The sequence below is a fragment of the Hibiscus syriacus genome, unplaced genomic scaffold, assembly GCF_006381635.1.
Source record: "Hibiscus syriacus cultivar Baekdansim isolate YM2019G1 unplaced genomic scaffold, ASM638163v2 tig00111059_pilon, whole genome shotgun sequence".
Classification (NCBI taxonomy): domain Eukaryota; kingdom Viridiplantae; phylum Streptophyta; class Magnoliopsida; order Malvales; family Malvaceae; genus Hibiscus; species Hibiscus syriacus.
Genome location: NW_024062966.1, coordinates 911,302 through 974,112, shown reverse-complemented (window position 1 = coordinate 974,112; position 62,811 = coordinate 911,302). Strand labels below are relative to the sequence as shown.

The following is a 62,811-nucleotide window of genomic DNA, read 5'->3' as shown; positions in this document are numbered from 1 at the left end:
ATGACCTAGTGTGCTGCAGGCTTACATTTTCTAGAAAACGTGGCACGAAAACAGCAGGCACCTAAGTTCCATGGCAAACCCCCAAAGCCCCCAATTTAGCCACACTCCAATTCATTCCAATAATTGACAATGACCCAAGAAACTTGGGAGGCAGACGATGGCATTCCACACCAATAATAAACAATGTTCGCTTTGAAATGAACTAAAAAACAGTAAGGAAAACTTCATCCAGTACTATTGTATAATTGTGCAATAGCTGCTTTTTAACTGTGATGATGGAAAGTAGAAACTTCGCATGATAAGCAGACAAAAGACAGGACATGTTACGAAGTGAAATTTTATGTATGTTTCCAGTTATATGAATGAGAATGATTGGAGGGACATTACATCTCAAGCTTGTCGTGTGTTTTGAACTCTGGAACTTAAACAAATAATTATAAACATCGATGGACCGACAACCAAATCAAAGCCTTTAAGGACAAAATACATCTCAAAATGGAATGCACAGCACAATTACAATGTATTACTAGAGCCTTTCAGACTTTTTTTTGGACATATTAAAGACAATCCTGGAGTTGATACAGATTACTTCTCAAGTAGCCATCAAGTAACAAACCTGAGTAGAATGTAGTGGACCCTAAATAAGACAAAGCAAGAGGCAATGCATAATATTGAGATTTCAATCTTGAGGGGCCTTAATGGGAAGGGAATATATGGCCATTAACAATGATTAAATAAAACATAAATGTTTCCAATATACTTTAAAATTGGGTTGGGGGAAAGAAAAAAAAAAAGAGAAATTGAAAATAGATCCAAACCGTTGTGTTGGTCGAATTTTGGCTCATAAGTTAAACAATTGCAGATACCCAAACCAAACTTAATTCTATTCTCTTTAATCTATAATTAGTTTGCTAATGGGACAAATGGATTGGGGCAACTATTGGCCTTTCACTCCCTCTGGTGTGAGTGAAGAGTCGCAATCTGTGATGGATCGACCATTAGTCAATGTCAAAATACTTTATCTCTGTCACAAGGTATAGCAGAGAGGAGTTATTAGTTAAGGTGAGATGATTCCATAGAGGTTTCATCCTGTCTCTCAGTCATGCTCGAGAGGTATATGGGGAGTTAGTGCATGTATCAATTGTAGCGTACCTATAAGCTGACAGGCTAAGTAGATATAGTAAAGTGGCGATGGATTTAGTTCTTGTAAGTCAGGTGAACCTTGTTAGAAAAAACACGCACATTAATCTGAGAATGTTATAGAAAAATAATAATGAATAAATATCATTATAAAATATCAAAAGTACAAAGTGATAAAAAGAATGAACGAGTTTACTCTTATCTTGAGATTATTACTCGAAATAACAATTTGAGACAAAATCAATCATAAGAAAATAAACAAAAAATGTTAAACTTCTTAGAAGATAATATCTCGTTTTTCCCACAATTCTAAATCATCTCAGATTAAGAAAGGTAGAAGAATGAAAAAAATGTTCTTAAGATTATTATCCGAAATAACAATCCGAGAATAAATCAAACCTAAGAAAAAATAAATAAAAAATCTTTAAAAAAGAATAAATGAAAGATAAAGTACTCTTTGATTTTGATCTTGATATTAGAAACAATTGAGGCATATCGATACATAGTTTCTCTAAGATAGATTTTCGACCACTTATTTAGTGCTCGAGATCTTTGATTGTCTGTCTCTGAAGATACAATAACTAGATGATCAACAAACACTTGCACAAACTTTCCATATCACGAGCTATTATTGTCATCGTTTATCACCAGAAAACTAAGAATGAGAGAATATTTTTTTCAAGAAAAGAAAAAATCTTGAATTCTAAGATATGAAAACCTATTAGGTTTGCTTAGTATTATAGAGAATTTTCAAGAGAGTTTTACTCCATCCAAATATCTTTTAATATTCAAATTTAAATAGAAAATATTATTTTTTTTAATTTGAAATATTCAAAAGATATGTTCTCTTTTTACTTTTCAAACTTAAACAAATATTATTTAATTTGAAATATTCAAAAGTATATAATTATCTTTTAATATTCAAAGTTAAATAAATAATAAATATCTTTTTAATTTGATATATTCAAAAGAATAAGTATCCTACTAATATTCAAATTAAATAGTATCTTTTAATTTACAATATTCAAAAGAATTGTGAAATTAATATAAATATTAAATCCATGAATGTATTTACTTTTTTTTCATTCTGCAAAAACTGAACCCTATATGTGATTTCTTTCTCATTTATTCTTTACTAGTGATATGTTGATTTTCGTCGAGGCATCAATTGAATAGATGATCACTTCTTGATAAATTCTGCGAGTGTTTTGGGCACAAAGTAAGTCATGAAAAGACGAATATTTTCTTTTCTTCAAACTTACTTATGGAATTGAGACAACAAAATAAACTCTTCTTTTGGGTTCAATGAGGTAGCAAACTTAGGGAGGTGTTTGAGAGTGCCCCTACTACATTACCAAGTAACAACAACATCCGACTATCTAGTGCAGATGGTAAAAGAAAAACTATAATGATAGAAAGTAAAAACATTATCACTTGCGGGAAGAATAACACTGGCCAAATCAGTGTTAGAAGAGATTCCGATGTATGTTATGCAGACCACAATCATCCCCAACAAACACGTGAGGACTTGGAGCAACTTATCAAGAGATTCGTATAGGGTATTATAGCCAAAAAAGAGGAATGTATTTGGTAAAATGAGAAGGCATGTGCAAATCAAAATCACATAGAGGGCTCGGTTTCCACAAAATGGAAGTACAAAACAAAGAATGTGTTGAAAATAGTGTTCAATCTAATAGCCAAACGCGACGCTCTTTGGGTACGATTCCTAGGAAGCAAATATAAATGCTTTGAGGACATATCCACTTCACTACGGGATCAAAACTGCTCAAGATTATGGAAAGGGTTGAGTATAATATGGCAGGACGTAAGAAGAAACATCCAATGAATTATGAATAAGGGTAAGAGGACTGATCTTTGGTTTGATAATTGGATCGACGACGTCGGCCCATATACAAATAAATGCCATTAGCACTCATCGATGACTTAGTTGGATGGAAGAGGACAAAATAACAAGTTTTCAGTAAAAGCTACATACGAATGTCGAATTGGATCAGTGAAGGGTAAAGTTGATAAACTATGGGCGTTAATCTATAATTAGACAGGTCTGCAGCAAACAAAAATATTCCTATGGTTAACATGCTGTAACAAGCTAATGACAAACGTAGAACGCGTGCATGGACATTACTCGTTGGATGTTCGGTGTTATGTACGTCGAACCCAAAAAAATATGAGCACGTGTTAAGAAATTTCCCAGCAGCCTTGGCAACTCGGCAGTCTCTCCTAAAACCAGAAAACTTCCAAGAATTCTTCTTAATGGATGTTAAAACCTAGGTAAAGGTGAACCTATATCAATCTGATCATTTTGCAAAGGAGAGCCAAGATTGGAATATTTTGTTTGGTGCGGTAGCGTGGAACTTATGGCTTCAACGCAACTCAGAGACGTTTAATAACCCACTAGAAGACACTCGGTCGGTGTTAGAAAAAAGCAAGAATTTACAACGGATGACAAACAAAATTTAGGAAGGGAAAACCAAACAATACATGCAACAAACAGATGTAGAGAAAGGCTCAATACAATGGACTCCACCTGAGGAGAGTTGGTTCAAGCTTAATACAGATGGCACAAGGAGTCAGAGGAAGGGTAGCCTCCTATGGAGGTGTTTTACGAGACTTATATGGAAAATACAGATCAGGATTCTTAAAGTTCATATGAATATGTTCAGTCCTTGAAGCCGAACTATGAGGGGTTCTTATTGGCTTAAAGCACGTATGGAATATCGGAGCACGTAAAGTGGTGGTAGAAGTAGACTGCATGGAGGCTGCTCATCTGCTAAAACAAAGAGAGAAGTGGCAAGGATACTCACGCCTTCTGTTACATATAGAGGTATTGATAAAACGAGATTGGCTCATCCGAGTCCCACTTGTGATGTGAGATAACAACAGGCTTGCGGATTTCATTACAAAACTGTCATCCCAGGACACTAACTTAGCTAGATACCACCAGACACCACCACCGGAGGCCACACTAATTCTTCAAGAGGATACCGAAGCGGGTTGCCTTCCACCTTAGTTGAGCAAGCTGCTCATTCACTCTCCATCAAAAGAAAATCATAGTTTCTTTTTAATATTTAATTTATTAATCCATAAATCTAAATAAAATATTTTAAAGATTTATTATTATAGTAATTATTCTAATTTAAAATTATCTACGAAAATACCACCGACAAACGTAAATCAGATTAAAACATTGTGAGAAAATTATCTATGGAATTAAATTGTGTATCCAATTCAATTTGAGGTTCTAAAGCATGGAAGATTAACAAAATAATAAATAAACATCATCTTAAATAGTAGCGATAACGTCAAATCTAACCATAAAAAATAAACGAAAAAACAACCAAATAACCTATAAAAAATTAAAAATATGTAAAAAAAACCATTAAAAACGTACTAAAAGGAAGATAAACTCGAAACGACATATTTTTTAAGAACTATTCAAACCCTAAAATACCATAATTTCAACCTTTCAGGACATGCTACCCGCACATCGGCCCGAATCTATCCGGGATCCATACGGTTTTAAGGGGGCGTTTGGATGGAGGTATTTAAGATTCTCGGTAGAAATATTTTTTTCCTAACCAAGTATACCCATGTTTGGTTGAGTATCATTTCCCAAGTCAAGGTAATATTTGTTTCCCATCAGTGAATATTCCTGGGAATGTTATTCCCTCGCACCCCTTAGGTATTCTTTCATTCCGTGTGTTAAGGACTAAAATACCATTATTTTTTCGTTTCCATCGCGATGTCTTTGTATGTCTCTCTGTCATTTTCGTGATCGTTTACCATCTATTTTCGTGTGTTAAGGCCTCTGCAATCATCGTCCCAAACGAAGCATCACGCCGTTGTCGCCTGTTTGTAGACACCAACCAACATGTATGTCTCTCTTCTCCCGGTAAGATTTATTCTCCTCTCCCTTTCTTCTCCTCTCCCTTTCTTTACAATGTTTTACTTGTTTAATTTTTTCAGAAAAATTAGTGTAATCGATTTAAATTAACCTTGAGCGATAGTTTTCTTATAGTTGTTGTTTTGCTTGGATCCATTCTACCATTTTTTTCATAATCTTGTGCAGTATTTGAGTTTTAATGGAAGATTGAATAGTCTTAAAGAGGGGTTGTAAACTGTAAAGTAAAAGCAAGGATATTTGATAGGGTCCAGTTATATTCATAGTTGAATCAATTAGGGTTCTTCAAAAAAAAAAAAATTAACGCCGAGTTCTTTTCCTTGGTTTTATAATCCAAAATATTTTCCACTCCGTATATCAATTTAATGGCTGTATCGTCCTTCGATTCACTTCTGTTGTCGTCTTTGTTGTTCTGTTTGGATTATTGTTCAGTTTTTCGTTTCGTCGATAATGGGTTAATTTCAAAGCTATCTCATTCTTAGATTTTTAGTAGACCTTGTAGTTTCTAACATATTACAACCGAAGGCGGAGAAGTAATCACCGATATGGGTAAACGTAGGATTTTTTGTTCCGAAATTCTTTCTTTGCGTAATTTTTGCTAATTAATTTGATTAACGTTTTGCTTTTACCTTCTTTTTCTTATATAGTTTATGGGTTATTATCTCTCCAAATTGATATTAATAGTTGCGTTTGAAGAATAAGAATTTTCTATCATTTGTTTTGGGGTGTGTTTGGCGTTTATTTTATTTATATTTCGTTTAGGGTTTTTTAGCTAAATAAAAGGAATATATGAATTTTGCAGGTAAAAATCAGCGTAAGAATAAGATGATGCTAGATAGTGACGATGATAGTAGTAGTGTAAGTTCATCGTCTACCATGCAATCGGATCAATTCTCAGTTTCTGGAACTGAAGAACTCGAATTTAAAAAGGATAGTTTAATTGATGAAGCTGTGGATACTTTGTACGAAAAGAGGTCTGATATTGTTATTTTTTTGCTATATTAGCTTACTTATGTTTTGGATGAAAATTTGATGAAGAATTGTTTACATTTTTTAGGGAAGCATTGTTTGGTTAGATGAAATTAGTTACGTAGCCATATTTTAGAGATTTCTCAAATTTTTTAGAATTATTATAGTTTTGAGTTGGATTTGACTCAATTAGTGTTTTTCACCTTTGTTGATGAAGGGGTTCTACGCTTGAGAAGGCATTGGCCTCGATTATTGAGGCTTTCAACAGCGACTTGCAGCATCAGTTCGTGGAGAAGAAGTGAGTTGCTCTTTTTCCAAGTGTTTCTTAATCTTGGTTTCGATTTATTTTATTGCAAGGATTGCCCAATGTATTAGGACCATGGTTCTATGAGATTTCATGTAGTTTTGATTGGTTGGCGAGAATTCATGAATTGGTTAAAACATTGGCGCCCGAAGAATTAGAATAAAATGTGGTTTGAGTACTTGAATCTATGTGCCTCTAATGGTCATGTTATCTTTTTCCGTTGTTCAGATTTGCTACATTACTGCACCAGTGTCTGAATTCTATCAAAAAGGGGTCCAACAAGAGATATCTTTAGCTTCCCATGTTATTGGTTACTTTTGAAGCTTTTGCAGATTCTAATGCATAATGCATGGAAGAGACCACACGAATTAAGTATTCAATCTGATAAATTTCTTTTTGTAGGTTTGCTGGCTTTAACTGTTGGTCCTGGAGATAATGCACGGGAAATATTGGAGGAGTCGATAATGCCTATTTCACAGGCTTCTAAATCTGGTTCTGAATCTTCTAAGATAGCTTCGGTATGCAAGAAGTTCAATTGAGATTTGTTCTACTTCTAGTATTTTGTTGGTACTACAATGCTTAACCAGTTTCTTTTTACCTGATTTCCTGTTATAGTTACTGGAGTGCTTGGCTATTATCACTTTTGTTGGGGGGATCGATCCAGAGGAAACAAAAAATCAATGCAAATTATGTGGCAATCTGTTCATCCTAAGTTAGGTTCTAATGTAAGTATCCTGATTTTCATTAATTGAAAAACATCGAATAGTGTATTGAGGTTCACTGCATCAGTTATTGTTTTAAATTGTTCTTTTTCTAGTGGGGTGTAGTCTTAAATTCTCTTCATATATATCATGGTTATAAATGTACTTTTGAGTTTAAATATCAGAATAGTAGGTTAAAAACCTTGTGAGACTTCAATGTTTCCCCAGTATAATGGGATGAGACTGATCAATCTTGGAAAAATATGCAGATCCATAGCATATTTGTCTACTTTGCTAGATAAGGATGACCGATCTTTCCGCATTGCTGCTGGAGAAGCACTGGCAGTAATTTTTGAGATGGGAAGCTTAGAGAAGTTTGTTGCTGAAGCTAAAGGTTCAAATATTGGCTCAATATCTGAAGGAAATAAATCTAAAGAAGGATTCTTACAGATACAAGGACTGAGGGGGGAAATTCTGAATCAAGTCAGAGACCTCTCTGTGGAAGCTGGTGGTAAAGGTTCTGCCAAGAAAGATCTTAATAACCAGAGGAATTTGTTTAAAGATGTTTTGGAGTTCCTCGAGGTACTAATATTGTTGTCTTTCATGTTCATGACTTGCAATTCTAGGACATCTCATGTTAACTTTTATCATCTTGGTGATGTTAGGATGGTTATTGCCCGGAGACATCAATGAAGATTGGCGGGGATTCATTGCAGACATCAACATGGTCTCAGTTGATTCAGGTTCCTCTTCTTCCTCTTCCTGTTCTTTGGTTTCTTACATTAGTTATATGCCATGAATTCTTATATTATATAAAACTTCAATGCTACAGCTGAACTTTTTGAGGCACTTTCTTGGTGGAGGTTTCACTAAACACATGCAGGTCGGTCTTCTTTTAGTGAAGTTGATGCTTCTTGGTGCAGTTTGCTTGTATTCTATTTTCCGGTTGATTAAGCTCGACATATTTTGTTTTACTGTGTGCAGGAAAACGAGTTCTTTCGAGTTGTTTTTGGTTTTACTCCGAAAAGGAGGAATCTTCTAGGCAGTGCACATATATCCAACGGTCAAAAGGTCGGTTAGCTTGACCAGAATATTTAATTAACGATGTTAAGTGTTTTGTCTTTGAATGCTTTCTATGATATTCTGATTATAGGTATAAGATATTGGTCTATAATTCATTAGGCCATCACTGAGGCATGAACCGCTATATAGTTTTGACAGAATATTTATATTCTAGGTTGACGTATGTGACTAGACTTTCTCGGACATGCGAAATTGATATAGATTTATTGGGATTGTGTGGTACAGAGAATGTTGAAATCACCAAATTCAGTTATCAGCAAAGCAAGAACCCAGATCTTGAACAAGCAGCGGATGCAATCTAAGGTAGGTTTTTTCTGTGTTTGATGGGGGACATGGATGTAGTGTTTCCCAAACAAAGTTCCTGGTTAATGTTTTTGTTTTTTTCTTGATGTATTCAGGATAGGAACTTTGGGCACTTTGCTGTAAATGCTGGTGAAGACGACGCATAATCTTCTATATGACAGTGATTTATTGAGATTCAAAACTGATAATGTTAAATTTTTATTTTATATTATATAGTTTCATTATTGTGTAACGTTGATTGGTTTGTACAAGGCACCAATGAGAAATTTGGATCGGAATTGACATATAATGAATAAGCAGTTAATCCGCATGATCACTTCTGTAATGATCTAATGATGTATCTATTGAGTTGTGTTTACATAATATTACTAGGATCGTGTTATAAATTTATAGATAAAGTATGTAGAATTAAATATAAATATAAAAGATAAATAAATAAATTATTGTACATATAAAATATAATAAATATTATATCTTAGATAACAAAAATAATTTACAACTTTTTATTATTATGAATGTCTATGATAAATTATTGTATATAGAAGAATGTAAACCTTGTCGATTGAAAAATATAAGAAATCTTCCAGTGAATGTGTCATGTATGAACCGAAGCTAATTTTCACAATATAAACATTTAGTTAAATGTTGATGTAAAATTTTAATATATTTTTACATAAATTATGTAAAATTTAATATTAATTAAAATTAAAATAATACATGATATATTTAAATACTCAAGTAATATATTATCAACAAATATAATTTTTTTATAAATAATTTTTATTTAAATATTTAGAATTTCACTTGTTAAAAAATATAGAACAAGGACAATTTGATAAAATATACATTTCAGTAATCTTTTATTCCTTCAACCAAACACTGTAATTTTACATTCCTGCCAAACCAACCAAACACAGTAATGTAACATTCCCAGTAATTCTATTTCCTGGTAATCTTTTATTCTCATTGGTAATCTTACTCCCATGAACCAAACGCACCCTAAATGTTTTAGATAAACTATTTTTATGGTCATTCTTTCTTTTATTTGTTATAACTTAGTCCCTTTGCTTGTTTAATTGTTATTTTGAGCCATTTTACTTCTAATTTCATCAAATTTATCCTATTTTTTCTAGATTAGATATCATTTGGTCATTGAAATTCTACTTTTTTAATTTAGCCTTAATGTATTTATTCAATTATTTTTAGTATTATTTATTTACATAATATTTTTTACTTGTTTTAGTATTGTTTATTATTATTAACTATTAACCATATTTATTATTATTGATATTTTATTAACTTTTAAAAATAAGACAATTTGATCCTTTCAGAAGTATTAATTTTGAGCATTGTGTGATACTCTAACATTTCCATGCATAATCTATTCTCAAATCTATTTTTTATGATATTAAATTTGAAAATCATATATGGTATAAAACAAACATGACAACTTCTTCTTTTAATAAAATTTCAAAGACTCTAATTTTTTACCACCATAAAATAATTTAAAAAAACAAAACCTTCTCCATGAATATGTTTAGGGTTTGGTGATATTCAAACTTCGATTCTCGTGTTTTTAGTTACGGGGATTGAAACAATTTGTTAAAAACATCTTAAATTATTGTCCACGCAAATTATGAATAATCAATTCAGCGTAACACGAGGAAAATGGTTTCAACACCAACCTGTCTCAGTTTTCTACATTTGTCGGCAAAAGTTATGAATACATAAACCGATAAACAGTTCCTTTTAGTTTTCTGCACTTTTCGGGTATGGTTATTTCTATATATTTCTTTGTCTCCTGTTGGATGATTTTTTTCTCTTCATTATTCAAATTTTCAAGTTAAAATAAAAGGTAAAACATTAAAGGATAAAGTACATAAATGGTACAAGACGTTATTTTATTAAGTTCTCTGACTATTAAAAGTTATGAAATGATCTCTTAATTATAAGAGGTTGTTTTATCGAGTCCCTCGATTATTCAACGTTACAGGATGATCGCTCAACTATTTATGTGTTCCAAACTCATCATTTTTCGTTAAAAAATTGACGGTCATTTGAGTTGGACGTTAACATGTTTAATGGGATATGATAAAATCTAATCTCATAATCGTTTGAGTTGTATTTTATAAATAAACTCTATGTTTACATTATGTCGTCGAGCTAGTACTTGAAACATTATGCCGTTAAGTCAGTACTTGAAAGCTATGTGGTGTCAGTAGGCATTATTAATTTTATCATATTTCAGTTAGCATGTTAACGTTCATCCCAGACGATCGTCAATTTTTTTAATGAAAAATGATGATTTTGGAATATATGAATAGTCAGATAACCATTGATAACTTTTAATAGTCAGTTAACTCAACAAAATAACGTCGTACAGTTAAGGGATCATTTTATAACTTTTAATAGTTGGGGAATTCAATGAAATATCGAACTGTAGTTGGGAACCATTTTGTAACTTTTAATAGTCAAGAGACTCAACAAAATATCATCATCAATAACAAATGATGCTTTTACTTGTAACTTAAGATTCATTATCGGTGATAGCCTAGGGATTAAATTTTGAGAAGAGCCGTGGGTTGGGGAAGTGCCTCTCAAAACATTGTATCCTCGTATTTTTACGCTCGCGCCGAAAAAGGACGGTAACACAAGTGATTTCGGCCATAAAGAAAATGGAAAGTGGGAATGGACAATTCAGCTTCGAAGGAATCTGTTTGATTGTGAGGTCGATCAATGACAAAACTTTCTACTTACTATTAATCAGGCTGCCAATAATTCAAGGAATGAGGATTGTCTAAAGTGGACAGGAAACTCTCCAGGCTGCTATGTACCTAAGGCCTATTGCGAGCAATCTTCTTGAGTTGAAGCAGTAATAGATCGTGTATGGAAGATTGTTTGGGCTGGTTTGGCGCCTCCCAAAATAAAAACTTTCATGTGGAAAGCGTCCTTGGGGCGTATTCCAGTGCGATATGAGTTGTCAAAACGAGGAGTAAACTCACAAGATCAAAGGCGTTGTGCTTTATGCAGTAAGTTCGATGAAACAGTTGAACATCTTCTTATCCACTGCGAAGTATCGTGGAAAATATGGCAAGACCGGTGCTTCATTTGAAACATTTGCATTGCCATCCCGAGATCACTGATAGACCTTTTACTGATGTGGGAGGATTTACTAGTAAAACTTTCACTTAAACCATTTTGAAAACCCGCTTCTTTTGGAATTATCTGGACCTTATGGCTGGAACGTAATGATGTTTTCAATAACAAAAATTGTGATGCCAAGTCGATATTTGACTCAACTTTACTGAGAACAAGATTTTGGGCAAAGAGCAAATGGTCGGATGCGTTTATTAGATGCCCATCGGCGATCTCTTTTCATCCGCAGCAATCGAGTGGACCGATTCTATGATTGTTGTTTCAACGGTGCTAGAGAGGCATGGTTGTTTCGTGATGGAGCTTGAATGCGAGTGGTTTGTAAAATTTGTCCAGCGTTATAGGTGGTCTCGTTTGACTTCTAATTGGGTACTTATGATAAAATCAGATGTTTTAATCTATTTGTTCATGAAGACGAGTCTATAGTGATAGTTTTTGGTTCTATGATGCTTTAAATGTATTACTCTTTGGAGCGTTGTGGGCCTCAATTGGAGTTCAGTTTTTCCAAGAAGCTCTCACGGGTGTCTGATGTGGTCTGTTATATTTCGCCTCTTAGAGGTTATTGATTATTGCTTATAGTTTCTGTGATGGTCCCGGTTTTCATGAGTGATGCTGCCTGATAGCGTGCTAAGCCCGTAATTCCTGAAGGATATTGTCAGTTCTTCACGGCGAGTTTTATTTGCCTGTGGGGTGTTCTTTTTGGTCTGTTGGTGGTTGTCTATTCTGATTAGCTAGCTGATGTGAGTTCTTCGGTTGCTCGTAGTGTTTCGGTCCTTCCGAGTATGTTGGGTAGCTAAAAAGTGCTTTACAAAAGCTTCTCTTGTTTGGAGCCCAAGAATGTTGTTCCTGGATTCACGTTGCTATGCTGTTTGTGTAGTTTTGGTGGTAAGCTGGCCCCATTTCTTTTTTATTTCTAGCTTGTCGTGCTGAAGGTTATAGAATAAGCAATAAGGTTGTAAGTTGTGTTGTTATTGCTACGTTGTCATCAGTAGGGTGTACTTTTTTTTTCTCTATTTAAGTTTACAGAAGTTTTTTAGCGAGACACTTATTGTTTGGCATGTTTTTGTATGTTTTGATCTTTGATTTATACAAAACTTCATTTAAAAAACACTAAAATATAGAATTTAAATTTATTTTGAAGATAATTATAAAAATATTATTATTTGATGTATTGTTAAAATTTTGAATCTATTGTATTATATCTTATTTTTATTTAAAACAATAATTAAAAGCACTTAACAATAAAATTAATATCATTTATAAAAAGTAAAATTCCATGATAACATATAAAATTATTTTTAGATGATAATAATATTAATCGGATTTAAATTCATTATATATTAAATTTATGTTTTCCTTAGAAAAATACGTGGCTTTAATTTCCTAGGACCATACAAAACAAAGTGCAATGCTAATATCAGACGATACCTAAAATATTTAACATTTTCGATAACTAAAATATTATTTTTTCTACTGGAAATGTTAATATTAGTTCTACCGGAAATTAGTTAGCAAAAATAACATTTTCAATAAAAAAAATAATGTTTTTAGGTAACACTTTACCGAAAATATTAAAAAAATAATAGCATATCGGGTAAGATCTTTCCTTAGCCGTATATTACGACTGTCGTATAGCAGAACTATCCCATCTTTCTAGTTCCTCGTAATAATTGTTACTAGTATAATTACTGATGGATGCTATTGTCACGCCCTTGGAGCCTAAATTCGGGAACATACGGCTTTAGATGTTTCAGAATCACTCTTGGATGTTTTGCGCCTAAATCAGCCTGAAAAACACTAAGCTATAAGGTTTAATACAATGCAGAAGCACAAAAAAATTTCGGAATGAGATAGCTCACACAAACAAGAGAGAGTTGGGTGAATGCTTTTTATATTCCACAAAATGAAATTAAAAGTGAAGTGAGTAAAAATAAGGTAGGGAATAGCTCTATTTATAGTTGAATCTCCTTACAATAGACGACTAAGATCAATCTAGATCAACGGTTAAGATGAGTCCTATTAATTACAAATCCTTATATCTAAAGAAACTGTATCAATCATCATCTAATCAAATTCCCTATTTAAGGGAAGACACCCAAACCATCATCTCATCACATCACATCATATCAATTAGTCTGATTATTTATTTGAATGATTGATCACACTTGATATGATAAGATCCTCACAATTTCTTCTAATTTATTGTCTCTTGTCATATCTGTGCTACCTATGTGGACACAATCTGATAAAATGTCACTTTCATTGTTTGTACGGTCAGTGTAAACAGGCTCAAACCCTTTTACACTTTTCACGTTTTGAATCAAGTCTGATAGATTAGTTGCGTCGAACACCCTCTTGAGAACTTTTGTCCCAATCTCAAACGTACATGTATCGGTACTAATCTAAGGGTGACACTATCGTCTTGCTTTTAAGTTCTTATCACCGACCGACCACATCAAAATTGGAATTTGTCAAATTCTAATTCAAAACCTTATGTAGTTGGAAACTGGATTTGTTTTTAATTAGGAATAAAAGTTAGATTAATATTCAAAGTTAGATTAATATTCAATGCATCTATGTCTTATATTGTTTGTGAATCGAATGATGAAATATCAGCATAAAAATTTTAAATATTTTTAAATTTTTAAAGAAACCCCTTTAATTTTCAATAAAAAAATATTATTTTCTATAAATACCTTAAATTTATGTTTTTGTATTTGTAAGGTGTGTATATTATATGGGTTTTAGAAAAACTGTAACCATTGATCATATAATTGCTATATTTAACACGTTAATTAATCGAACTGTTAATATTAAATGGATTTGATTAATCAAACCACTAAAAATAATAGTTAACAGTTAAGATTACGATTACGAATTTTGATAAACAGTGTAATAAATTAAATTTATAATTACATTGTAATTTACTATATTTATATACAAATAATTTTAATATTATTTTTATTATTTTCTATTTTATATATTCTTTAATAAAATTTATACAAAAATAACTTTATATTATATATATATATATATATATATATATTTAATTTTTGTTTATTTAAAAATACAGAAATATATTTACATCAATATAATTATGTGTTTATTTTTATATACTAAGATATTAGTAATTATACATACTTACACTGTTATAAGTATGTGTTAAGTGTTGTATTTTTTTATTCACTTACACCAAATGTAAGTACGTGTTAAATGCTACACTTTTTATAATATGAATTATGAAACTTTAAAACGTTCATGTTGTGTTACTTGTAAAAAAAATTGTAATAGGTTAATCTAGTGAGGGGTTTAAAAATTAAATAATGGAGTTGAAAATTTTAATATTCCATTTTCTGAGAAAAATTGGTATGCACACTTCTTAATTTTTTTCATTCCCCTTAGAAAATTAAACTAGATTTAAAAAAAATTCAAAATAATGGGTTTGTCGCATACATCTGCCTCTAAGTTAACCGTAGGTTAATATGTATCGAATAGTTAATAATGATTAACCATTCCTTAATTATTAGGTTGCAATTAGAAAAATCTTGTAATCGTCCATAAACACCCTTAGTATATTATTAATAGATTATTTTTTTAAATATATATTATATTATAATCATCCTAAATTTTTTAATTATATTAAACAAAATAAGCTAAATGTTCAAAAGATAAATTTTATTTTGTTTATTTTCACATATTTTCTAAAATTGAAACAAAAATAGTAAAATTGGGTCAATAATCTAAGTGAATTAATTATTTTGCCAAATAGACCAACCCAAACATTAATTTGTAATTTACGACAAATGTTATAGTGTAGGACAAACTTATCACGCCCACATGGTGAATTTGCCCAGATATTATTTTTAGTGAACCCAGTTTTGTAGGCCTATGAAGGCTATTTGTTTAATATATTTCTCCGAACTCGTAGTGCCCACATGACAGGTTACTTTAAAATATATTAATTTTTTGTAATTAAAGTAATATATATTAAATATAAATTTAATTTTTTTAATTATAAAACTCGTCATGTGGATATGACAAATTTTGTTTAAATTTAAAAAAATCATAATTGTTAACTAAACGTTTGACAACAGACAAAATTTTAAATTTTATTGGAACTCATCACGTGGGTGACAAGTTCCAATAAACTTTTACTAATTAAAAAATTATTTCATTTATTTTATAAATATTTTCATGTTCATATAATTTTAAAAAAATCCATGTCCATCATTTAAAATTTATTATTGTTCATATCATTTAAAACTTATTCATGTTCATATCATTTACTCTTCAAGAACGATTTTTTTTTTGTATAAATAAATATTTTTCATGTTCATATCATTTAGAAAATTCTTAAGTAATAATTAAAAAATATTAAAATTTGACGGATTTAATAATTTCATTTATTTTATAAATACTTTATTACAAATTAATAATTAAAATTTATTTTACTAAATACAATCACTAACAATAATAAAATTTACTTATATTTTTTTAATTGTTAACAATGTCGAGAAGTGGTTGAATGATAATGATGTGGGACATGACGATTTCTTTTTGGTCATTAGTTTTCATTATATTCTTGCATTTGCTTCTTGTTAAACTAGTCTAGTGTACATCGGTCCACCACTTTGATTTCCACCTTTGGGTGATAATGATGTAGTATTCACAGTATTTGACACCATTATTAACGTCATTGACTCAAAATGCACACCAAAATCACTAGATGATTGAGTATATAGAAAGTGATCCCATTGATCTGCAACTTCTGTCAAATGTGGTTGAGAGGGTGGCACTACATCTCATTCCAGCCGGCTCTCCATTGAAGCATGATATGGAGGATATACACCATAACTTGCTTGATATGCAAAATAATCTGTAGAAGCAAAAAAAAAAGATGTTAGTTATGATGATGATGGTTTCTTAGCCTTTACATATTTTGCCTTCATTTCTTCTCATTCAATCCTATCTCTCGACGTTGTTAAATATGGTTTTTCATTTGCTTCGTAATTTTGGAGGTAGGGAGTTATTATGAAATCAAGATCATCTAGTACAAGATCATAACAAATAGGCACTGTAACACCCCCAACCCATACCCGACCCGGATATGAGTCAGAGATACTACATCGACTTTAAAACATAACTCTTAATAAATAATAGTAAAATATTTGAACTTATATTAAGAAAATACAATAATATACATACTGTAATATAAGTTTACAAAAAATATTCAGAGCATACACAACTTAACCCTTTAATTACATGCCAACTACCATTTACATAACAAAATGACCTACTGATTAAGTTGCTTCTGATCTGATGGTTGCAGGAGTAATACTGTCAAGCTGTTTCACCTATCTCGTCTAATTCCTCGGATCCTACGTGTGAAACACTCACACGCTAAGTCATCGACTTAGTGAGACAATAATAATAAGGCAATGTAATGTAATGAAAATGTCAGGATCATATGAGATGAGATGCAAACATGTACTTAATCAATATAGTATACTTCATCAATATCCATACCTGTAAGCGTATGACTGTAACATTCATTATTCTGTATTAATAAGTTTATTGGCCCATGATAGCATATTGAGAACCTAAGGTATTTGAGTAATGTGAGGTTGTGCACTATGCTGTCACCACAGCTCGTATAAATGCACCGAAGTGCCCCGTAGAATTGCACCGAAGTGCCCGTAGAATTGCACCGAAGTGCCCGTAGAATTATGTCCATAAGGACCACATAGAATTCCTTAAGAATCATATACATATACTATGGATCAAGTATGTGTCTTTCAAGACTTCACACAGGTTCCAAAGGATATACATATGTCCTAAAGAACCGAGTATACCCTCTACCCTTGGCATGCCAACTATACCTATAGTTCTCATCTACATAACATGGGCTTATACATTTCCCGTAGTTCATATCGCGTAGTCATATTATTTTCATACCTTTATCACATAGACATATCATTTACATACCTTTATCACATAGCTCATATAACTTTTTCTGCATATTCATGTCATGCAATACACATAATATGGAATGTGATCATATGTCAAAATATGGAATCTAGACTTATCACAAGTCTAGAACTGAATATAATACTATATTCATGCTATGCATATGCACTCACCTATACTTCTTTGCCTTTTCCTCGATCGATCCTACTTGTAGATTGTTCCCGAACTCGAGTAGGCTCGGTATCTACATAAACATAATTTTTTTAAGATGATCATCAGACGTCTATGTCTTGAAATTAAGCTTTAATAGCTTACTAATTTAAAGAATTTATAGCTTAGTCTTGCTTTCTTTTCTTTCTTCTTTTTCTCATGGGGGAATCGGTTCCCCCCTGGGGGTATCGATTCCCTCAAGCAATCTGGAATTTCATATACGATGAGGGGGTATCGGTTCCCCCCTGGGGGTACCGATTCCCCTCTAGCATTCTGGAAATTCATTTCGTTGAGGGGGTATCGGTTCCCCTTGAATGGGTACCGATTCCCCTAACCCAGAAATCCTAATTTGAGCTCGGAAATCATCCCATTTCAGCTCAAACTTACATATTTCAATCCCTTTACTACTCTTAGCTCTCATACACTTACTTAAACTGATTATTATCCATTAAATACCTCTAAAACCTAGAAATCTAATTCTCCATGTAGAATTTAAGAATCCAACCCAAATTCCAATATGTTCTAATTTGAATTCTAACACCTCATACTTCTTAGTTAGTTTCTTGACAAGTCAAAAATCTGATTTAAACATCAAAAACTCATCCATATCAAAATTTCATCTAAAAACTCATTTTCCAAATCATTCTCTAAATCACTTATCTTGTTGTTTTAATGTCATATAAGCTTTCCTTTAGCTTATATAACATCCAAGCTTTCATTTCCAATCTTAAAAATCAAAGAAACTACCAAGGTTCAGATTCTTACCTTTAATTGCAAGCCCACGTTTGGAGAAGGAAGAGAAGAAATAAGAAAGAAGGAATGAGAGTATTCTGGAACCTAATACTCCACGTGGGTTCTCATATATCCCCATAACATATTTTTTTTTTAAAAATTTTCCTTACAAATGACCATTTGGTCCCTACCTCCATCTTATATTTACTAACCATACTTTTTAAACTATATAATTATTCTACTTTAATCATCAAATGTTGAAACTTTGCAAATTAATCACTCACCCGACATGGAGGATGTTACAAATCTCTCCCCCTTAAGAAAATTCGTCCTCGAATTTTTCATTGCACGAAAAAATGAGGGTATTGATGTCGCATATCCTCTTCACGCTCCCACGTTGCTTCTTCTACTCTGTGATTTCTCCACAACACTTTGACCAAAGGAATGGTCTTGTTCCTCAATTGCTTAACTTCATGTGCTAAAATTTGAATCGGTTCTTCCTCATAAGTCAAGTCAGGACGAACCTCAATCTCTTCTGGTGTCACGATATGAGAAGGGTCAGATCTATATCTACGAAGCATTGAAACGTGAAAGACATCATGTATCTTTTCCATCTCAGGTGGTAAAGCTAGCTGATATGCTACCGGTCCTACTCTCTTTACAATCTCATATGGCCCAATAAACCGAGGACTCAATTTTCCTTTTCGACCAAATCTCAATACTTTATTCCATGGAGACACTTTTAAAAACACTTTATCTCCAACTTGAAATTCAATTTCTTTCCTTTTAAGATCAGAATAGGACTTTTGCCGATCAGAGGCCACTTTGAGGTTATGCTGAATTTCTCGAACTTTCTGTTCTACCTCCTGAATTAAATCCGGACCAAGAACACTTCGGTCTTTGAGTTCATACCAATTTAATGGAGTACGACATTTTCTTCCATATAATGCTTCATATGGGGCCATCTTTATACTAGACTGATAACTATTGTTGTAAGCGAACTCTGCCAGCGGTAAATACTTTTCCCATGATCCTTTAAATTCCATTACGCATGCTCTCAACATATCTTCCAATATCTGAATAGTTCTCTCTGATTGCCCATCAGTCTGAGGATGAAAAGCCGTACTAAAGTTTAAACGAGTCCCCAACGCTCCATGCAAAGATTTCCAGAATCTAGAAGTGAATCGAGGGTCTCGATCAGAGACTATGGAAACAGGTACTCCATGCAATCTAATAACTTCTCTAATATACAGCTCTGCATACTTTTCCATAGAGAAATCCGTTCTAACAGGGAGGAAATGCGCTGACTTAGTTAATCGGTCAACAATTACCCAGATTGATTCTCTTTTGTTCGGAGTCAAGGGTAACCCCGAAACAAAATCCATCGTAACATTTTCCCACTTCCATTGAGGAATGAAAAGCAGTTGCAATAATCCTGATGGAACTTGATGCTCGGCTTGACTTGTTGACATATCAAACACTTAGACACAAATTCTGTGATGCTTCGCTTCATCCCTGACCACCAAAATCGATCCTTCAAATCCATATACATCTTGGTTCCACCCGGGTGCATCGTTAACGGACTGCAATGAGCCTCTGTTAATATTTCTTTCTTCAAGTCGTCATTGTCGGGTATTACAATTCTTCCTTTACAATATAGATTTCCATCTGACTTAATCTCAAAGTCTTTAATCTCTTTGTTCTTTACTTGCTCAATTCTTTTCAAACACATTTCATCTTTACCTTGCAATTCTCCTATTCGTTCCAACCATGCTGGTTTAAGGGTTAATTCCGCACAAAGACCACCGTCTCCCGTTAAAGATAATCTTGCATCCATAGCTCGTAAAGCTGCAAACGTCTTTCTACTCAGAGCATCTGCTACCACATTAGCCTTTCCGGGATGATAGTCAATTATCACATCATAATCCTTTAAGAACTCTACCCATCTACGTTGCCTCAAATTCAATTCTTTTTGAGTCATCAGGTACTTCAGGCTCTTATGATCCGTATATAAGTAGCAACGTTCCCCATAAAGATAATGACGCCAAATCCTAAGAGCGAATACTACAGTAGCCATTTCTAAATCATGAGTGGGGTAATTCCTTTCATGTGGTTTCAACTGTCTCGATGCGTACGCTACCACTTTTCCTTCTTGCATTAATACACACCCCAACCCGTTATGGGATGCGTCACTATATACTACAAAATTCTTGCCAGATTCCGGTTGAACCAATATCGGAGTTTCCGTCAGAATTCTCTTTAAAGCTTCGAAACTTTCTTGACATTCAGAAGTCCAAACAAATGGTACGTTCTTTCTCATTAGCTTTGTTAGAGGCAGCACAATCATCGAAAAATTCTTAACGAATCTTCGATAGTAACCGGCAAGTCCCAGAAAACTCCGAACTTCAGACACATTCTTAGGAACTTCCCAATCCATTATAGCTTTAACTTTCTGAGGGTCTACTCTAATCCCAACTGCCAAGATCACATGCCCCAGGAAAATTACTTCCTTTAACCAGAACTCACATTTGGACAATTTGGCATACAACTTTTTATCTCCTAAAATTTGCAAGACGATCATCAGATGTGTGCTATGCTCTTCATGGGATTTCGAGTACACCAGTATGTCATCAATAAAGACAACAACAAACTGGTCCAAGTAGGGCTGAAAAATCCTGTTCATAAGATCCATGAAAGCAGCAGGTGCATTCGTTACTCCGAATGGCATTACGATGAATTCATAATGAACATATCTCGTTCTGAAAGCTGTCTTCGGAATATCTTTCTCCTGGATCTTCAATTGATGATAACCCGAACGTAGATCAATCTTCGAAAATACCGAAGCTCCTTTTAGTTGATCAAACAAGTCATCAATGCGCGGAAGGGGATACTTGTTCTTGATGGTCACCTTATTGAGCTGTCGATAGTCAATGCAAAGACGCATTGATCCATCCTTCTTTTTAACAAATAACACCGGAGCTCCCCAAGGCGATACACTTGGTCGGATAAATCCCTTCTCTAGCAATTCTTGTAATTGATTCTTTAACTCTTGCAATTCTTTCGGAGCCATTCGATAAGGTGCCATTGCAATCGGAGCTGTTCCCGGCATTATTTCAATTTGGAATTCTACCTCTCTATCCGGAGGTAATCCTGGCAATTCAGCAGGAAAAACATCAGGGAACTCTCGAACTATTGGAATTTCCTCTAACCTTTTCTCTTGAGCTCTTGAATCAATCACATTTGCAAGAAAACCCTGACATCCTTGTAGCAATAATTTCTTGGCAGACATCACTGATATTACATTTGCTAAAGGATTAAACTTTTCACTGCTCACACTTATCTCTATTCCGTCTGGACTTTTCAGAGTTACCTTTTTCAATCTGCAACTAACATCTCCATAATACCGGGACAACCAATCCATTCCCAGAATCACTTCAAACTCGTCAAAGGGTAATTCCATCAGATTAGCAGGGAATTCAATTCCCTGAATCTTTATGGGACACCCCTTACAAACTTTATTCACCCGGGCACTATTGCCTAACGGAGTTGTTACTATAATCTCATTACTCGTAGCTTCTAAGGGAATCCCCAACTCCTTTACTAACTTACTTGTAATATAAGAATAATTAGAACCCGGATCAATCAGTACCAATACTAATTTATCATACAACTGAAAAGTACCTGCTATAATATCAGGGTCATCACGGTCTTCACTTGTCTTTAGGTTGTATACTCGAGCAGTGGATCGAACTTCAGGTTGAGCAGAGAATTCAGACGGGTTCCTTCCTCTGCCTCTTCCTCTTCCTCGTCCTCTTTGTGAGAAAGAACCAGCTCTTCCAGATGGTGCCGGCTCACCAACAATCAAGGGACAATCCCGGACAAAATGTCCGGCCTCTCCGCATCGAAAACAAGTCCCAGCTGCCATACGACAATCCCCATAATGGTTTTTCCCGCAGTGCTCACACTGTTTCCTTTGACCCGGGGTAGATCTCCCAGCACCGGATTCCACTGACTACGTCTGTCTAGTTCTTGCCTGACTTGCTCCCCTAGCAGACGATGCAACTGATTTTGATCTAGTTTGTGATCGAAATCCCGAGTCTCTTCCCCTTTTTGTTGGTGCTGAGCCAGAAGAAGTAGTCATCCTCTTTGATGTCTGAACTCTTGAGTCCCCAAATCTTTCATTCTGAGCCCTTTCAAGAGCTTTTGAACGATTGATCACCTCCTGGAACGAGGACAGGTTTAATACTATCAACATTTCTTTAAGTCTAGGGCGCAAGCCCTCCACGAACCATTCACAAGCATCTTTCTCAGTAGGCACAAGCTCAGCTGCAAACCTGCTCAGCTTATTAAATTCACATTCGTACTCATATACAGAGCGGCTCATCTGCTTCAAACTCATAAATTCCTGCTTCATTTGGCGGATAAACTGATCTCCAATATACTTGTTTTTAAATTCTTTTAAAAACAAAGACCAAGTCAACTGGTCGGTTGACATTCTCATGGTGACATTCGTCCACCATATCCTCGCCTGACCCCTCAATAAAGATACAGCTCCATCTAATTTCTCCACTTCGGAACAGTGGAGACCATCTAGCATGATTTTCAAATCATTCAACCAAAGATCTGCTGACACCGGACATTCCTCAGCTTCTCCCTTAAATTCGGGAGCTCCTAAACTTCTCAACTCTTTTGCTACATTAATTCTTGGAGTTAGTGGAGCAGGAGGTTGAAGACGCGTCAGAATAGCGTCTAACGTTCTGAAGAACGTATCTTGATCTTGCACAGGCACTCCTTGAGATGCCTGTTCTTCACCTTGCCTGGCCAGGGCAGGTGAATTACTGCTTTCAGCATGCCTATCTTCTCCCGCTTCACTTCGGGAGCTATTATGTCCGGACATCTAATAAGAATAAACACATTATCCTATTAGCAAAACAGCATACTCATACTATACCAGATCAGAAGTTCTCACTATTTGTTGGCATGTATTCCATTTAAAGACTCCATAGACTCTGGTTTATGCCTAGAATCGACTAAACCATGGCCCATTAAATGTAACACCCCCAACCCATACCCGACCGGATATGAGTCAGAGATACTACATCGACTTTAAAACATAACTCTTAATAAATAATAGTAAAATATTTGAACTTATATTAAGAAAATACAATAATATACATACTGTAATATAAGTTTACAAAAATATTCAGAGCATACACAACTTAACCCTTTAATTACATGCCAACTGCCATTTACATAACAAAATGACCTACTGATTAAGTTGCTTCTGATCTGATGGTTGCAGGAGTAATACTGTCAAGCTGTTTCACCTGTCTCGTCTAATTCCTCGGATCCTACGTGTGAAACACTCACACGCTAAGTCATCGACTTAGTGAGGCAATAATAATAAGGCAATGTAATGTAATGAAAATGTCAGGATCATATGAGATGAGATGCAAACATGTACTTAATCATATAGTATACTTCATCAATATCCATACCTGTAAGCGTATGACTGTAACATTCATTATTCTGTATTAATAAGTTTATTGGCCCATGATAGCATATTGAGAACCTAAGGTATTTGAGTAATGTGAGGTTGTGCACTATGCTGTCACCACAGCTCGTATAAATGCACCGAAGTGCCCCGTAGAATTGCACCGAAGTGCCCGTAGAATTGCACCGAAGTGCCCGTAGAATTATGTCCATAAGGACCACGTAGAATTCCTTAAGAATCATATACATATACTATGGATCAAGTATGTGTCTTTCAAGACTTCACACAGGTTCCAAAGGATATACATATGTCCTAAAGAACCGAGTATACCCTCTACCCTTGGCATGCCAACTATACCTATAGTTCTCATCTACATAACATGGGCTTATACATTTCCCGTAGTTCATATCGCGTAGTCATATTATTTCCATACCTTTATCACATAGACATATCATTTACATACCTTTATCACATAGCTCATATAACTTTTTCTGCATATTCATGTCATGCAATACACATAATATGGAATGTGATCATATGTCAAAATATGGAATCTAGACTTATCACAAGTCTAGAACTGAATATAATACTATATTCATGCTATGCATATGCACTCACCTATACTTCTTTGCCTTTTCCTCGATCGATCCTACTTGTAGATTGTTCCCGAACTCGAGTAGGCTCGGTATCTACATAAACATAATTTTTTTAAGATGATCATCAGACGTCTATGTCTTGAAATTAAGCTTTAATAGCTTACTAATTTAAAGAATTTATAGCTTAGTCTTGCTTTCTTTTCTTTCTTCTTTTTCTCATGGGGGAATCGGTTCCCCCCCTGGGGGTATCGATTCCCCTCAAGCAATCTGGAATTTCATATACGATGAGGGGGTATCGGTTCCCCCCTGGGGGTACCGATTCCCCTCTAGCATTCTGGAAATTCATTTCGTTGAGGGGTATCGGTTCCCCTTGAATGGTACCGATTCCCCTAACCCAGAAATCCTAATTTGAGCTCGGAAATCATCCCATTTCAGCTCAAACTTACATATTTCAATCCCTTTACTACTCTTAGCTCTCATACACTTACTTAAACTGATTATTATCCATTAAATACCTCTAAAACCTAGAAATCTAATTCTTCATGTAGAATTTAAGAATCCAACCCAAATTCCAATATGTTCTAATTTGAATTCTAACACCTCATACTTCTTAGTTAGCTTCTTGACAAGTCAAAAATATGATTTAAACATCAAAAACTCATCCATATCAAAATTTCATCTAAAAACTCATTTTCCAAATCATTCTCTAAATCACTTATCTTGTTGTTTTAATGTCATATAAGCTTTCCTTTAGCTTATATAACATCCAAGCTTTCATTTCCAATCTTAAAAATCAAAGAAACTACCAAGGTTCAGATTCTTACCTTTAATTGCAAGCCCACGTTTGGAGAAGGAAGAGAAGAAATAAGAAAGAAGGAATGAGAGTATTCTGGAACCTAATACTCCACGTGGGTTCTCATATATCCCCATAACATATTTTTTTTAAAAAAAAATTCCTTACAAATGACCATTTGGTCCCTACCTCCATCTCATATTTACTAACCATACTTTTTAAACTATATAATTATTCTACTTTAATCATCAAATGTTGAAACTTTGCAAATTAATCACTCACCCGACATGGAGGATGTTACAGGCACAATGTCTCCCATTCCATTATTGTATATATGCAACATGATTCCTCCGTCAATTCTCTTTATGCTTCCCACGCACATCAATTTTGTGTAGTTCGTTCATATTAAATATTTGCATTGGGACCGACTGATGAAACTCAAACCGTCACAACACTTTATCCTCGACATGGATTTCAATAATGGGAAATGAAACGACGACGTTAATATACACCATGTTTCTACTCCTTCAAAAAAGAATGGTGGTAGACACTATTGGATATCTGACTCATAATACGAAATCCAATTCTACTACATTAGTATAATAAAAATAAATTTTCTTAACATAAAAGTTATACAAAAAAAATAGAATATTTATCGCATGTCTATCGACAATATCGATCCTCATTCGTACATTAATTTTTGTTGCACCAGTCAACTTTGTATCGGTAATTCTTTGTCGCCATCTAAACAACATAATAACCACAAATTAAAAATTACACTATTAATTCAAAATTTATACACATTAATTTATAATACAAATTTACAAAAATATAAATTGAAGAAATTACTTTACAGCGAGAGGAAACTCAACCAGAGCTATTATAATTGGTGTCAAAAACAGAAAACAATACTATGCCCATGATTGTAATAAGACTAAACAACCCGCTACTTCTACTTTTTAACCCTTGTCACTGTTATAGCCTTATAAAGTTCACAGTATAAAAATGTCGAAATCGCAGAACCCCAACTATATTAATGACACTCACTATAAATTTTCATTATTGGAAGATACTGAGTATGTACCAAATTCCTGGATTTATCCAGTAACAATATTCATCCAATCAGTTGTAAAAGATATATATGGGTTGCATACATGACCTCTTGCTCGGTAGAATGTTCATCCACTTAAAATTCACTCTCCAGCCACATCATTGTATCTAAAACCCATTTGTGACATTTGTGAGTGGCATATTTTCCAATAATCTCTCACAATCTCATCTCGTTTATGATTGTTTTGTCTCACCAATGTCGCTTATGTGGCTCATCATTTTTTATTCCTCGATGATGAATACCTAGTTCTTCATCCTATAATTTAAATTCAAACAATTAATAAAATTTTTAAAACAACATTTATATTATAAATTGAACTTTTAAAAGAATAAGAATAAGAATAAATCTTATCAGAGTTAGTTCAAGCGATAAAATATAGACATTATCAAGACATAGTATTTCTTCTTGAGTAGACATTTTACAATAAATTCTTAAAATAAAACAATTTTCTCTCAATCAACTGTTTTTCTTCTCAACAAATTATAATACAAACCTTAAACTTCAAATCCCTATTTATAGTTCCAAAACGACCATAAATGACTAATTCTTGGAACTCGTAATGTGGACGTGAAGAGTTCCATGAACTAGCCGTTATGGTTGTAGGTAATAGGGATGAGCACATGTAAGGTGGGGCGGGCCATTTTTTGGCCGCCTAGACCCTGACTAAAAAAATCTATTGTTTATACACGGCCTCGTCCGTCCTGATAATTTTTAGTTTTTCTCCTGTTTTGAACCCGCCCTGAATTTTTAGATTCTCCCCTATAGGGTTGGATCGGGCCAGAACCCTTCGGGTTCGAGTATTTTAACCTTCCCTAGTTGGCAAATACACATAGCTCAACGTTCAGTTAACGGCTATAATTTTTAAATTTAAACGAAACTCGTCACGCCCACATGACGAGTTATATAATTTTAAAAAATATAGTTATTATATATTATTTTAATTAAAAAATTAATATATTTTAAAGTAACTCGTCATGTAAGTATGACGAGTTTAGAGAAATATATTAAACAGTTAATATTTTTCGACTGTTGTAAATTGTTTAAAAAAGAAGATGAAATATAATTTTTGAGAAAATTCGCAATATAAGTATGACAAGTTTATCTGGTGAATATCTTAGATTACATATTAATGTTTAAATTAACCTATTGGGTCAAAATTAATCCGCTTTGATTATTATACAATTTTATTAACAAAAGTGGGGATATTTTATATTTAGTTCTGTACGAACACCGAAATATGATAACTTTTCCTGCGTTAAAGAAAGATGGGACATGGAGTGATTATGTGGCTTGATTTGGGCCATACACGTGCCCTTCCATGACTTTACTTCATATCAGTGGTCCATCCTTCACAGATTCAACGTCGACGTGCCGCGAAATAACTTCCTCAATTCCTCGTCTAATGATTCTTATCAAATTGTCCTTTTCCACGTCATACATATGCGAGGAAAAAGTGTTTTTTTCCTTTTTTTTAAATATGAATGAATTAAAACATTTTATATAAAAATATATATTTAAAATATTTAATAGATTTATTAGTCTCATAGTTAAATATAAATAGTAATAATTAATTAAAAATATGAAAAATAAAAATGTAATAAATTATTTTCAAATAAAATTAATCCAGTACGTCAGTTGATTAATAATTTATAAAAACATAGAAGATGGAATGGGCAAAGAAGTAATTGCAGCGTAAAATATTCGAAATTACCCATTCACCAACGGTGAACCACCCACGCACTATCTAAATGCCGTCCAATACCCAAAGTTTAACCTCACAAATTCTTCTCTCCGCTTATTTGTTTCTTTCTTGTTTAACTTCCCTTCCAAGGAAATAGCGTTCTTATTTGCGCTTCTCACGAGGTTTTTGAACAAGATTGCTCATCGTCGACGATGAAGATTTCAGGCCTCTTTGCTGCTTCCATGGCTGCTGCCTCTGCTTCTGCCGCTCTCATCTCTGCCTCTTCTTCTTCCCCTCTTAGTTGCAATTCCAATTTTCATTCTAGCGAGGTAATCCTTTTTCTTTACACTTTTTAATTTATAAAAATCTGGGTTTCTCCTCTCTCTCTCTTTCTAGAATTTTTCCATGTTTGGTTGCCGAGAAAATAATGAACAAGAATTCATGATTTCAACGTTGTTCGCATTTTTGTAATGTTTAATGTCGACATCTTTCTTCGCGTAATTTTGATTTGGACGTTTGAGCTTTTTCCGGTTTTCAATCTTTCCCTGCCTCATGAAATCTTCAAATATTTTTTACACGGTTTCTTTGGTTTTTGTTCTTTGAAGATTAAAAATCATTCTCTCCCTCTCCCTCTCTCTTTTTGCTTCTAAATTTATTAATTTTCTTAATATTGCAGAAGGAGAAAGGGCAAGAAAATTCAACAGCCAAGAAATCAACATTGACCGAGAAATTTGCTCCCAGGTTTGATGGCCTAAGGTTCATTGAGACTTTGATCACTGCTCATAGATAAAGCCCCAACACCACAAGCTTCAGTTTTTACCTGATTTGAAGATTCTTTTTCTCGTTTAATTGTTTTGAATTTGACCATTTTCGCCTGTTGTAAATTGTTAAGAAGAGATAAAATTGTAATATTTCTGGGTTTTTGAAATTTTTGGTATGAAAGTCTTGCATTTAATTTTTAAATTGGAATTGTATCTAAATATCATTATATAAATCAATTAAATTGATATCAGACCACTACGAATTCCAATTCAATTTTGTTATCCTATTCCTATTCTTGGGCTGAATCATCAGTGATAGCCGAACTAAGACTTTAAGTTTCACATCAAAATTCAAATAAATAAATAAATAAATTATATGTTTAGTATTTAAATTTGATTTATTTTAATTTTTAAAATTTTAATTTTTAAAAATCACTGTAAACGAGTATTTTTGTTTATTTTTTAGGAATAAATTACATCATTTATCTCTTAATTATCTTCTCATTTTTATTTTAGTATTAAAATTTAATTTTTTTAATTTAATTACTAAACTTTTAAATTGTTATTTTAATCATTTTAATTTATTTTATCAATAATTTTTGTGACATGATTTTTTTATCATTTTATTAATATTATAATTAAAAATAAAAATAAATTTGAAAGTCGGAGTAATTAAATTGAGAGTAATTTGAAAGTTAGGTAATTTAAAAAAACTAAACTTTATTATCAAAATAAGAATAAGAAGATAATTGTGTTATGAATGATATAATTTACTTATAAAAAAGGTGTTACGTGTAAATTATCTGTTAAATTTTTAATGATAAAATATTAAAATGATACAAAAATTAAATAGTATGATTTAAAAAAAAATTAAAAATATAAATACTTACACAAACTAAAAATAATATTTTAAATACTAAATACATGCTTATACAAAACAATATTGCACCTTTATATCTCATAAGTAGTTTGAGGTGGCAACAGGCGGGGCAATTTTGCATTATCCAATTTGTCCTTAACATTTGCGGGCACAATTTTGGGAATCACCGTTATATGTTTTGGAGATTTTTTTGTCCTCATACTCATCTCTTACAGATCCTTGCGGTTTCGGTTAATCATCATCCTAAAAAATAAACAATTATTTTTGAAATCAATGCAACGCCTAAAACTTGTAAGATATATTATATTGTCTCAAATTAGTCTCTATCTATAATATGCAAACATCAATATTCATCTGACACCCAAATGTATATGTACAATCTTAATCATTTTCAATCTCAACAAATCAATATATATTAAATGAGAAATGATTTAAACTTCAATTTTAGTTCTTTTGAGATGTAACAATGGCACCACGTAATCTCACAATTGTATCATATATAATTTTTTATTAAAATATATATTAAGGATATATAGGTAAATGATTATAAATATATTTTTAAAATTTTATAAAATATCAGGGATTTCTATGGATATTTTTTGAGGATCCCTACGATTATTTATACGGGTAAGATTTGGTTATTCACACAGTTCGGATATAAAAAATCCCCTCTCCATCCCCATTCGAATCTCTTTAATCTAATTTACTCTACTTATAATAAAAAGTAAGAATTCGTATCTTCAATTTTTTTTTGTATCTAACACTTACATTCGATTTCAATTATATTTAAGATGGAGTTAAATTAATCCCTTAAACGAAGATAAGGTTCTATCAATATTGCCTTATCTTTGTCTATTAGATTTGTGTTCCGACTTTATGCCATATTCATTCTTTTCTCCACCCAATTGGATTGTAAATTGTGGAAAAAACCCACCATCGAAGCAAAGGCTTCTTGTTGTCAAAATGCTTTGCTGTTATGTGGAATGATGTGTAATTCGTTTCACACATTACATCCGCTTATGATGGCTATAAAAAAATAATTAAAAAACGACTTTTATAAAGATATTTAAAAAAAGTTCATGATTCAATTTTTTTTAATTTATTTTAAAATTCAGATTAAAATGACGCGACATATTTGACTTTATAAAGAAAATCAACTCCAAACATATGGGACAAAGTTGATCCAACATCACATGTCGCAGAATATAGCTAAATATCAGTTTATACAATTTTTTGCACCCACCCTCTAGTGATTAGAACTTACAGAATATTAGAAAAAACATTACCCGATAAACCATAATCTTTTTTAAAAAAAAGCAATTAACAAGGTGGATTTATATCCACATTTACTTATGCAATAATTCAAAGCAAGTGAGACGAGGTGAGAAGAAAAGAAGAGATGAGGATGAGCAGAGCATGATGAAGAAAGGGAGGCGAAGCACTGGATTTGGGGACTTCGGGGCATAAGAGACCTTCTTTGTCTTTGGTGCACAAATTGGCGAACAATCCCGGCGGGTATTTCCCGTACAGGTTTATGTAACTGAACATGGTGGAAGCACAGTTGTTGCCTTGGTCGTTCACTTTGTCCACAAAAGGGCAAGCGAACTCACTCAGTGCATTGCAACACCCTTCGCGTGGATATTGGGGTCCTTTGCACATTGTTGTTAGGATCGTGTAGTTCTTCTGCTGAAAGTCTTCGTCGCATTCTGTAGGACCAGATTGAATTATGTTGAACCAAAGTGTAACGATTAAATTTCGAATTTTAACATCACATTGGAGTTTGGGGGCAAAAATAACTATGGGTATAGAAAAATAAATGAGATTTCCAGTCATGAGGGTTTTTGTTTTTCTTATTTTTCAGCAAAAATGAAACGTACCCTTTTTAGCCTGGAGGAGGATACGCCCAAGAGTTTCACGACCTTCCAAGGCTGCTTCTGCATGCAGATTAAACAGAACAGGGAGTTGAATTCAAAGCATGCATTCATATCGGGAAATGAAGAAAGTAAAATGAAAAAGAGGAAGAATTACTTGAAATGTGGGAAGAAGAGACAAACCCAGATGGAAGAAAAAGGAAAACAAGGAACAAAAAGGTTAGATTTAAAGAATTTAAACCCATAATTCCTTTTCTTTTGAATTTCTTGGAATGATAAATATTTATGATCTCCTCGCCACCAAAGGCCAAGTCTCCCCTTTCTTCTTTTCGTTTCGAATCTGTTTTCCTTCTTTGTTTGCCTGTATTTTTTTTTGTCTGGTTCCGCTCCTGCCTAACAGAGAGAAGAGGAGGGGATGAGAGCAAAATGTTGCAATTTTGTTGGAACAATATTTTTCTATCTTTTGGACAAAACAAATTCAATGCAAGTCAGTTTGCATGCTTATGTTTGTTCATTCATTACTTAAATGTAAGATAACAATTTGCTATAAATTGTGTTAGCAACTTACCACGATAAAAACGTGAGACTTTTAACGCATACAACTATAGATAATTTTAAACAAATTTATGTTTTAATTCTATACATAATCATCATTTCAACTTGAATTTAATCGTCATTTGATTTGAGATCTTAATGAGTTAAATTATGATAAATTTGTGTGCAAAAATTATTTTGATTAATTTTTTTTTGTTAAATCTATTAATTTAGGATTATATTAAGCTCGATATAATATATATATATAAACAAGATAAAAATTCTACTGAACTTAATAAGCAACAAATTCTTTTAACAAGCAGAAGTCGAGCAAAATATTATCAAATGTATCAAGTCAAGCACAAGTCAAACAATTTTCGAATCAAATCAAACAATTCCTTAACTCATGATCAACTTGCTCGATAAGCAACCCTATTCACCCTCCCTCAATGAATATTTTCCTCAAACATCTTAATTTTGAGTTACATGACACCAACTTAGGTAAGAAATTATAATAAAATAAATCGATTTAAAATAAAATAAAACATATATTAGGATACTATCCTTCTTTTTTACTATTTTTAAAACAAAAATAAATATATTTTAGTGAATACCATTCATATTTTTAAACCCACCAAAAATAACATTCGCTGCAATATATCTTAAAATTTCTAATTGAATCAGTATAACATAACAACTCAAATGACAATCAAACAGGACCCTTTTATAAATCAAAATAAGTACTTGTCATAAACTCTGAAGAGCTTAGCAGTCAAATATGGCACAGCTTGTCACTTGACTCTTCCTATTATCTTACCAGTAGTTATCCGTGCGATTGAATCAAACCATATAAACCTATAAAAAACAAACAAACTGAGAAACCTTGTTAATGAAATTGAATAAGAACTGAATACTGAATCAATAAGCAAATCCATACCTATGCAAGTAGCGAAATTTTGTTTCTGACTGCATGCAGGTATCTCGTTAAATTTATCGGCTGTCAACAAATGTCCCTAGAGTGTCTTACTTTACGAGTGATGGACCTGCCCATCCGAAGGCGTCGAGTTGTCAGTGCTTCTAGCAAAACAACTAAAGCATCTTCGACTGCATCAGCCTGTTTATCCAATCCATGGACGCTACACTCTGGAAGAAGCTGCAGCTCAGAAAGAACGCCGATAGCTGCTGCCGCTGTACAAGTACGGTCCCATGATGGTTGAGGTCTACTCGTGAAAAAACATAAACTGTTACTACATACTTTAACTGATCCAAAGGGGTAAAGGAGTTAAAATAAGAAGCGGAAGCCGATGAAAAGCAATTGCTTTACAACTTACCGAAGTTTATGCATAGCAGATGCACCTGTGGCAAGAGAAACGCAAGGGAGGTCTTCCTCTCCCCAGACCAACTTTGCTTGCTCCTACAAGTAACATTTCTATATAACTTTTAATATATGGTGCTGGAAGCTTTGTAAAATGCTTAAGCAAATTACCTTGAGACGCCTGAACATTGCTGCAGAATTGCTCCATGTGCCATCAATCAGAACAAAATTCAGAGGCCTGTCTCTATTTGTCTGTGAAACAAAATCAACATAAAAGTTGCCTAAAGAAATCTAAATTACATATTACAAATAACATATTGTATTTTAACTTAGATGTGCTAATACAAGAGCTTTCTGCGCTTCGTTTCCATTTCTTTTTCCAACAAAAGTTGTTTCAATCACATGTAAAATACAATCTCGATGAAGTTCAAATATGGTGAAAAGATAGTTCATACAAAGCATACAGGAAAGACTCAGAAAACCAACAAAATTACAGCAATTCAGGTTGTCTTTTGAAAATGGCATTAGCATATAACAAATTCAATTAGAATCCAAAAAAATTCTATCTGAAATAGCTTATCATCAAGCAGCAGTTCCATGCAATTTTTTTTTGGGGGTAGTTTGGTGAAATATGACCTTTAGTAATGAAGTGATCAACACCCTTTCAAAATCAACAAATTACTCATCAAATATCATAAAGTAAAATGCAAAGCAAGAAAAATGTATAAAGATGACAGTACCGTCGAGTATGCACATCTCATATATGCTGAAGATTGACAGCTAAAGGCATCCTGAACTGTTTTTGGTACTGTGTTTTGATTTGGATAAAGGCACCAAACCTTGTCTTTTCCTGTGATTTCAAAGAAAAATATCAAAACTCGTTAGGAAGACCTTTATTTAACACCAAAATGTAAATGAACTGAACTTTAAAGTGGAGCATCTTCACGAAAAGATATAATAGGCAATAGCTTCACCAAACATTGATAATGATGTTTTGACAAATAGTTTGCTAGAAGTCATTTATTCATAATAACAAATAAACGGCAAAGAAAAGGCAAACCAAAAAAATTTATGTTACCCTCAGTCAAAAAGATCAGATGATAGTTTATCCTAAATGCAATAAAAGATTATTAACACGTAGAAAAGAATGTGATTACCCAAGTGCAAAGAAAAGACAAATATTTTCATTATATTTCACATCCAATGGACCAAAAGTAACTCCATCTGTTCCGAAATAAGCTTTAAAATTCAACCATACGATCCCAAATTAATTTACCCCATCAATACTGCAATATTTCCCTTTTTTAGAAGAAGGCTAAAAGAAACCTGCATCCTTAAATGCATTCCACATGATTTCCTCATCTTCAGAAATTCCATAAAGACACAAAGTTGCAGATTGAACACCAAATACTTGCCATAACAACTTCCCAGTGTTGTTCTGCCTTAGAAAATCCTGGAAAGGGAAGATTACACATTGGTGATATAACCATATACTATCACCGGGAGCATTGACATCAAACGGTAAAAAGAAAAACCTTACCTTTGGATGCATATACAACCAAAACCTTATACCATGCCATAACGAGCATGGCTTGACTTTCAAACACATACATCTTCCATAGGAAGCCAACACTGAAAAATGGTCAAATTCATTTCATTACCAAATCATGACGAAGTAGGGAAATCAGTTTTAAAGGCTGTTATTCTTCTTTGAAACACATCAATGAAATCTCTGAAAACACATACCTTCTGGCATAGGTAGCCCCGACTACCAAGCAATCGGCATGCTATTTGTCGAGCAGAAAAGAACTGGAACTTCTTGTCTGAGTCACCCAAAGTCTCATATTTGGCCCTATGCTTCTTATCCTCTTGGACTTTAAAATCCCCCTAATTTTGACCGCAATAGATCATAAGTAAGAAAACGCAACAACAGGCTAATACTAAATGGCATAATTATAAATAAAAAAAGCAACAATGGAAAGATATGATCGCCGCTAACAAATTTCAGTTAGCAAACTGATAATTAAACTATCTGCATTTATTGACTTAAACCCATTTGACATCCATGAAACTTGGAACATATATATTGTCTTCTAGATGAAATAGCATCTACGATCCAAATACTGTGAAATCCTAATGCTACATTCCTTGAAATATACTCCGATCAATTTCCCATCATTTCAGAGATCAAAGATGAAATAGAAAAAGAATAAAAGTTTCCTTTACATCACCAGAAATAGGTAAATAAAAACTAAATACCAAAGCAAACATATATATTATAAAGATGAATGGAGAACCTGTAATTTGCCGCCATTACCGCCAAAAACCATTTGGGAATCAATATTATTCTCCAAAAGCTTCAATTCCTTAATGACGGAGTTTACCATTGCTGGTACTGGAGATACGCAGCCCCATCCTTGCCACTCCTTCAACGTGATGGCGCCACGGCAATCAGTACCGTTTAATTCGGCTTCTCTTGGAGAAGAACGAGAGGCAGAGCTCATGATGAAGCTATTAAGGCTTCTGGGTCGATGCTTTATATGGATTTTGAGTGAGAATTTGAGAGACGGGAAAATTTGCAATGTAAATGTCAATACGCTATTGCTGTCGCTGCTCAACACGGTTCTTCACCTGGGTTTTCTCAGGGTTTTTCTCCTCTTCTTTTCCTTTCCTTTCCTATTTTTTTTAATAATTTGGACTTTATTATTGGCCCAAAAATCATGGGCCACAATATGATCCAATCACTTCATTATCTTTAGACTAAAAGTTCGTAGATGAATCGAGTTTAAATAAATATATTTTTGATTATTTTTAAATTTTTCTGTGTTCATAAAAAAATTTACAATCATGTTGATAATTTTTAAAGAAATATATGTTTTCATATTCATTTGATTATTTTTAAATTTTTCCGTGTTCATAAAAAAATTTACAATCACTTCTGGGTCGAATATTTTTTACCCCAAAATCCGAATCTGACCCGACCTAAATCCGACCTGATCAGATCGAGTTAGATTAAAACACATTCAAGTCCCATGTAAATCTCTACTCTTAATGTCCATACTCTTAATGTCCAAGAGAGTTTATTATTCAACACGAGTTTAATCAGTAATAATTATGACGGATCTCAATCCCAAACCTCTTGGGATAATTTTCAAGGAAATTAAGAAATCTATTATATTTTTTATTGATATGGACTGGTATCAAAGACAAGGAATCACACGTCCTTTGATTGCAATTTTCCCAGAGAGATTTGGAGATCAGTCCCTAGACTTTTCTTCCTATTATTAACCTGATCCCAACAACCCTTTCCAGACTTTTTCATGTTGAATTGGTCTTTGTCAATATTTATAGCGTAAAAAATTATGTATTTCATCGAGTAAATGTTTTAACCTTTATTTTTTATATTATATTTTCTTGAAAAAGCTTGTTTATTATATGTGAAATATATGTGTTTTATGTCGGAAAATCTTTTTAAGTAACGACATAATTTTGGTGGCATGACATGATATTTTTTTAATAAGATAATTGGTATATTTAATATTATATTTTTATTTGATTAATTCTTATATTATTTATTTCTCTTATTATAATTGAATACAAATATTCAAATAAATCAATTTTAGTATTCATCCAATTGAGTTTATATAGGGGAAATGCTCACGTGTGACAACCTTAATACGGATAAAAAAAAGCACTATCGGTTTTTTTATTATTTTAAATAATAAAACCGGTAAAAATGAGCGAAAATATTATTATTTCTACCGGTTTTGTTATTATTATTAATTACCGATATATGTAAATGCTGTAGAAAAACCCGGTAAAAAAGATAATATTTTCAGTAAAGCACTACCTAAAACATTATTTTTACCGGATTTTTTTCTACCGCGTTTACCTATATCAATAATTAAAACCGGTAAAAATAAAATTATTTTCGATCATTTTTACCGATTTTATTATTTAATAATAAAAACCTGTAACATCTTTTTTTAAACCATATATTAAGGCTACCATATAACTTCCCTTTATATAGACAGCAGACAACCAATGACCATTTGGGGAATATTTTACATAATGTTGGACCATCTATAAATTTCTCTTATTTAAAACAAAAACGATACTTTGACCGGCGTAACTCAAGGCACAAAAAGTCAACCAGACTAAAATAATATCCTTGGGTACCACTATAGAATGCTTATATAACTTTAATTCCTATTTTTAAGTATAATTTTTTAATTTAATCTATTACCTTTGCATTTTATTTAATTTGGTCGTTCGACTGTAATTTTTTGTAAAAATATTTCTTCCTATCAATTCTTTGATTATTTTATACCCCAATCAATAATTTACCCTTAAAATACCTTCTTTGAAAATAATATAATAAATACATTTTATAATTTTAAATTATATTTAATTTATTAAATAACATTACAGTATGAGAAAGAATATGAACAAATATATATGTATATCTTATGTGATAAATCGAAATCAATTATAACGTAAGTTATAAATAATTACAATTAAATTTATATAAAGACTCAAATAAATCAATTTGACTTTAAAAAAATTAAATAAAATTTGAATCATAAAATACATCACGTTAACTTAAATAACTCAAATTTTTAAACTTGACTTAATTGTAATCAATAAAAAATTCATCTCTAATATTAAAGTCAAAATTCTCAAAATATATATGAGGGTAAAATATATCATTCCTCACTGAACTTTAGTCTCTCTTATTTTATCTTTATACTTTCAGTTTTTCTAATTTATTCATTGAACTTATGAATTACTCAGGTTTGAATTTTATTATTATTTTTGTATGATGTGATATTTATTATTATTATAAATTTAAAAATAATTTAAAATATAAAATAAATCAGAAGGTGGTCGGACGCCACGTTGGCCGTAGATGGTGGTCGTTCAATCCCAAATTTCATGGGTCGATTCGCGTCGATACCCTGAACTTGAATCTTGCTGTTGTTTCACTTAAAAAATACTGACAAGTCAATATTTGTTCAAAGATAATTAACTTTGACATTGAAAGATCACACCCCTGACATCTATGGTGCTCGAACCTGAGTCCTCAGGAATAACAACAATTTCTTTACCACGAAGACCACTTGGTTCGTGCTTATTATTTTAAAATTATTTTTATATTAAACAATAATAATAAATTTCATGTCATACTAGAACAATAATAAAATAATTTAGAGTGATCAAAACAGAAATAATTTGAAGATCTAATGAGTAAATTAAAAATTAAAAATACATTGAGTAGAATAGAAGAGAGAATAAAATTTAATGAGTCCAGTCACAAACAACGTCGTTCCCTCTCTAACTCCACCATAGGATAGGTTTAGGAAAAACATAGAAGTCTTCGTAGAAAAAAAAAACTGGAGAATTTGAGCAAACTAATCAGACTTATCAACACCGACATAGTTAACCCACAATGATTTGGTACACTGAGTTTTTAAGTTATAATATTTCAATTGTTTAGAGAAAAATCAACATATTGTATTCCAGTTGTTTAAAGGAGAATTTCATCTGTAGCTGGTGTTGATGTGAAATTTCAATAGTTAATTTGATTATTCCCGTAGTATTGATTAGTTAAAAAGGGTAGAGTAATCAAATGATCCTATGACCGTTGAGTCTCTTAATTATTAAAATTTATAAAATAATTATCTGATTATAAATATTATTTTGTTGAGTTATGAATATTAAAATTATAAAATGATCTATTGAATTATTCATTATATTTTAAATTCTTCCTTTTTTATATTAAAAATTGACGACTATTTTAGGTGGAGGATAACTATCCCTAGTTGCTCTTTAAATATTCATACCGTTAAATAATAAAATCCTCTATTTTCTTGTTTAAAATTTTAGTTAGAGGATAACTATCCCTAGTTGCTCTTTCACGGTCCATCATAGCTACAATAATTATGTATAAATATTAAAAGCAAAATACACGTAGATGTCAACTTATATATGTACTAATCATATAAATAACGAGTGCCACGTAAGAAAGCGGGAATCGAGAGGCCATCAAACTCACCCGCGACAATCGCAAAGTCTTTTTTAATTTTCTTAATAATGTTTAATCCACTCCGCCCCTTATTATTTACAATATTAATCCTTATTTTATTAGGGTTTGCATCCATATATATAATACAGAGCCCAATTGATTTCTGAAAAAAAACCCTATCCTTTCGTCCCTTGCGTTCATCAAGCTTTAAAAATCTCTTATTCCTTCCTCAGTCAACTATTCAACCTGGATTTGCTCTTATATTCATATATTTTCTGGTTTTGGGTGTCTTTGGAAGAAGAGTTTACGTAGTTCTCCATTGCAGCGAAAGGGGAAAGCTCTGTGTTGATCAAATTACACGTAAACAGACTTGTCGACTTGCTGGTATGTTTTTATTTTCTGGGTTTCCAAGTTTGGATTCTGGGATTTATACACTCCTTCGTTTTGTGGGTTCTTTTTTTAATGGGGTTTTGTAGTGTTTTAGGTTAAGTTTCTTTGATCATAGTTTCATAACTTTTGAGAGACTTCAATTCTCGAAACGGTTCTCTGTTTAGTTTCTCTTTTCTTTCTTCTAGAGTTTGGAAATTCCAAGTTTCGTTTTTGGGGCCTTGAAAACTGAATGTTTCTGAAGTTTTCTTTGAAATCCTCACCCGGTTCAACAAGTAGCATGTAACTTGTAGTAAATAGTGATAATTATCCATCAAACGTGGGTAGTTGAGGTGGGAGTTTAAGATTTACATTGCGATTACCGTTTTGTTTATTGTAGTTATGAATATAATTTGTGTTACTATAAATACTGCAGTCGTTAATAAGGTTTTCTCTATATAGCGGTCAATATTTTCACAACAGACCATTATTTAAATTTATGAATTAGGTAAATTAATTGTTTGAAATATCATATTTTTGGTGAATTGGGATGGATAGAGGGGTATTTGAGATATGTTTTCTTTATGTTTTTTATTGATAATTTAATTTTGTAATTTCATATTTTTAAATTTTTTAATATAAGTTATAATGTTCGTATTCCTTTCAGAAAATCCTATGTCCATCTCTGGTGATAAGAATTCATGATTCTAATATGGTATTTCTTTTCTACAGATTTGGGCAGCAGATGGCCACTGAGCGCTACTTTGAAGATGTTAATGACCCTTTAAGTGGATTAGAAAAATTCCCTTGGAGAAGTGGGAGAAATCAATGAATTCAGTCACCGATTCGGAATACGATACCCCTCTGGTTTCGACTGCAACATCTGTCTGGACTCGGTGCAGGATCCGGTGGTTACTCTATGTGGTCACCTGTATTGTTGGGCCTGCATTTCCAAATGGCTTCATTTGCAGACCATCTCCACCGAAAACCAAGAACTGAGGCGGCAGCAATGTCCTGTTTGCAAAGCTGAAGTCTCGCACACCACACTGATTCGCTTTACGGAAGGGGCCTAACAGCCAACGCGTCAACTGGCAACACTCCGAAGAGCCCTCTCGGTCCGACTTGTGGCGTCGCACGATAAGGTCACCTAATATGACCGATGGTTTCCGGTTTCCGCGGTCATTACATCACCATGGTTATTCATATGAACAACAAATCTACTACACTCAACAGGGCGGTTACCCCGATTCATCGATGCCAAGTCCCGGTGGCACAATGATAAGCGTACCGGATCCGGTGACTCGACTGTTGGGTGAGATGGCATACACAAGGGTATTCGGGAACTCGATGACGGATTTATACACAAATCCGAATTCATACAACCTGGCAGGGAGCACCAGTCGTAGGATCAGAAGGCAATTAATGCAAGCCGATAAGTCGCTAAGCAGAATCAGTTTTTTCCTCTGCTGCTGCATATTCTTCTGTCTTCTTTTGTTCTGATTTTTTGTAGTTCTCTGCTTGAAAAATTATACATGTATAGGAGCCCAAAAGTAAACAAAATACAGCCGGTATGAGATGTTGCCATCTCCTGTGCTGCTTATAGCATTTATGTAATTGTAACTTGTAAGTTATGTTTTAAGCTTAAAAATGAATCATCTTGAGACTACAATATACAAATCCTAGTTGTTGTTGTCACCCAGAAAGACTACAGAATACTACAGCAAAACTTGTAGAATGAGATTTTTTTTTCTACAGGTCCCATTACACGCTTATCTATCATACTGACATAACCTTCTCAGCTTACTTTCTGTCTCATGCTCGATCTTATCGTTTTTGGTGGGTAAATTCGTAGGACTAGTTGACGTTATACATATACATTACTTCTTGTCCGAATTGTCGGCGGCGTCATCATCATTTGATGAAGTTACATAATTAAAACGAGAATAACCATTTTCCATGCATGAGGGATCGGTGGGCTTTAATTTTCGTACAAAGTTTGTTCTTCCAGATGACAAGGATTTGCATTTTTAGATATCAAACACCAGAAAAAACGTGAAAAAACTTTTGAAGACTTGTTTTAGGAGAAAGTGAAAAACATATACACTTGACAAGGAGCATATTGTGAAAGATCAATTCCAGCTTTCTCAATTTATTATATATTGTCTTTAAAAAATAGTATTGTATATCGGTTGGGATTATTATTAGGAGAGTGAATTATTATTTGAGTTTTCTTTAGTTTATTGATTGTAATATGTTAAGATTCTCACTACTACTCTTAATAAAAATTAATTTGTTTACTTTTTCATCATTTCTTTTCTTTCAAAATTTGACTCTTATCGTTTTGGTATCCGAACCAGGTTTGATTTCAAAATGACGAAAACTCATAACACTGCTTCCTACGACCAACCACTCAATCCTCCAACCAATCCAAACATTCTCATCTCACAATCCGACAAACCAAATAATGACCCCATTGCCTTACAACTTGCGTCAATTGCTTTACGGGTATATTTTATTGATGAGTTACAGGCATATGTATCATCCTTACCTAATAAAGACAAGTAGGGTTGTAAAATCGGGTAATTGTTCAGGTTTCTGTCGGATCCTGGTAGGTCGGGTAAAATCGGATACATGTCAAGTCAGGTAAATTTGACACCAGATCCAGGTCGGGTTCAGGTCAGGTCAAATCAGTTCGGGTTATTTTCAGGTTGATTTGACACCAGATCCAGATCGGGTTCAGGTCAGGTGATTTTCAGTTCGGATCGTTGTCAGTTCAGGTCAAAACAATTCAGGTCCGAAGCAGTTAAAAAGCAGGTTAATTCAGGTTCAGATAGACTTCAGGCGGATCTCGTTCAGATCGGGTCACATCATTGACAGATAAAATTCAGGTCGGATCTCTATCAGATACGGATTGAGTTCAAATCGAGTTAATTTTTATTTTGGATTAATTATTTTCGTCTTTCGCGAACGTTGAATTGCAATTTGTAATTGTATATGATTTAGAGTAAATTACTAAGAATATAAATAATCATGGTTCAATTTTATGAAAAATACAAATTTAAGAATTAAATTGAACAAATATGAAATTGCAAATAAAAATTTAAATAAATTAAACAACACACATTGATGAGGGATCAAATCGAAATAATTTTAAATTGTGATGCTGAAATTAATACAAAAAAGTATTAAATTATACACATTTAAAAAGTTATGGGCCAATTAAAAAATAGAATTAAGTAAAAAGTATGGATCAATTTCATATGCAAATAAAATTTGGAGGACTAAATTGAACAAATATGAAATTACAAATAAAAATTTAAATTAATTAAACAACACACATTGATGAGGGATCAAATCGAAATAATTTTAAATTGTGATGTTGAACTTAATACAAAAAAGTACTAAATTATACCCATGGGCCAATTTAAAAATAGAAATAAGTAATAAGTATGGGTCAATTTCAGATGCAAATAAAATTTGGAGGACTAAATTGAACAAATATAAAATTACAAATAAAAAATTAAATAAACTAAACAACACAAAAGGGATCAAATCGAAATAATTTAAATTTTGAGGTTGAAATTAATACAAAAATGTACTAAATACTCATTAAAAAGTTATGGGCCAATTAATAAATAGAAATAAGTAATAAGTATGGGTCAATTTCATATGCAAAAAAATGTGGAGGACTAAATTGAACAAATAGAAATTACAAATAAAAATTTAAATAAATTAAACAACACAAAATGGATCAAATATGAAAAAATTGTAAATGGACTAAATTGCATTCATTTTATATATATGTAATATAAACTATATGGTTTATATATAAAGTATATGTATTATATATATAAACTATATAGTTTATATATATATATTATGTATAAATTATATATACCATGTATAAACTATAATACTGTATAGTTTATATATGAACTATTGAACTATATAGAACCTACATAGTTTATATATAAATATATATGAATTATATATAAACTATACAATTTATATTTATATTATGTATAATTATAAATAAATATATTGTATAAATATATAATTATATATAAACTATATAGTTTTTATATATAGTATATATGGTTTAGGGTTTAAGTATTAGGTTTAGGGTTTAGGGTTTAAGTATTAGGGTTTAGGGTTTAGGGTGTATTTATATTTATATTTATATAAACTACATACTATAATTTTATTTATATACTTTTTTTTAATTTATATTTAACTATAATTTATAGTTTACATATACTATATATATGAACTATAGTTTACATATGAACTATATATAAACTATATAGTTACATAAGAACTATAGTTATATATATACACTAAAGTTACCTATGACTATATATATAAACTATATAGTTTACATATGACTATATATATATATCTATAGTTGATATTTATAATATAGTTACATAGACATATATGCTATAGTTATATTTATATACTATATATTATATATAAAACTATATATACTATATAGTATAATTTACATAGAACTATATAGTTTATATATCTATATTATATATAAACTATATATACCATGTATAAACTATAATACTATATAGTTTATATATGAACTATTGAACTATATAGAAACTACATAGTTATATAAATTATATATAAACTATACAATTATATATATATTATGTATAATGTATAATTATAAATAATATATCGTATAAATTATATAGTTTAATATAAACTATATAGTGTATATATATATAGTATATATGGTTTAGGGTTTAGGGTTTAGGGGTCATGGTTTAGTAGGTCGGGTTTAGGTTTAGGATTTAGGGTTTATATTTATATTATATAAACTACATACTAATTTATTATTTATATCTATATTATACTATTATATAAAGTATAGTTTATATTTATATACTATTTTATCTATTTATATAAACTATAGTTATATTTATATACTATATTTTATACTATTTATATAAACTATAATTATATTTATATACTATATATAAACTATAGTTACATATGAACTATATATATAAACTATATAGTTTACATACGAACTATATATATACTAAAGTTGATTTATATGAACTATAGTTTACATGGACTATATATATACTATATTTTATATATATACTATATGTAGACACACGTTTTGTCCGAAAAAATAAAAAAAATATTATAATAATTATTATATTATATATTATTAAAATATAAAATTATTAGTTAATATTTTGTATTTTTATTTCTCTAGTAGGCTTCACTACAAGCCCAAATCAATTTACAAAATAATGGGCCTCAAATTACAAACAATACAACCCGGTCCAAACACATATCATTTAATAAATAATAGTATTTAAATATCATTTTGAAAAATAAATATATTATAACTGATTCAACCTATCATGCCATTTTTATATATTTGCCAGACTCGAAACGTTTGTCGGTTTCCTGTGAACAGATCCGATTTTTTTATTATTTAATGATCAAGGTAGCCTAATATTGTTCAGCACTCAGCAGGGTAGATCCTTCACTGCATTTTTTTAAGAAAAAGAGAAAATCTCGGGCAGTGGCATTTCCACTTACTTCGGTAATGAAATAAATGGTCAAAAGATTACTGGATCTAGGATATGTTGCTGGCTTTGGACTTGGAGTAGGGAACATACCAGCATTATTATATACTGCATTCTCGACTTTGTGCATTTGAATTAGCTGTTAAAGATTGTGATACTTCTTTCTCTGGTAAGTATATAGATGTTCCTGTCGATGGAATTCTACTACTTGATGGTTCATAGGGCACTTGAGGCTAATTAGCAATTAATTTGTTTGTAATAGGGAAAATGAGTTGGATTTCATTACTGATCAAGATTGGGAAATTGTTCAAACAATCTGTGATTTTCTTGAGCCTTTTATGAAATTACTCTGTTCTCTGGTTCTAAGTATCCCACTTCTAACTTGTATTGGCTAATGTGTTCAATTGAAAAACTATTGTGTGATGCTCATAATGATCCATGTGAAGGTATTTCTGCAATGGCTAGACCCATGCTTGAACTATTGAGAAATATTGGTCTAATCACTCAATGATTCTATCTTTTGCTGTTTTACTTGATCCTCGATATAAATTACAACTTCTGAAAGAGTGTACAATGTCTTTTATGTTGAGGATGAGGTTCAAAAGAGGGTAAGTCTCATTTATAATGAGTTTCTGGACTTATATGTATTTTATTCAAAAAAAGCATCTTGTGGTTCTTCCTCTTATCTTGTCCAAAGTAACAAATCCTTGGGCATAAGTGAGTCAAGTTCCAATCGGCCTCGAGCTTTTAGAAAATCATATTTATTTCAGGTTAGTAATTACAATTTTAAGTTGAATTTATTTATTTTATTTCTTGTTTTATTTACTAATCTTTGTTTTTTTTTTTAGACTTTCGATGCCAATTTAACTGCTTCAAGGAGTGGACGATCTGATGTTGATCTTACATCAGTTTGCCTTGTCCCTCATACTGGAGAAATTGAATTTGATATTTGGATTATTGGAAAAATCAAAGTATTTCATATCCGGTACTTTCTCGCATGGCGAGAGATATATGGCTATTCCAATTACTTTCGGTTGCATCCGAATCCTCCTTTAGTATGGGAGGTCGAATTTTGAACAAATTAAGAGTTAAACTCTTACCTAAAATGTTGAGATTTTGTAACAACCCGTAATTGGTTGTATGGTTTTGAGTCGGAGGATAAGGACGAAGAATATCTTTATGGTTAACGAGTCTTCGTTGTAAAGGTAATCCAAATTGTTATTTAATAAAACTTTCAAATGTTTATTAATAAGTATTTTCCTTGGCTTATCACTGATTGTATGATTTCCTAATGCAGGATGCTTGCTGAATCGATGCAACGATACTTGCTAAATTGGTACATTGATGCTTGTCGGTTGCTGATGTCTATTACTGATGCCTTGTAGACTTAAATCAATTTTAGAACCTTATAAATTCTTATCTAAATAGTTACTCATGTTTAATTATGTTGGTGGTGAAGACACTTTATTTTGTTTTTTATTTATTAATATTATTATATTAGTAATTTTATTCTTTACATTTGTGCAGGCCTGTTACATCAAATAAAATTAGTCCACGTATGGCCCAGCCAAGATCCAAGATGCGTTCTATCCGCATCAGCTAGGGTTTTCAGAACCCTAGCGTCGCATGTCATGTTCTCGATCGAGGTTCCCTCCCTTGGCACGCCGTTTCTCACGCCGTTTCTCACGCAACGACCCCACTCTTCTCGGCCTCCAACCGACGTGAATATGTGAGACACCAACTGCTCAACAAAGCCCGATTCTCTCGGTCATGAGCAACAACCGTGGATATCAAACAAATAGGGGTAGTAGAGTTTGATTGGAACTGAAATTGGACTAAAAACAAGCATGCATTTTTTTTTTTGTATAAATAGGCTTGTAATCAAACTCATAGGGGGAATTTTTGGAGAGAAATTACATGCAAAAACACAAGAAACACGAAGGGGAACTCACATTCGACTCTGAAAAAAGGGGATTACTAGAGAAATCCAGTCATTGTAACTCAATCATCAAAGTCAATAAAAGAGTTTCTTTTAGTTAAAAGCTTCCCTTTTGTTTCATGCTTTTCTTACATACATCGTGATTGCTCGAATAAAATCCGATGGAAGCATTAACCACCAACGAGACATGCAAAACAAAATAAGAAGGTAGAGGAGAGACTAGGAAAAACGACATACCGGAAATTTTGACAATCCAGCGGCGGAAGGTGGTAAATCGGAGTGGAGAAAGTTAAACAGTTGACGACCTTTTTGTCAAGTTAGAGACTGTTCCTCGCAAAACGGAGGTCGGATCCGTGTTCCTCGCATCGAGACGAGACTCCCGTGAAATTTGGGGTTGAACGGTGTCCAGCGACGAGCAAGAATGAACCAAATTTAAATTTGGTTTCACAATTATTGGAGAAAGGTTCACGGCATTCACGTGGGAGCCATTGCTTTTGGAATTTTCAAGGGGTAAATTATCATCTTGGCCCTTCAAGAGTTACTCCATTGTGACCTTTTATTATTTATTTATTTGCATGAAAAAATATTTTAATAATTATGATTTGGCCCACTAATTTTTTATTTTTACTTTTGCAGTCATTTTTAATATCAATTTAACCCATTAATTTTAATTTGTTTCAATTTGATGTTCTAAGTTTTACTTTATTTATTATTTTCTTTAATTATTATTTTTTCTTCTTTCTTCATGTTTTTCTTTATTCTATTGCTTTTAAAATTTAACTTTTTTAAACATTTTTAAATTATTATTATTTTTTTCCTTTTCATTTATTATTTATTTTATTTATTTAACATTTATTTATTTATTTATTTATTGTCTAACATTTTTTCCAATCAATCAAAGGTAAGTAATATGAATCGGTTTTTAAATTTTAATTTAAATTTCTAATTCTTCGCAATTAAAGACAACCGACAAATTAATTGGTACCGAAAGGGCGGTTCAAGGGTGCTAATCCTTCCTTGACCGTAACCGACTCCCGAACCCGATACGTTTCTGGTACAACGCAGATCATGTAAGATGGTGTCCAGCCCACCTAAATTCGTTTTAAAGTGGTCGGTGGCGACTCCCAATTCATTTTTCAAGTCGAAGCCCAATTTCGGGTCCAACCGAGAGACGGTCGCGACAGCTTGGTGACTCCACTGGGGATCAGGTAAGTGAGTCAGGCCGAAATTAATTTTTGGTTTTCTTTTTATGCGAAAATGTTAAATTTTAATTTTAATTTATTTATTCGATTCCAATTATTTATCTTTGATTATTTTGTTTCAAATAAATAGTGTACTGATGTTTTTTAATGATTTCAGATTTTTTTTCAAAATTGTCATCTCTAAGCTCTAAACCGAGCTCCGAACCCGTTTTAAGTGGGGGGGAAAGCGACGCATTCGTGTGAATTTATTCACCGCATATGCCTAGCAAGTAGCCTTCGGGATTTATACCTTATGTCTTCGTGTGAATTTATTCACCGTGCGGGCATAAGGGAATGTGTCCTCTCGAGTTTAACTTAGTCACACAAGCTTGTAATAGGCTTAGGACTAAGGGTCTGGCAAGCCCAAGGGGGCACCGGCAAGGAGAACTCGAGTACCTTTTTAGAACCTAAACCGGGAGAGTGCAGGGAATTAGAGCTCACCCCAAGACCTCATTCCAAACCCTAGGATGCTTTGTTTCCTGCTTTATTTTCTGTTCAAAGCATGCGAACTAGATAAATATGCGGCTAGGATTTGTTTGAAATTAGCATGCGGGATAGAAATCATGTCTGTGTAGGAATATTAAGCATGTTCAGGTAGATTATCATGTGGGGTAGGATTTTTTATTTTTTATTTGATTTACCTCACTAACCCCTTTATTTTTTGTTCTATTTCATTTTGTTTTCATCATTGCATCATTTAAAACGAGGTGTTGATCCACCAAAAATGTGTTTGTTAACATGAATAATCTGCATTAATGGACAAAGGGATTATAATACAAAGAGATAAAAAGCTCAGAAGCCCAGCCGTGGTCAAAGAATACTCGGAGGCAAAGGGTGCAGGGGCAAGACGAGGAAATGTTACTGACCCGGAGTGTCCTTTCGAAAATTGCGAGATCAAGATGGCGAAACCCTAGCTAATCTGGAGATCATTATTGATAAATTCTAGAAACAAGTCGATAAACTTTGGGTGGAGGGCTCCAATGGCACTTTCGTTTGGAACAAGCTCGACATAGAGTGAAAGCCGGCGATGCAGTCCTTCGAGACCTTTTGGGGGCAAGCAGCTCGTTATTTGCACATTTTAGCCAAAGGAGCCCGAACGGTTTGACAGGGTGTTCAATCGGTGACATACGAAGGCAGAAGACTAGTTAACCTATCAGAAGCTGTTCGGGGTCTATGCCTTCAAAATATTTTTGTCTCTTAAGACGTAACACTTTTGCCCCAATAAGGATTATTTATAATAACAGGTACATTTTTTGGATCAATGCCTCGAACATTTCATGCATCATGCATTCAGACATATTGTGCATTTTGTTATTTTTTTTTTACATTCGCATTATTTTTCCTTTTTTTACATTCACGTGTCTCATCAAAAATGAGAAAATTTTGATCCTATGACATATAAAGAGCTTTACCAGCAGTTGTTTGATGCACACGTGGTGTCACCATATCCAGAGAAATCCATGAAGCCCCGTACCCCAGGTAGTATGATGAGAACGCTAATTGCGAAAATCATAGCGGAGTCCCAGGGCGCACTATCGAGAATTACTCCACAATCAAGAGAATTATACATAAAATACGTAACAAGAATCGGATCGACTTCAACAACTTAGGGGCATCCAAGTGAGGAAGACCATTTCATCATTTGAGACATTTTGTTTGATTTGTTTTTTCATTTTTTTCTCAAGTTTTTGTAAGGATTTTTAAATAAATTTATGTTACTTTAAAGATGTTAAACAATGAATCACATTTGCAAACTTGCAATTCTTTGAATATCATCTGAATTAAGAAACTCTGAAATGGTTCAAAGTTACATATCTTTGACGAAGTAACATGATTTAAAACAAGGAATTTGACTTTACCCAGAATATACACTCAAACACCGTACCCTGCTCTTGTAATTAACCAATATAACATTTTCCTTTCATAAGGTGCGGACAACATGGGGCATCCTTTTGCATATGACATTATTATACTTTTTATTTAAGACGTTCAGTGATGATAATGATCTTCACAGATGGAATAGTCGAGTAAGTGAATCTAGTTTAGGTCAGTTGCTTGAAAATTAAACTCTAAAGATGAAATTTTTTACTTTCAACAAACACCTAGACTATAACAGGTTCTTCTTGACAATCTTAAGAAATTAAATCCGTAAAATTGAGCTATTCCACTAAGGCAATTGGTTACAGAGGAAACTCGAAAGCCCTGGCTTTATGAATAGATTGTATTCAAACCATGACATTGCTCGGACACTTGGCAATTCGGTGTTTGCTCCACTGCTTTTGTCAGGCCGAAGACTTTGTGATGAGATGAACCCTTCAGTTAAGCCTGATAAAAGTGATTATAATGTTAAGTTGTCCCTCTAAAGTAATTGGTTAAACACCCCGACTTTATGGATTCAGCTAGCCAGACAATGGAAAATTAAATCAAATTTATCTGAGCAAGAAATTTTCGGTAAAATGGACTAAGGGAGTTAAGGAACACCTGTTATAGTCAACTACACACGAGCACTCAAGAATTTCATTTTTAGACCGATGTTTCTACACTACCTTTGTTAGAGGAGCCTACAAAACTTGAACAAATGAAAGATTTCGGAGAACCGAAATAGAAGGCCTAGTAGTTGATAATGCTAGTTGCGTCATTTTGTCCGCATCCATTCAAAATGTCAAAACATGTTCAATGACCAAGAAAAATGACTTTTTTTTTCTTTTTGCCAGAACCTTAGAAAATAGGAGGCCAACCTAAAGCCAACTCGTCCCTTTGAACATTTGTCAAAGACCTGTAACTCTGAAATCATAAAAAGTGCTATTGATTCCTTTGATATACTTTGAACTCATGTTTACAATTTGATTCAATTGCGAATAATATTTTACAGCATTTTTATCATTTTCTCTCCTGAAAACAAGAAAAATGAGAAAAACATTTTCGAACAGAACAATATCAGATATGAAATGTCTGTAAAGCCCAAGCTCGAGAAGCAAATGGGGCACGATCGATTCCAAGGACCAGATTGGCAGACAAAGCACGAGACTCCATCCAAGAAATAAATCATAATTCATTCATGATTGCATGCATCTTAGACATAATTAGGTGCATCACATTCATCATTTTAGCATACAAGATTTTTGCAGCTTTTAGAGTCCAGTTTCGACTTCAGGATAAAGGATACTCGATTCGCAAGCGCCTTTAAAGAACATTGGTGATTGCTTAGCTCAGCAGTGAGAAGCTACACCTCAACCGACTTGACATATCTACAGATCTCGTAATCAATTTCAGATAGGTTCGAGAACCAATTCAGAACAAATCCAGTCCAGCTCAACTCAACAATGAGCAACATGTTTTCAGTTAACACTTTCAAGCCAGATTTCAATTCCACGACGGAAGATATCCGGCTGTCAGAATTTATTAGTAGGTTTTCCCAGACCAGCTTAGGGGAACCACCGGAAAAATCATGACCGTTTTCGACCCGTAAAGGGAAGCCATTTTTAAACAAACTATTTGCAGCTTAGCTCAAGGCCAGAAGGGCTACCTGCCACCAAGACCTTCGAGTTCGACTACGCTCAGCTCCAAGGCACATCATTTGCAGAATAGCTTAAGTCGAGAAGGGCTATCTGCCAAAGACCCTTAAGTTCGATTACACTCAGCTTCAAGGGCATAACATTTACAGCATAACTCAAGGCTAGAAGGGTTATCTGTTAGCAAAGACCTTTGAGTTCGACTACGCTCAGCTCCAAGGCACATCATTTGCAGAATAACTTAAGTCGAGAAGGGCTATCTGCCAAAGACCCTCGAGTTCGACTACGTTCAGCTTCGAGGGCATAACATTTACAGCATAACTCAAGGCTAGAAGGGTTATCTGTCAACACAAGACCGTCGAGTTCGACTACGCTCAGCTCAACGGCACATCATTTGTAGCATAACTTAAGTCGAGAAGGGTTATCTGCCAACCAAAGACCCCCGAGTTCGATTACACTCAGCTTCGAGGGCACATCATTTACAGCATAACTCAAGGCTAGAAGGGTTATCTGTGACCAAAAGACCTTCGAGTTCGACTACGCTCAGCTCCAAGGCACATCATTTGCAGCATAGCTTAAGTCGAGAAGGGTTATCTGCCAAAGACCCCCGAGTTTGATTACACTCAACTTCGAGGTCATATCGTTTACAACATAGCCCAAGGCAAGAAGGGTTATTTGTCAATAAAATTGTCGAGTTTGACTCCATTCAGCTCGATGACACCCCAATCACACTACTGTTCGGCTGTAATCGAGGTTTTCAAGTCGAGAATAAGACCTGGGTTAACCGTGCCTCAGTGACAAGAAACTGTTTTCCGGCATCATAGCTTAAGTCGAGAAAAGCTATATGTCAACGAAGACCTTTCGAGTTCGGTTTCATTCAGCTCGAGGGCCTATCAAACACATGGTGGAGTCAGAGAACTACTTTACAGCCAAATTTTTTAACCAAGGTCTTTAAACCAAGAAGAAGACCGAAGTTGACTACAATTGGGCAATAAAAAGCCGCATCCCGATTCAAATTTCGAACTACGGTTTCAATTCCATATTATTTCGAGATGGACTCGACTTCACGACGAAGGATATTCAAGTCAAGGCTCAACTTCACGACGAAGGGGCCATCCGCGATTTCAACTCCACGACGGAGGATATCGTGCCACTCGAGACAGCTCAAGTTCAACTTCACAACGAAGGGGCCGCTGACTGTCAACAAACAATTTCCCAATCCAATTTCAACTTCACAGCGAAGGATATTGAAACTCAAGACAACACAAGTTCAACTTCACAACGAAAGGGCCGCTGGTTGTTAACAAAAATTTCCCAGTATCAGGCAACACAAGTTCAACTTCACAACGAAGGGGCCGCTGGTTGTCAACAAAATTTCCCAGTTTAAGACAGCACAAGTTCAACTTCACAACGAAGGGGCCGCTGGCTGTCAACAAACAACTTCCCAATTTCAGAGCCAATTTCAACTTCACAACGAAGGATATTGGACTCAAGACAACACAAGTTCAACTTCACAACGAAGGGGCCGCTGATTGTCAACAAAAATTCCCCAGTTTAAGACAGCACAAGTTCAACTTCACAACGAAGGGGCCGCTGGCTGTCAACAAACAACTTCCCAGTTTCAGAGTCAATTTCAACTTCACAGCGAAGGATATTGGCCTCGAAACAACGCAACTTGCATTGGATTTCAACCTCACGACGGGGGATATCCAATTCTCAGGCTCAACTTCACGACGAAGGAGCCATATACAATTCCAACTTCACAAACAGATTGACCCAACTTCGCGACGAAGGAGTCATCTGTAACACCACAACACCACAGTCTTCAGATCAAGGGCCACCCACGGTTTCAACTTCACAACGAAGGGAATCGTGCGCACAAGCAGTATCCATCTCTAGATTGGATTTCAACTTCACAACGAAGGATATCCAACTCAAGGAAGGAGTGGCTGTCAATTGACAAGCCAGTTTCAATATCGGATTTCAACTCTACGACGGAGGATATTCTATATGGACAAAATCTGTGTCTTTTAATCTTTGCTCTATTGTCGTTGCACGATAATGAGCAAAGAGGGGCAGCTGAAGACACTTAATTTTGTTTTTTATTTATTAATATTATTATATTAGTAATTTTATTCTTTACATTTGTGCAGGCCTGTTACATCAAATAAAATTAGTCCACGTATGGCCCAGCCAAGATCCAAGATGCGTTCTATCCGCATCAGCTAGGGTTTTCAGAACCCTAGCGTCGCATGTCATGTTCTCGATCGAGGTTCCCTCCCTTGGCACGCCGTTTCTCACGCAACGACCCCCACTCTTCTCGGCCTCCAACCGACGTGAATATGTGAGACACCAACTGCTCAACAAAGCCTGATTCTCTCGGTCATGAGCAACAACCGTGGATATCAAACAAATAGGGGTAGTAGAGTTTGATTGGAACTGAAATTGGACTAAAAACAAGCATGCATTTTTTTTGTATAAATAGGCTTGTAATCAAACTCATAGGGGGAATTTTTGGAGAGAAATTACATGCAAAAACACAAGAAACACGAAGGGGAACTCACATTCGACTCTGAAAAAAGGGGATTACTAGAGAAATCCAGTCATTGTAACTCAATCATCAAAGTCAATAAAAGAGTTTCTTTTAGTTAAAAGCTTCCCTTTTGTTTCATGCTTTTCTTACATACATCGTGATTGCTCGAATAAAATCCGATGGAAGCATTAACCACCAACGAGACATGCAAAACAAAATAAGAAGGTAGAGGAGAGACTAGAAAACGACATACCCGGAAATTTTGACAATCCAGCGGCGGAAGGTGGTAAATCGGAGTGGAGAAAGTTAAACAGTTGACGACCTTTTTGTCAAGTTAGAGAATGTTCCTCGCAAAACGGAGGTCGGATCCGTGTTCCTCGCATCGAGACGAGACCTCCCGTGAAATTTGGGGTCGAACGGTGTCCAACGACGAGCACTACGGTGGTTCCATTGCCGACCTCTGAACATTGAAGCCAAGACGAGATGACCTCTCTGTTTTTATGTCGTGTATACTGTAAAGAGGAAGAATGAACCAAATTTAAATTTGGTTTCACAATTATTGGAGAAAGGTTCACGGCATTCACGTGGGAGCCATTGCTTTTGGAATTTTCAAGGGTAAATTATCATCTTGGCCCTTCAAGAGTTACTCCATTGTGACCTTTTATTTATTTATTTATTTTGCATGAAAAAATATTTTAATAATTATGATTTGGCCCACTAATTTTTTATTTTTACTTTTGCAGTTCATTTTTAATATCAATTTAACCCATTAATTTTAATTTGTTTCAATTTGATGTTCTAAGTTTTTACTTTATTTATTATTTTCTTTAATTTTTTTTTCTTCTTTCTTCATGTTTTTCTTTATTCTATTGCTTTTAAAATTTAACTTTTTTAAACATTTTTAAATTATTATTATTTTTTTTCCTTTTCATTTATTATTTATTTTATTTATTTAACATTTATTTATTTATTTATTTATTGTCTAACATTTTTTCCAATCAATCAAAGGTAAGTAATATGAATCGGTTTTTAAATTTTAATTTAAATTTCTAATTCTTCGCAATTAAAGACAACCGACAAATTAATTGGTACCGAAAGGGCGGTTCAAGGGTGCTAATCATTCCTTGACCGTAACCGACTCCCGAACCCGATACGTTTCTGGTACAACGCAGATCATGTAAGATGGTGTCCAGCCCACCTAAATTCGTTTTAAAGTGGTCGGTGGCGACTCCCAATTCATTTTTCAAGTCGAAGCCCAATTTCGGGTCCAACCGAGAGACGGTCGCGACAGGTGGCATTTTTGCTTTTAAAGTTAGAAAGTTGCCCATAATTAAACATGGTGGCAGCATTTAGGTATATGCTCGATGATGATATTTCTGGTAGTATAGTTAGGCTTTTTAGCCTTGTAAACATTATCTATAAGATCTGAGAGCATTTATTTCAATATACATTTATTTTATTTAGTTGATTTTATTGTAATTTTAGTGTTTTCAAGTGTAATAAAATTACCTTCATTTATAAATATTTATTTAGTATTTGAAATGTTATTCAAGTTTTTAATATTTAATAAGTCTATTTCAATTAATATATTTTGATTTTAAAATATAAAGTTAAGTTTATTTAAATTATTATTCAATTTTCACAGTAAAAGTACATTATATTCATGAGTATTTTAACTTAATTAATAAAATTTATTAAAATAAAATTTTAATAAGATAATATTTAAATTTAATTTAGTGATTTTAAATAAAATTTATAATATAAGAAATATAAAGAAATTTATGAATTGAAATTAACATAAATATCAAATTTATAATATACAAATTATAATTAATATAAAACTAACTTTTTTTTTTAAAAAAATCATATTATCATAGTAATTTATGATAAAATTTCAAAAAGTAATCATATTAATTTAATTATCAAAATAATTTAATTATCAAAATAATTTAATTATCATAAGTTTATTATAAATTTAAAATAATATAATTAAATTAATTGTAACTTCACTTATAAGTTAAGATAATATCATATCACTTTAACAACATGTCGGATCATTTACAGGTTGAGTCAATTACAGGTCAGGTTCATAACAGGTCAGGTTGAAAACAGGTCGGATAATACCAGTTATTTACCAGGTCAATCTCGGGTTCGGGTTCATATCAGTCGGATGCAGTTCGGGTTCGGGTATCATATTTTCGGTTCAAATCGGGTTCAGGTCGTTCTCAGGTCGGATGCAGGTCGGGTTCAGATCCACAATTTCCAGGTCCAACTCGGGTTCAGGTCAACACCAGTTCCGACTCAAGTCGGTTTCAGATTGTTACAGCGCAGGTCAAAAATAGTTTTTAACTCGAGTCAGTTTCAGTTAGTTTTACAGGTCGGGTCAATTTTTTACACCCCTAAAGACAAGGCCAAGGAAGGCTCCACTAGTACAAGAGAGCCTCGACAATTCGCATGGTCACAAGTTTAAGAAAATGTTGCTGACAATTCATGGCCACATCCAAATTTCCAAGGATGTCTGCATATAAAGATGGATTTTTCAAAATTCGAGGGTGGATTCTTAGAGTAATGTGTCTTGAAAGGGATGCGCTAGATTTGTTCTCATGGTTCAACAATGAACGAACTTTCACTACATAAACATGTTTTTAACGGTATTTTTTCAGTCATATAGCGGCATTTTTTTTATCTTCCGAAGTAAATTTATTTTGGGTGACATGTGCCTATATTTTGAAAATATTTGTTTTACGACTTATACCGCTTTGACATTGATGTTATATTTACTTTGAAACTGATTACGGAATATTTTATTTTACTCCACCCTTACAACAACTCTAATTTACTGGTATTGAATTTTTAATTTATCAACTCTACTTTTAGAGATGTTTATTTAAAAAATATGATTTTAAGTTATTGAAAAATATTTTGGAAATTTTTATTGTAATCTGTTAAATTTGGTCGTAACGCATAGGTCGGGTCTACGGGTACAATCTATAACATTGACATGCAAAACGAAACCTTGTCGTCCACAACATTATTGGATAAAAACAAAGGCCTAAGGGTGAAATCGATTAAGTTTGGTCAAGTGTTATGAATCCTTTTAAAGTTCAGTTCGATTCTCAATTTTGTTGCGTAACCATGTACAATACAAGTCTTACGAAGTAGTTTTGTTCGGTTAATAGTAAACATTATCGATGACAACTAAATAAAATCTACCCAGATACAAAATCAAAAACAGTTATAAGCAAATAATTTATTCGGTGATCTGTTGCAAATAATAAAATAAAAATTTCATGGAACACAATCTACTCTCTTCTGCTAGATATAATATGGATAAAACCAAACAGAAGCAGAAACTAAGATCTCCAAATCAAAACAAACAACATTGAAGTTGAGAAGAAGAGCAAGAAAGGATCCAATCCTCCAAAAAGAATAAGAAGAGCGACAGAGATCTGTACAAGGGAAAAATGAAGGTAGAATAATGAGGAAACTAGGAAGAATGAAGGTACAAGGGCAAACAGCTAAAGCTCATTGGTTGCAGGATGGTGATTTGAGTACATAGTTTTTTCACTCGACCGTTGAAGGGAAAAAGAAGAAAAATACAATTCGAATGATGAGGAAAGAGGATGGTGAAAAGTTGAAAGCCTTTGAGAAGATGGTTCGATTTTATACTAGTCTAATTGGGACAATTAACCCTGAGGTTAAAGGCTGTTCGATTGAGTGCCTCAGGGGGTTGCTAAGTTATTCTTTGCTTGCCGAGGCTGCAGAGGTGCTGGGTAAAGAAGTCTCGGTTGCTGAAATTAAGGATGCCTTGTTTAGTATTGGTAATGATAAGAGTCCGAGGCCAAACGGATATACTACTTGGTTTTTTCAAGGTGGCTTGGGATATTGTTAAGGAGGATTTTTTGGAAGCGGTTTTATGTTTTTTCTGAGAGTCTCGTTTGCAATCTGCGTTTAATGCGACGAAAATAGCTCTTATTCCTAAGGCTTTGGATTTGAGCATGACAAAGGAGTTCCGCAGATTTCATGCTACCATGTAGTTTATAAAATAATTATTGGAATACTTGTTAGTAGGCTAGCTAGTTGTTTTCCTGATACGATCTCAAAGAGTCAGTCTGCTTTTGTTAAGGGTAGATGCATCGTGGATTACACTTGGCTTGCACAGGAGATGGTTCGGGGTTAAGGAAGGCTATTTCTCCTCGGTGTGATATTAAGATCGATTTGCAGAAGACATTTGATTTGATTAATTGGGACTTTCTGATGGTTGTCCTGGAAGCTTTGGGTTTACTTGAAAATTTCCGGGGATGGATAAGAGAGTGTGTTACCAATCCGAGGTACTCTATTGCATTTAACGGTAGTTTGGTTGGTTATTTTAGGGGTGAGAAAGGCATTCGACAGGGTGACCCCCTTTCCCCTTATTTCTTTGTGATGGTCATGAATGTTCTATATGTTTTATCGGATGTTGCCGCTAAAAATAGAGTTTTTATATCTTTTGTCATGGGTCTTTGGATTCTGTGTTGGGGTGTTGAGTACTTTAGAGCACTTTTATGAAATGGCTGGACTCAAGCTTAATACGACTAAAACTGAGTTTTTGTGAGTGGTTTAGCTGAGGATAAGATTATGGGAATTCAAAGTGCCACTGGTTTAAGAGAGGTCATCTCCATGTGAGATACTTGGGGTGCCTTTGGTAACAATGAAGCTTAGCGAGAGATTGTTTGCCCCTGTTGGAGAAGATAAGAGGGAAGCTTGGCAAGTAATCTAACAGAAAACTTAGCTATTGTGGGCGATTGCAATTCTGTGCTATTTAGTATTTTTAATTATTGGAGTAGATAGTTTGTCTTGCCTAAAGGTGTGATCGTGTAGATTGAAAGACTGTATGAGATTTTTCTGAAAGGAAAGTGATGTATCTACAAAAGGGGCGAGGGTAAGCTGGTCCCAGATTTGCTCTTTGAAATCTGATGGGGGTTTGGGGTTTAAAAGTTTGCTCGGTTGGAGTAAGGTGTGTGATTTGCTGTTGGTAAGAAATATTCTGGCTAATGAGGGATCTCTCTGGGTGGCTTAGTTGAAGGAATATGTTTTGAAGGATGCTGATTTTTGACAGATTGAATGCAAAGCTCATTTTAGCTGGATCCTTAGGAAGTTGTTGAAGATGAGGGGTGAGGCAAGGACCTTACTCAATGTTGGTTTGGATTGGACTAAGGTTAATTGTAAATGGATTTGGGAAAATACTGAAGTTTTGAATGACAAGATAAGCGGCATCGACTTATTTGGTTTTCTACCCATGTGTCAAATCATTCTATAGTTGCTTGGATGACAATACTGGACAGATTGCCTACAAAAGACAAACCGATTCGGTTTGGGATATTAACTGATGGCTTGTGCGAGCTGTGTGATACTGCTATGGAGTCTAGAAGTCATTTGTTGTTGAATGTGCTTATTGGAGGGATGTTTGGATAAGGATTGTGTGTGTTTGCATGTTGCAATGTAGAGGGTTGAGTTGGGATGATCAGCTTTTGTGGGCAGTTGAGAATTTAAAAGGTGGTTCTTTACTTGTTCGAATTTCGAACTTTACTGGCCAATCTAAATACCACATTAATCTCCATTATTATAAATTTTTTAATAAAATCAGAATGAACATAATTGATGTTTTAAGATTTATTTACAAACTAAAAATTATCATTTTAATAATACTTTTTAAAAAAATTAATTAAACATTTGGATTGAGTTATTTCATATTGCGTATAAATTAGTTAAATATATATAATTTTTTATTTTAAAAGCTTATTTAAATTTATAAAACTGAAATTTAAAGTAAAATAATTAATTGTATGAATAAACACATTTAAATGGTTATATTTTTTTTCAATTAATTCGATTTAACTAGCCATTCTTTTTGTTACCTTCTCGATTTCTAAGATTTTGTCCTGATTAGTCTGAACCGAACCACGTCATACACCTATTTAAGTGATATCAAACTTCTTACCATTTGAATCAATCATATTAGTTATTTAACTAACCATTTACACATGGTTTTGTACTGTTAGTATCTGAATGTGTTGTTTTCACAAGCAAGCTCTAAGAATCAGTACACACACTTTTATTCAACCAATAAAAGATGATTACAAGCCTTACAATCTCTGCACCTTATATACCAGCTTTACTAAGTTTAAACTAACATAATTTCATAACAGCAATCTGTTATGCTAACCAACAAACTTCTAAACTCTTATTAATTCTAAAACCATCTCAACCATATCATGCATGAGCATGCATGGAAGCACGCCTGGGACTGCTGCATACATATGCAGTGCAGTAACTCTCAACAGAATGTAGGCTAAGTTGGGCGAAGAATCCAAGAAGGAAAAAGGTTAAAGAAGGGAGGTGTTTGAAAATTATTTTAAGATTTATACATGAAAAACTCGTCGTCATGAGGGAGAGAGAGTTCTATTAAATATAATATATAATTGTAACTAATTATTAATAGTGAGAGTTGTATGATAATATGGCGTTGGATGTTCGTAATGAGCCATAGGATCACCTCCATGCATGTAAATTCCCCTAGCAATTCCGGTTTGACAATCTCCTACCACACCCCACAACACATTCACAGAATACATTTTTAACCTCACTTGGATTTAGGTTTCAATTTTTTTTATGATTTTATTTTTTATATAAAATTATAATTTTTTTTTTATAAATACATGTTTAAAAAAAGATATACATATACATTACTTTAATTTAGACAAATAGAAACGTTTACAATCGTCAAAAGTGACATGCTGAACAACTCATATGTAACCAAAGCTGACACAGCCAATAACCCCCTACCAACCATCCTTCTATACCACCATTATCAATTGTCATACAGCTCGTAAACATAATATAAAGGTAAAATCTTATTAAGTAATTGAAACCAAGCTTTTACTTGAGCTTTTACCCTTTACTCTACTTTTCCTTTTCAAAAGCATTATAATTATTCTTATATAATATGCTCCATAAAAAGTTACATTGTTTAAATTTTAAATGTTGAGGTTAAAATCATATAATGTATATGTAAGTTCTTTCTAAAAATATTTTAGATTCAATTTTAACATAAAATATACACTTTATTCCATGCAAACTATTCATAAATATTTATAATTTAATTATATAAAACAACTTAAAAAAAGTAATTATTCGAGATTTGACTTAAAATCGTGCATCACATGTCTAATGTGGATACCCCACCCTTTATTCTTTACATAAAAATATCAGTTGATTGAGATGCAAGATACCTTAGGCATAGGATGCATTAAAATTAATGAAAATCAAAGTTTTGTGGAATAAGCTGCATGGGTTCACATTAACGGCACATGGTATCTTCCTCAATGATATCTACTTTTAGCTACCAAGACAACCTTTTTTTTATTAAAGAATAATTCGCATAAAACGTGGAGGTTTATGTCTCTATTATAATATGGTTCAATTTATTATAATGGTATATCTTTTTTATATTTATAGAGATAATTATTATAATATCAATCTTGATATAATTTTTTTAACTATGTTTTTATTTTATCAAATAAATTTTTTTATATTCATATCGGATCATATTAAATATAATTTTTTTCTAAAATTCGAATCGAATTTTATGTTAAAATAAAACATATCTAAATTCAAATCAAATCAAATTTAAAGTGAAATAAAATATAATTCTCAAATAAAATTGAATTGATCAAAAACCTGATTTGATCCAACCCATAAACATCCTTACAAAGAACCCATTACATCACCAAAACTAACAAACGATCATGTAACTCTCATCATTGATTGGAAGATGCTTTTCCCAACAAATGAATGTTGCTTAATCCACTATTTTACATGACATTCGAGTGGAGAGAGCCATATCAATTAATACTACCTAATTGTTTAAATAAACTTTCAAAACATAGAAAAGAACGTTTCGTACTAATTAATATTTCAGTGGAGAGAGCAATATCAGTTAATACTACCTACTTGTTTAAATATGTTTTTTACTACACATATGATATTTAACGACGTTTAGTATGAACCAACTTACCTTAGTGATTAAAGGAATCATTTTTATTTTTAGAGGTCACAGGATCGAGCCCCAACGACTG

General features: G+C 33.1%; 2 protein-coding genes and 2 pseudogenes across 2 annotated transcripts; 2 read left to right on the top strand and 2 right to left on the bottom strand.

The window, feature by feature from the left end:
- The first annotated feature begins 5,368 nt into the window (after positions 1–5,368).
- On the top strand, positions 5,369–8,616 carry LOC120151564 (annotated as a pseudogene).
- Positions 8,617–31,162: 22,546 nt separating this feature from the next.
- Positions 31,163–31,916, bottom strand: LOC120151455 (GPI-anchored protein LLG3-like). The gene is made up of 3 exons (XM_039163901.1): positions 31,829–31,916; positions 31,678–31,734; positions 31,163–31,506 (listed from the first exon to the last, which is right to left on the bottom strand). The coding sequence occupies exons 1-3, from the start codon at positions 31,914–31,916 to the stop codon at positions 31,163–31,165; spliced, it is 489 nt and encodes a 162-aa protein (XP_039019832.1).
- Positions 31,917–33,532: 1,616 nt separating this feature from the next.
- LOC120151479 (tRNA-uridine aminocarboxypropyltransferase-like) lies at positions 33,533–36,137 on the bottom strand. Its single transcript, XM_039163911.1, is given in 8 exon segments — positions 33,533–33,619; positions 33,692–33,772; positions 34,261–34,370; positions 34,847–34,973; positions 35,061–35,134; positions 35,137–35,152; positions 35,267–35,407; positions 35,818–36,137. Coding segments are annotated over 8 exon segments (843 nt in total). The 5' UTR covers positions 36,025–36,137.
- A 4,519-nt stretch (positions 36,138–40,656) lies between these two features.
- On the top strand, positions 40,657–41,507 carry LOC120151478 (annotated as a pseudogene).
- Positions 41,508–62,811: the final 21,304 nt, after the last annotated feature.

Excerpts from the sequence above, each read along its gene's own strand:
- LOC120151455 (XM_039163901.1), bottom strand. The coding sequence starts at position 31,916 with ATGGGTTTAAATTCTTTAAATCTAACCTTTTTGTTCCTTGTTTTCCTT. Across the intron at positions 31,735-31,828 it reads CTCTTCTTCCCACATTTCAA|AAGCAGCCTTGGAAGGTCGT; the intron begins GTAATTCTTCCT and ends ATCTGCATGCAG. Across the intron at positions 31,507-31,677 it reads CCTCCTCCAGGCTAAAAAGG|AATGCGACGAAGACTTTCAG; the intron begins GTACGTTTCATT and ends CTGGTCCTACAG.